The sequence below is a fragment of the Nycticebus coucang genome, chromosome 18 (assembly GCF_027406575.1).
Source record: "Nycticebus coucang isolate mNycCou1 chromosome 18, mNycCou1.pri, whole genome shotgun sequence".
NCBI lineage: Eukaryota > Metazoa > Chordata > Mammalia > Primates > Lorisidae > Nycticebus > Nycticebus coucang.
The window spans coordinates 75,188,307-75,249,254 of NC_069797.1; the positions used below are offsets into that span (position 1 = coordinate 75,188,307).

Here is a 60,948-nt window from a genome sequence, read left to right on the forward strand (position 1 = left end):
GTTGTTTTGTTTTGTTTGAGACAGAGTCTTACTCTGTCACTCTGCATAGAGTGCTGTGGCATCAGCTATCAGCCTCATAACAACCTCAAACTCTTGGGCTCAAGTGATCCTCCTGTCTCAGCCTCCCGAGTAGCTGAGACTACAGGCACCTACCATAACACCTGGCTATTTTTAGAGAGGGGTCTCTCTTGCTCAGGCTGGTCTCAAACTCCTGAGTTCAGGCAGTCCACCTACCTCGGTCTCCCAGAGTCGTAGGATTACTGGCATGAGCCACTGCGCCCTGCCTAAAGCGTTCTTATCTGTAATAAAATTTCAGTAATCCATACTGAAATATTTACAGATGAAACAATATGATATGTGGGATTCTGTAAAAAATAATCAAATTTAGTCTATAAGTAGGGTCTGAATGGGGGATGCGGATGAAACAAAATTGGCTTTGAGTAGATAACTATGGGAACTGGGGGTTCATTACAATATTCTCTCTACTTCTGTGTATATTTGAAGTCTACCATAACAAAAAGCTATTTTTTGTCTACATTTGAAGTACACCTCATTGGAAAATTTAAAACTATAAGGTTATCATTAACTTGAATTAACATCTTTGAAAGTATGTATGTGTAATACATGCTTTTCACTTAAGATGGACAATGGATTATGGTTTTGCAAAACCAAGAGAGAAAAACTTCAAGTGCTCTCTGTTTGGAAACAATCACGTGTAAGCATCTATGTAAATGCATATTTTTACCAAAATCAACTTATTTCTCAGCATCTGAAAGGAGATAAATTTCAAGCAAGTTCCTAATCAAAGTTTGTTAGATGTTCTAATTATGTATCAGAGGCTATTTTTTTGTCATTTCAATCAAAACCATTTTAAATGATTATTTTATTTACAAAAGCAATGATGAAAATTATTCCAATTGTATTTCAAGAATTTATAAAAAGGCAATTTTATGCATTCTATTGAAGCTGCATAGAAACTGAATTTGCAAAAGAAAAATACAGTTGATGACTGAATTTTGAATACGAACCCGGATGTTCTAGATCAGTCAGAAAATGGATTAGCACTTGTGATTCTCACAGTTAGAGCCTAATACTTATCAGGATTGAAGAAATTTCTATTTTATAGGTTTCTATGGGCCCATTCATGGGAAGTTTCTTTGAATTTCTTGAAAATGTCAACTTTTTGAAAGAAATAAATGTTATTTTATCATGAATGAGAAACTGATTTTGACAATAGCTAATTAACTTGCCTATTTTTTTTTTTCTGTGACATGGAGTCTCACTCTGTCACCCTGGGAAGAGTGCTGTGGAGTCATAGCTCACAGCAACTTCAAACTCTTGGGCTCAAGGGATCTTGCCTTGGCCTTCCAGAGAGCTAGGATTGCAAGTGAGAGCCATTGCGCCCTGCCTAACTTGCCTACTGGTATCACACAGTACAGTTGATAAAATTTTGCACAATTCTAATTGGTCTTGATAACAATAGGAATCAAAATGTTATAATTACGAAACTTAAAACTATTTCATCATTAACCTCAATTGTGCCATGATCAATATTGTATATACAATAGAAGCTGTGTAAGTTGACTGTTCAAGGGAGTGTAATAAACTGGTCAGCATACGGAGGTAGTCGACATAAGGAACTAGGCCTAGGGCGGCGCCTGTGGCTCAGTGAGTAGGGCGCCGGCCCCATATGCTGAGGGTGGCGGGTTCAAACCCAGCCCCGGCCAAACTGCAACAAAAAAATAACCGGGCGTTGTGGCAGGCACCTGTACTCCCAGCTGCTCAGGAGGCTGAGGCAAGAGAATCGCGGAAGGCCAAGAGTTAGAGGTTGCTGTGAGCCGTGTGACGCCACAGCACTCTACCCGAGGGCGGTACAGTGAGACTCTGTCTCTACAAAAAAAAAAAAAAAAAAAAAGGAACTAGGCCTACTATACTGAAAAGTACATGTGGTGTATACCTGGTCTATGAAAATTGGTTCAGTTTAAGGAGGTGATCAATGTAGGGAGGTGGTCAACTATGGAGGGTCTACTGTGTGATAATTCATTAACTATTTCAAATAGGTAATCTATAATTTTTATGTCTATAATGCTTATATTAAAATTGTTCACAGTGGTTTTTTAAAATTAATTTGGAATCTAAATTGAACCCATTGAATTGAAACTTGATCCTAAATATTTTTCAAATCCATGCCCACCTCTCCATCCCTACTAATCCACATAGATTACCAACTTTCTTCTAATTTGCTTCCATGCCCAGCACCTTGTCCTTCCAAATTCACCTTCCACTCAGCTTGCTGCCAGTGTGATTTACGTAAATTACAGATCTGACAACATCTCTTTTCTGTCTAACTTTCAGTGGGTCCATCCCACTGCCAGCCTGGTATCAAATGTGAGAACACACAGCGTATAGAGAGACCCCGGGTCCATCCCACTGCCAGCCCAGTATCAAGTGTGAGAACACACAGCGTATAGAGAGACCCCGGGTCTATCCCACTGACAGCCTGGTATCAAGTGTGAGAACACACAGCGTATAGAGAGACCCCGGGTCCATCCTACTGCCAGCCCGGTATCAAGTGTGAGAACACACAGTATACAGAGAAACCCTGCCCTCCAGTTTGAGAAACACTGGATTAGGGGTTTAAGTGTCCAGTTTAGGAAACTGCTAAATAATCATAAGTATAAGTGTGGGCACTGAAGCCACATGGTAATACCTGATTATACTTCTCGAACAAGGAGCTTATATTAAACTTTTAAAAGAACATTATTAAAATAAAAACACTAAACATCCCTCTTAAGTTTCTAGATAAAGATAACAGATTGGGCTGAGCACAGTGGCTCACACCTGTAATCCCAGCACTTTGGGAGGCCGAGGCAGGAGGATCATTTTAGGTCAGGAGTTTGAGAACAGCCTCAGTGAGACTATGTCTACAAAAAACGGAAAAATTAGGCTGGGCTTGATGCCTCATGCCTGTAATCCTAGCACTCTGGGAGGCTGAGGCAGGAAAATCTCTTGAGTCCAAGAGTTAGAGAGACCAGCCTGAGCAACAGTGAGGCCCTGCCTCTACTAAAATTAGAAAAATTAGTTGGGCATGATGGTGCACACCTCTAGTCCCAGCTACTTGGGAGGCTGAGGCAAGAGGATCACTTAACCCCAAGAGTTTGAGGTTGCTATGAGCTATGATGCCAAAGCTCTATACCAGGGAGACAGAGTAAGATTCTGTCTCAAAAAAAAAAAAAAAAGGAAAATTAGCTGTGCCTGGTGGTGGGCATCTGTACTTGGGAGGCTGAGGCAGGAGAATGGCTTGAGTCCGTGAGACTGAGGTTGCACTGAGCTATAATGACCTCACTGTACTCTTGCCCAGGCAATAGGCAGAGATCCTGTCTCAAAAAAGAAATTTTAAAATTAAATTTATAAAGATAACAGACTGAAGGCATGCATCTAATTATGTTCCCTCCTGAGATCCCACTAAAATGATAATACAGAGATGTTTTTTTAAAAGCACAAACCCCCCAAGTTAGGAAGGACAGGATTGTAAACCAACACAGTTCTGGAAATTAAAAGCAGAAGATTAAGAGGTCACTGATTTAGCATCTCAAGATAGCTCAATACCAACTAAGGAGCATAGAACCCAAACAATGTATACTACAGAAGCTTCAAAAGGGTTAGAAAGTTTGTCATCTTGTATCTGGAAACAGGATGGGGATGAATTAAAATAAGGATCAGTAGGACTCTGTTTAAGAAGATTCCCTCCCACATCCTATTTCACCACTTGACTACCTCTGCCGCCGCCCTCCCACACCCCACAGCCCTGGCAGAAGACCAAAAGGTTTTTTCTCTGGAGTGTTAAATAGAATTAAATAGGACAAGCTCCAGCAAGATGAGAATGTAAACCAGGAAGAAGACGTGGGGTACAGAAAGGAAATTCAGCAAGAAAACAGTGGCCAGGACAGCAGTAAAACACAGGCCGGGTGAGGAAGACCAGGCCAAACCACGGGAAGATGGGAGTCCGGGGAAGGAATTCTTCAAAGCAATGACACAGATAGACTCTCCCGTGAGAACAGCTTCACTGGATGTTTAGACAATTGGCAGAAAACTTGGGATAGAATTACTGTTGAGTGCATAGAAAACAAAGCAAATCCCCAAATCTTAAAAATATGAATGTTGGGAGGAAAAAGAAGAAAAGTAATTATAGTTTACTACGTGGCTCAGCCCTGGATAGCATTTATGTAAGTTTCACTTCTTGGCCTTTTGGCTAAGGTCAAGTGTAGCCTTTATATAAGTATAATAATGTGAATGCTGAATTCTGAACTAACCAAAATTATGAAATGATTATGTTGGAAGAGTAGATGATATTCTATCATATAACATATATCCTTTGAATATATACCCTTTGTGACATCTTTTGTAATAAACCGGTAAGCATCAGTGATATTATACATAAAGTCATGTGTAACATGTTGGTTTGCATCCATGGTTCTGGGTCATGACTCCCATAAGTCTTGTCCCAGTCTTGTGTTATGATGCTGGGGCGCGTCCAGCTTCGGATGAAGGCCTCAGAAAACAGCATCTCTCTCTCTGCACTACTCAAGGCTTCCCCTTGCCTGCTCCTTTTTCTCCCCAAGGCAGGGGAGAAATGAAAAATATACTCTAATCTTCCCTTGCCTCTGACCATGAAGAAATTCTCTGCCTTACCGTGTCTGGTTGTGGGTCATAAGACCCACATTTCAGAAGAGATCCTGCTGGGTACCCTGGAGGAAGGATGCTGTACAGAGAGGCCGAGAAGAATCTGGACAGACAGGCCTTGCTGCGTGGCCCTGCTCAGTCTGTCAGATCACACCTATCTCACCCAATCTCAATTGGACACAGTTGTCAGTGTCCCTATCCAGGGAAGTCTTTATAGAAAGCCCAGGAGGACAGGGCTGGGGAGCTTCCAGATGGCTGAACACGTGGAGGTCCCTGGAGGGCGGCACACCCATGGAGGCCATGAGAGCTCTGTGTCCCTTCCCCTATACCTTGCCCTATGCATCTGTTTATCTGTATCCTTCGTGATATCTTTTATAACAAACAAATAAATGTAAGCAAGCAGTTCCCTGAGGTGTGAGAGCCACTCAAGCAATACAACTGAACCTAAGGAGGAGGTCTAGGGAGCCCTGGGTCACAGCCCATTGGTTGGAAGCACAGACAAAACAACCTTGGGCTGGCAGGGAGCATCAGAAGCAGAGGACAGAGGCCAGGTGTGGGTGGCTCACGCCTGTAATCCCAGCACTCTGGGAGGCTGAGGTGGGTGGATTGCTTGAGCTCAGGAGTTTGAGATTAGCCTGAGCAAGAGCAAGACCCCATCTCTGAAACTAGCCAGGCATTTTGGCGAGTGCCCCTAGTCTCAGGTCCTTGGGAGGCTGAGGCTAGAGAATCACTTGAGCCCAAGAGTTTGAGGTGGCTGTGAGCTATGACATCATGGCACTCTATGCAGGGCAACAAAGTAAGAGTGTGTCTAAAGAAAAAGAAGTGGGGGCGGGACAGTTTTGTGTGACTGAGCCCTTGCCCTGACACCATCTCCAGGTAGATGGTGCTGGAAATGAATTGAAGGACATCCAGCAGGTGTCTGCTGCAGAATTGCCTTTGGAGGAGAGAAATCCCCATGTGTCTGGTCACAGAAGTCTTCTGTGTTGTGGAGGGAGACAGAGGACAAGCACTTGTGTTGCCCTCAGAGCGGGAAATGTGGGTGTGAGTGGGTGGGTGGCTGGGAGGGGGCGGGGAGCCCATCCTCATTGTCCCTGTGAGACGCCAGGAGGCAGCAAGGCAAACTTGTCATTTAGAAGTAGAGGTAAGTACCACAACTCAGCTGGAAGGTTTGAAAGTGTTTGACTCTGGACAGATGAGACAGTACAGGGGAGTGGCTGGGGACTCCTGCATTTGAAAAACAAAATTCTCACGGGAAAACTCCCAAGTTCAATTTTGTCCTGTTTCTCAGTCAAGGCCTCCAATGAGCCAGACCCTGCCTACTGCTCTAGTAATGTCCCTCCCTCACATTCTATTTTATTTTTAGCATCCATTTTGATTTATCTATACTGTTGTGTGTTTTTTTAATTATTATTATTTTTTTTCTTTCAGAGACTGGGGTCTTTCTCACTTGCCCAGGCTGGATTCGAACTCCTGAGCTCAAGCGACCCTCCCACATTCGCTTCCCAAGTAGATGGGATTACAGGATCTGCCACTGTGCCCCTCGCTATAGCAGTTTCTTTCTTTCTTTTTTTTGTTTTTGAGACAGTCTTATTCTGTCTCCCTGGGTAGAGTGCTGTAGCGTCATAGCTCACAGCAACCTCAAACTCCTGGGTTCAAGCAATCCTCTTGCCTCAGCCTCCCAAGTAGCTGGGATTACAGGCACCTGCTACAGCGCCCGACTATTGTTTTAGAGGTAGGGTCTCACTCTTGCTCAGGCTGATTTCAAACCTGTGAGCTCAGGCAATCCACCCAGCTTGGCCTCCCAGAGTGCTAGGATTACAGGCGTGAGCCACTGTGCCGGGCCAGTGCAATTGTCTTAAATGTTTCTTCCGCATACATTTAGAGCCACTTCAGATAATGTCCTAATTTTGCTGTATGCATCAAACCTAATTTAGAAAATTCTAGAGAACAATAGTCTATTATGCTTACCCACACGCTGATTCTTTCCCTTGTTCTTTCTTCTTTCTCAGTGTTCCGTGTTTCCTCATTCTATCATTTTCTTTCTGTTTGAATAACTTCCATTAGTTATTCTTTAAGAGTACTTCTGCTGCAGACACGTCCCCTGGTTCCCTTCGTCTTGTCTAGCCTGGACTCTGTTCCTTTGCTTGGTCTATCCTCTGCGAATGCCACTTTGCCTTCATCACGTAGGATCCCTAGTGATACAAGTTCTCTAGCTGTGTGGAATTTCTTCCCCAGTGTCTTAGCTATTCTTGATCTTTCCATTTCCCCATGCATTTCAGATTCAGCTTGTTATTTCTACAAAGATCCTGTTGGGATTTGATCAGAATTATGTAAACTTTATAATTAGGGTAGATGTGATACCCAAACAATATTGGACCTTATGAAGTTGTGCATAAGTGCCTATATTTGGGTTCTCTGATTTCTCAATAACATCCTATAGTTTTCAGTATAAAGTTGTGCACATTTTTCCTTGGGTTATTTCTCAGTGTTTGAGGCTTTTTAATGTTATTGTAAACATTGTTTTCTTTAAAATTTCATTTCTTGGCCAGGCATGGTGGCTCACTCCTGTAATCATAGCACTCTGGGAGGCTGAGGCAGGTGGATTGCTTGAGCTCAGGAGTTTGAGAACAGTCTGAGAAAACCCAGAGCCCCATCTTTACTAAAAATAGAAAAACTGAGGCAAGAGGATCGCTTCAACTCAAAAGTTGGAGGTTGCTGTGAGCTGGGATGCTACAGCACTCTAGGGGGACAGCTTAACACTGTGTCTCAAAAAAATTTTTTCATTTCTTACTTGTGAGTTGCTGACATGTAGAAATACAATGATTTGTTTAATTATATCTTGGGATCTTGTTAAATTCACTTATTAGTTATGACAGTTTTTGGGGGTTTTTTGTGGTTTATGGGCGGGGCTGGGTTTGAACCTGCCACCTCCAGCATATGGGGCCGGCGCCCTGCTCCTTTTAGCCACAGGCGCCACCCAGTTATGATAGTTTTTATATTTGGATGTGTGTACAAACATATCATTGAGACAATGTCTTTCCAATCCTTATACATTTTATGCCTTTTTCTCTTTGCCTTATTACAGTGGCTTGGACATCCAATTCAATGTTAAGTAGTAATTTAAATAACTGACATCTATATCTTTTTCTCAATCTCTGGGGGGAGAATTTTCAATATTTTGCCATTTGGAATATCCGTTGCCAACTTAATGTTTTTGGCAGCTGTTCTTTATCAGATTAAAGAAGCTACCATCTCCCAGCTACTTGGGAGGCTGAGGCAAGAGAATCGCTTAAGCCCAGGAGTTGGAGGTTGCTGTGAGCTGTGTGATGCCACGGCACTCTACCGAGGGCCATAAAAGTGAGACTCTGTCTCTAAAAAAAAAAGAAGAAGCTACCATCTATTCTTAGCTTGCTAAACATTTTATTTTCTTTTATTTTGAGACAAGGTCTTGCTCTGTTCCCTGGGATACCGTGTAAGATGGTGTCATCACAGTTGACTATAACTTCAAACTCTTGGCCTCCAGCAATCCTCCCACCTGGGCTTCCCAAAGTGATGAGATTAGAGTTGTGAGCCAGGAGCTCTGCTTTGGTTTGCTAAAAATTTAAAAATCATGAATGGGTTTTGAATTTTGTCAAATGTATTTTCTTCATCAATTGAGATTATGATATTAATTTTCTTTTGCCTGTGTTAATGTGGATTACATTGATTACTTTTACAATTTTATTTGTTTTTCTTTTTTCTTTTCTTTTTTTTTTTTTTTTTGGAGACAGAGTCTCATTATGTCGCCCTGGGTACAGTGCTGTCACAGCTCACAGCAACCTCAAACTCTTGGCCTTAAGCGATTCTCTTGCTTCAGCCTCCCAAGTAGCTGGGACTACAGGCTCCCACCACAATGCCTGGCTATTTTGTTTTTGTTGTTGTTGTTGCCATTGTTGTTTTTAGCTGGCCCAGGCTGGGTTCAAACTCGCCAGCCTCTGTGTATATGGCTGGCGCTGTAACCACTGTACTATGGGCGCTGCCTGATTACTTTTTTTAAATTGAGGGCTAATTTATATACAGTGAGACACACAGATCTTACCGTATGGTTCAGTGGATTTTGATAATTGCATGCACCTATATAACCCAAACCTTGTCAAAATATAGACATTTTCATTACCTGAGAAATTCCCTTGTGACCTTCAAGTCAATCCAGCACTCCCTCTATTGACAAGTACGCTTCTGATTTTTTTTAGTAAGTTAATTTTGATTGCCCTCAAACTTCATAAAAATGCAATCCTCCAGTGTGTATTCCTCATAATTGCGTGCATCAGTGGTTTGTTCCCTTTTGTGAAGTGTCTACTCCATTGTATAAACATACTACACATATTTAGTCTATTCTGTTGCTAATGGACCTTTGGCCTATTTCCAGTTTCTGGCTATTGTTAATGAAAATGCTGGGCAGCACCTGTGGCTCAGTGAGTAGGGCGCCGGCCCCATATGCCAAGGGTGGTGGGTTCAAACCCAGCCCCGGCCAAACTGCAACAAAAAATAGCCGGGCTCGGGAGGCTGAGGCAAGAGAATCACGTAAGCCCAAGAGTTAGAGGTTGCTGTGAGCCGTGTGACGCCACGGCACTCTACTCGAGGGCGGTACAGTGAGACTCTGTCTCTACAAAAAAAAAAAAAAAAGAAAAAGAAAATGCTATAAATATTGTTGTACAAATCTTTTTGTGTACATGTGTTACTTTCTCTTGGGTAAATATCCAGAAGTGGAATTTCTGTACAAGGAAAATGTATGTTTAACTTAAAAAAAAAATCTGACTTACTTCCAAAACAGGTTTAGATTTATATGTTTTTCCCTCCAATTTTGTCAGTTCTTGCTTCGTGTAATTTGAAGCACTATTATGCATTTAGGATTACTACATTTTATTGACGTTATGACCATTATCATAAAATGTCCCTCTTTATTTCTGCTTATATTCCTTATCCCAAAGTCAATCATATTTTACATTAACATAGCCACTCCAGGTTCTTGTTTTGGGGGTGGGGAGACAGAGGCTTACTATGTCACCCTCTGTAGAGTGGTGTAGCTTCACAGCTCACAGCAACCTCAAACTTTTGGGCTTAAGCGGTTCTCTTGCCTCAGCCTTCCATGTAGCTGGGACTACAGGTGCCCACCACAACTCCCAACTATTTTTGTTGTTGTCGTTGCAGTTGTTATTGTTGTTTTAGCTGGCCCTGGTTGGGTTTGAACTTGCCAGCCTCCGTGTATGTGGTTGACGCCCTACCCACATAGAGCTACAGGCACTGCCAGCTGGTCTTGCTTTTTTATCCAACCTGACAATCTCTGCATTTTACAGTATGTAGTACATTTACATGTAATGTAAAAATTGACATGGTTGGTTTTACATCTACTATATCACTACACATTTTCTGTTAGTTTTATCTATTCTTTGTTTTTTCCCCTTTTTTGTCTTGTCTCCTCTATTGGCTTAATAGCTATATCTCTTTGGGTTATTTTTTAATGATGTTCTAAAGTTTACAACGTACATTTTTAGCTTATCACAGTCTACTTTCAAATAATAACACGCTATTTCTCATATCATGTAAAAATTATATACCGTGAAACCTTGAATAACATGGAGGCTAGAGGTAGCACACCCTGTGCAGCCAAAAATCCACTATTACTTTTGACTCCCCAAAACCTAACTAGTAATAACCTACTGTCGATCAGAAGCACTACCAATAACATATACAGCTGATTAACACATATTTTGTAAGTTATATGTGTTTATATACTGTATTCTTATAATAAAGTAGGCTAGAGAAAAAGAAAATGTCATTAAGACAATCCTAAGAAAGCGAAAATGTATTTACTAATCATCAGGCGGACGTGGGTCAGTATGGAAGTCTTCATCCTTATTGTCCTCACCCTGAATAGGCTGAGGAGGAGGAGAACTGGGAGGAGGGGTTGGTCTTGCTGTCTCACAGGGAGCAGAAGTGGAGGAGACGGAGGAGGCAGAAGGCGCGGGAGAGGCAGGTGCACTTGGTGTAACTGTCACTGAAGAAAACTGCATGTATGCAGCACCATGCAGTTCGAACCTCTGTTGTTCGAGGGCCCATTTTACTTTCATTTTCCCTTTCCATACTTTGTGCTGACCTCCTGGTACATCTCACTTCTACATATGTTAAACCCCCATAAGATACCGTCATAATCCCTTAAGCCCAGGAGTTGGAGGTTGCTGTGAGCTGTGTGAGGCCACGGCACTCTACCGAGGGCCATAAAGTGAGACTCTGTCTCTCCAAAAAAAAAAAAAAAAAGATACTGTCATTATTTTTGCTTTAAACAATTATCTTTATAAAACATTGAGAAATGAGAGAAATTTATTATATATTTACCCATAGATTTATCATTTCCAGAATTCTTCCCTTTTTTTTTTTTTTTTTTGTAGATCTGAGTTTTCATTTGGTATCATTTCTTTCAGTTTCCCGAATTTCCTTTAACATTTCTTGCAGTGCAGCCCTGCTGGCCATGGATTGTTTTCAGCTGTGTCTGCTCCGACAGGCTCTCAGTTCCCAGATCCCCAGTAATTCTTGGAATCCTGAGAGACTGATAGTGAGATGCAGAGATAAATGAGATTTCTTGCAATGAATGCGGCGTGGAGATCAAGAGTCCACTGGGGAGGCCAGGCACTAACAATACAATGATGTTGTCCCCAGGTGAATGGCTCCAGTGGCAAAGTCTTGGATGTGGTCTCAGCTGCCTAGTCATATGACCACCTATTTGACTTCAACTTTATACCCTCAAGAGCACTGTCAGAGAGCTAGACTCAGAAAGAAAAGACATACATAACTGAGATTTTTTTTTTGTATGTCATACAACTGTCTGACAAGTGACCTTCTGACTGGTACTCTGAAAGTGCACATACCTCTGGAACCTCCCATCTACTCTACTGAGTCTTCCTGGGGATCTCTCAAATGCTGCACTTCCTCCAAGAACGCAAGACCAGGCAAGCTGTCTTTGCTGCTGGTCCCAGGTGACGGCCTCCCCTCTCAGCACCCGTACAAATCAAATCCTCACCTGTTTCTGTCCCAGGGAGCCCTGGGTCTCAGATGTGCTTGCCAAGCCCTGCCTGCTTGGCTCCCTGGCTGCTTCAGAGAAGTAGTTGTGGGAAGGGAGAGGCAGAGAGGTCTGCTCCAGCCACAATCACCCAGAATTTCTTACCTTCATACCCTTGGATAAGAAAAGAAAGGAGGAAGGAACTCCTAGGAAGAGGACACTTCCGAACACCTCTGAGCCAGACTCCCCCCGAAGAGTAGAGTCTAGGACTCTGAGAGGCCGAGGTGGGTGGGTTTCATGAGCTCAGGAGTTACACACCAGCCTGAGCTAGTGCGAGACCCCGTCTCTAAAAAAAGTAGCCGGGCGGCTCAGTGCCCGTAGCACAGTGGTTACAGTGCCGGACACGTACACTGAGGGTGGCGGGTTTGAACCTGGCCTGGGCCAGCTAAACAACGACACCTGCAACAAAAAAATTGCCAGAAAAAAAATAGCTGGGTGTGGCGGTGAGTGCCTGTAGTCCCAGCGACTTGGGAGGCTCAGGCAAGAGAATCGCTTAAGCCCAAGAGTTGGAGGTTGCTGTGAGCTATGACATTACAGCACTCTACCAAGTGCAACAAAGCAACAAAGTGAGACTCTGTCTCAAAAAAAAAAAAAAAAAAAAGAGAGAGAGTGGATTCCAAAGCCCAACAATCTTAGGTCCACTATATGTTAACCGTGTGATCTGGGGGAAATTATTTAAATTCTCTGGTAGTACTGACTTCATAAGGATTGCTGTGCTCATTCAATGTGCCTTCAACAGTTCTGGAAACTTAGGAAACGCTGTATAAATACTGGCTATTACAGTTCTGTGCAGACTGAAACATGATATTTTGGGGACAGACACTGGACCTTGAGAAACAATGGGCTCTTTTTGGTGAAGCCCACACTGCCGGGCATCGGACGGGATACAGTGGAGCGCTGACAAAGATGGCTGCAACAAGTCCTTCCATCCTCCAATGCACGTTCTTTTACAATTCGACTTCGCCACTTCTCTCAACAAGAGGTTGAGTCTCTTTACCCACTCCTTGACTCTGGACTGGCCTTGTGACTTTCTTTGGCCTATGAAATGTGGCAGAAAAGACCTTGTATATCTTCTGAGACTTGGCCTCAAACAGTGTCCACTCTTACGCTCTTGGAACTCTCAGCCACCATATTAAGGAGTTTAGTCCAGGCTATGGGAGGATGAGAGACCACGTGGCCCCTAGATGAGAGTAAGAATGAACTATCAGGCATAAGAGGGACATGATCTGGGCCATCCTGCCCCAGTCCAGCAGCTAGATGTCTGCAGCTGCATGAGTGACCCCAGCTGGAGCAGAAGGAAGCTGATCCCAACCCAGATTGCTGACCCATAAAATCACAAGCAAATATGTGGTCATTTTTGTTTAAATCTTCAGATTTTGGAACACCTGAAGAGCAGCTTCACATAGACAGCTGGAGTTGTTTGGGGTCCTGTCTGTAGGGTAGAGCTGCTGCTTACATCCGGGGGACCCTAGAAGCAGGGATACTTCCTCCCCCGTCTTCAACAGAGACCTCATACATGCTGTTAGTCCATCTCTTACCCACAAATGTGGAAACTTCTAATTCTTACATCATTTCTTGAAAGACAGTAGATAGCTGATCTGGTTGATGAGGAAATGCAAAGCTTTAAGCAGGCCAAAGGGAATGGTTAATATAGGAGGGTTGCACAAGGAAAGGAATGCAGATACCCAGAATTGCCACTCATCAAAGTAGAATGAGGGAAAGATCAGACAGCAACTAACCAAGCAATAATGGGAGTCCTTCCAAAATAATAAGAGCCCTTATCTCACACCTATAATCTCAGCACTCTGAGAGGCTAAGGCAGGTGGATTGCCTGAGCTCAGGAGTTTGATATCAGCCTGAGCAAGAGCAAGACCCCATATCAAATAAAAATAGAAAAACTGGCCAGTGTTGTGGTGAGCACCTGTAGTCTCAGCTGCCTGGAAGCTGAGGCAAGGGGATTGCTTGAGCCCAAGAGTTTCAGGTTGCTGTGAGCTACTGATACCACATCACAACCCAGGGCACAGAGTGAAACTCTGTCTCAAAAAAAAAAAAAAAAGTAAGTTATAAAACAAATAAATAAGAGACTTGGAGGACAGACAAATCCCAACATGAAAAGGGAATACAGGGGAAGGTGCAGAAAATAGATACATTAACAGGTCAGTAATAAAGATTCTCCTGCTCTGAGAAAAAGAGTTGGATGCGCGGATCAGAAAGGCTCATTTGTCTGCAGAGATAAACGTCTAGACCGACTCTCATGAAACTCCTGAATTCCAAAAAGTAAAAGGAAATATTGCAAGCTTCCAATGACAAGAGTAGGTTCCTCAAAAGGGTAAGAGCCTAACACTGGACTCTCTTTCCAGCACTACAGGCTGGAAGCCAATAGGGCAACAGAGAGATGTTCCTGTGAGCTGTGGGGGTGTATTTATAAGTTCGGAAATTCCAGCAGCCAGAGGCGACCTGTGTCTCCTCGCCCAGCCAAGCTCAGTGATGGGCAGTTCTGCTCTGGTTGTCTAAATGATGTCTACCTAAACCAGAAACATACCTATTCCCTCGTCCCAAACACCTTCCTTAGCAAGCTTCTCCTTCAGACCCTGATGTAGCTCCTCTGATTTCTTTAGCCCCTAACTCTGAGACACGGGTGCTTCTTGCAGATACCTGACATCCCCCCCACCAAACTACAAGCAACATGAGGTAAGCGTGAGGCATCTGTGAGAGAGGAAGTCCTCGCCTAGGACCTGGGTTTGCTATGCTAGAGTGTCTCCCATCTACGCCCATACTCGGAAGGATTGGGGCGCTTACAAGAAATGAAAGGGCATGCAGAGCCATGTCCCTTCCTGCCCTCAAGATCAGCTAATGGTACAAACTATGTCATGCGTCACCCTGGAGCTATTATTTGCATAGAGATCTTGAGGAAGCTGGAGCATGCACGTGCGTGTGTGTGTGTGTGTGTGTGTGTGTGTGTGTGAGAGAGAGAGAGAGAGAGAGAGAAGGGGGTCAGGGCAACACCTCTGTCTTCATTGTCCGGGTGCCAGCACAGAACTGCTCTTCCTATCTACCCAGGATGTGACTGGATGCCATATGTTAGGAAGAACTGATTTTCAAACAATTTTGTGGACAAATATAAACCCTTAAGCTTGGTAAGATGTACTTTTCTCACGTGAACGCAAGTGTTGGACCTTTCCTTCTGACACTCGGTCAACAGGACATGGAAGGGCTGCCATGGGACCAGAGCAAATAGGACGTCAGCCTTTCTAAGTACACGTCTTCCATTACTAACACTAACATCTGTCTTGGTTCTTTTCTTTTTCCCTCCTTTCCTCCCTCCTTCCTTCCCTCCCTCCCTTCCTTCCTTCCTGTCTCACTCTGTCGCCCTGGGTAGAGTGCCATGGCATTATAGCTCATAGCAACCTCAAACTTTTGGGCTCAAATGATCGTCTTGTCTCATCCTCCCTGGTAGCTGGGACTACAGGCCACCACCATAACACCCAGCTAGTTTTTCTATTTTTAGTACTCAGGCTGGTCTATCTTTAGTACCACCCGCCTCGGCCTCCCAGAGTGCTAGGATTACAGGTGTGACCCACCAGGCCCGGCACGGTGTTGGTTTTTAATCCCTCCTGATCTCTGTGTTGCACTTTTGACCCGGGAACAAATTTTGCATTCTCTTCCCTGCTCTCATTTTCATAAACTTCAAAGAACACCAAATGATTCCTCACTACAAAAAGAGCAAGAACAAAAACTGCTGACTCAGAAGCAGTTGAGTGGAACGGAGGTAGACAATGTGAGGATTGTGAGCAGCGCTGAAGTTAAGCTGCCCTAAGACAGCTGAATTAGTGGAGTAAGCCCCAGGAATGTGAGGCGGGAGGAACAATGTTAATTAATGGTAAATCATTTAGTAACTGGGTTGATACCTGCATCAGTGTCCCCTGAAAGGATGAAGGGAAAAAGAAGGACTGAGAGTAATGAAAGATAAACTATGCTTCAAATTTAAATGGACAAATCACATTCCACCCAGTGGTAAAATGCTCTATTCCCGGCCGAGCTTTGAATCCTTACAAGTGCATTCTTGAAGGGAAAAGGACCTGGTTGGAGTGTTTAAGGTTTGGAAATATGAACTTGCACTTGGGGTTCTTGGTCTAAACTAGAATGAGTCAACAACAAGAAGGGAAGCCAGGTATTACGACAGCTTCTCTCCTTGAACTAGTTGTGTGGTCAAAATTTTATTTCAAATTTGTAAGAGAATTAGGCTTCCAAGAAAAGCCAGTTTAAAATTTATTTCTGGTAGAGAGTTTTTATAGGAAGAAAAAGAGACTAGATTAATTATCATGCGACCAGGCATACGAATGGCACGTCCAGTTGGTTGCCAGAATTAGAGTCAGCAGTGTGGGTTACAAACACCCAGAAAGGCCTCCCAGAGGCAGAGTCTGAGCTCTGTGGTTTATTGAAGGAGGACTCTTCAGGAAACACCTGTGAGGGAGACAGGACAGGGGCGAACCAGACGAGGTCACAGGTAAATCTCATGTCTCACCTTGGCCTGACCCACGAGGATCTCAACATACATCATACCACAGAATTGTTTGGACAGCTTTTGTACATCTGCAGTGAGGCTTCAGCTTCCCAGGAGTGGGGGCAGGGTGGAGTGTCCCAGGCATGTCAGGGCCAGAGGCTTCCCCTTCTCTCCAGGAGCCTCCAGAGAAGGTCACAGGTGTCAGCCATTAGCCTGGGGACTGCTGAACCGGCTGATGACTGAGAGCTGGGCAGGTCCCCACAATAGTCTGTTATTCTTGTCTAACCAGAGTTCTGCATCTTACAGTATATCAGAAAATTTACTCAACTGTAGTGTCAGAAACGCTAACTCAAGACACTGGTTTCTTTTTTTTTTTTTTCTTTTTTTTTTTTTTTTTATTGTTGGGGATTCATTGAGGGTACAATAAGCCAGGTAAGACACTGGTTTCTTTAGGCTCAAGACAATTCTCTTTCTCCGCAGCATGTGTCTGACCCTTGTCCTCCCATTGTTGTATGTTTCTTTGGACCGTGTCCTAGAAGGAGCCTATACTCGCTCCACGTTCTCTGGCCATATTTTTGGTCAGCCTCCCAAGCACAAGTAAATAAAAATGGCTGTAGCGCTGGGCGTGGTGGCTCACGCCTGTAATCCCAGCACTCTGGGAGGCTGAGGTGGGTGGATTACTCGAGCTCAGGAGTTCGACCCCCATCTCTCTCTCTCTGTTTTTTTTTTTTTTTTTTTGAGACAGAATCTCACTATGTCACCCTCAGTAGAGTGCGTGGTGTTACAGCTCATAGCAACTTCAAACTCTTGGGCACAGTGATTCTCTTGCCTCAGCCTCCCAAGTAGCTGGGACTACAGGTGCCAGCCACAATGCCCAGCTACTTTTTGTTGTTGTCATTGTTGTTTAGTTGTCATCGTTCGAACACACCAGCCCCAGTGTGTGTGGCCGGCACCCTAACCACTGAACTGTAGGCACTGAACCAAGACCCCATCTCTTAAAAAAGAAAAAGAATAGCCAGGCCTTGTGGTGGGTGCCTGTAGTCCCAGATCCTTGGGAGGCTGAGGCAAGAGGATCACTGGAGCCCAGGAATTTGAGGTTTCTGTGAGCTATGATCCCATGGCACTCTACCCAGGGTGAAAAAATGAGACTCTGTGTCACACACACACACACAAAAAGAAAAAATGGCTGTAGCTGATGAATGCTAAGTGCTAAGGCCTTTTGCTTTCCCCCCCTTCCTGCTTGAAATGTAAGCTAATCTTTCAGATGTGTGTAGTGATGGGTGATTGGGTGGGGGTGGGATTTCATATTTCATTCTTTACATCTTTATTGGAGTAAATAAAGTCCTTTAGTCTTAGAGACTAACGCACTTTTAAAGGTTCTCCTTATTTCCCGGTGTTATTGAAAGCCTGGCACTTGTCCTCAAGGCCACATCAAAAGAACAAGGACAAGTGGTTGAGGAAAAGGAAAGAGAACTTTATTAATTTGTCAGCAAATAAGGAGGGAGACTCCTGTCTTAAAATGTCATTGTCTTAATCCTAAGCAAAACTACAGAGTTTTAAAAGGGAGTGTTTTTAGCTTTTTAGGCAATTGCTATTTAACTATAGTTGATGATTTTCACCTGTCTCATCTCTGGGGCAGACAATCTTGCATCCTCTTGGAGTCTGGACTGGACTCCACCTGGACCGTTCCAGTTGAGTCATTTCTTTTAGCACAAGGAACAAAGGACATTCCTCTGTCCCCCTCACCCACTGGGCTGAGGCAGGGATGCAACTTTTAGTTCTCCAAAAGGATGAGGAGTTTTAAAGAGACAAGAACATTTTTGCCTTTTATAGGCCATTCACTCAGTCACACCAGGAAGATAACATTTTTATTGCATTTTTCAGGGTGAGGAATTCAGTGGATTGTTCAGTATATTCACAAAGTTGTGAAACTGTAACCATTATCTTCCTGCTGCGTATTCTCATAGCTCCGTGTTCCTCCCCAGCTAGAACAGGTCGCGCTCTCTGGTTTAATTGCCTGTGAGCCTGCAAGGGCAGAGACTGTCTGTCTTCTTTGCCACTGTTCCAGCAGCTGGCTCAGTGTGGCAGAGAAATAGACTGAATGAATAGATGAAAAGGATGGAAAGCAGGTCTTCAGGCTGTGGTGGGTTGAATAATGGCCCCTGCAGTATTCAGGTCAGCTCAGAACTTGTGAATGGTGACAATTAAGTTTGCAAACTTATCCTAGAAAAAGTGCTACATAACTCATTGCTGAATATCACTACTGCCACCTTCAAAGTACTCCCCTTGAGAAGCCATGCACCAATGCCAGCACCTAGTCTACCCTTCAAAGCAATTTTGGAACTCTTTTTCTGATGTCCCAAATGTCATCAAAATATTTTCTTTATCTCTGGGTAAAGAAAAAAGTTATCAGGGGTGACAGATGAGGTGAGTTATTTGTTTGCTGGCTAAAAACTCCCTCATGAACAGTGCTCTTGTGATGCAAGAGCCATGAGTTGTTGGCCAAAATTTTCTGTTAAGATTTTCCTGTTTCCTTAAACGATGTTTACTTGGTCTGCTGTGCTTCTCACAGTCAGCCAACAATTTTGATGTACAATTGGGTGAATTTTTACAGTGTTTTCATCAGTTCTGCTCATGACTGGCTACCCACCCTGAACTCTCTTCATCAGCAATGCTTTCTCTCCTCTCAGAAAAATGTATACTCCACTTGTACGTGGCCGTTTTCCTCATGGTATTGTAAACCTGGACTAACATGTCCCTGACTTCACTTCCACTATTGACAAATTTAACAAAAAATGCATGAATGTTCATTGCTGTAATTCAAGCTATAATTCTACTGCGTTCTGGCTTCTGCTGTAGCTGCTGAAAAGTCACCCATCTATCTAATTAGTTATTTTTGGAATTTCTATTTTATTTCATTGATTAAATTCTATCCTTAGATCAATATCACACATATCTGAGGGCCATTCTTTCATCTTCTGGGGGAGTTGTTGTTCAGGTTTTTGCCCATTTTTCTGTTGGGTTTTTGGTCTTCTTTCCCTCAAAGTCCTTCACTGTTAAGATATATATATATGTAAGAAGGATATTAACCCCTTTATCTATGACATAGGTGCAAATACTTTTTACCAGTTCTTAATTTGTCTTTGACTTCATGGTGACTTTTTTGCCATGAAAAATTTTATTTTTTTTAATGTAATAAAATTTATCAATCTTGTATTGCCTCTGGATTTTGAGTGTTTTAGTTAGAAAACTTTTTCTTTTTTTTTTTTTTTTGAGACAGAGCCTCAAGCTGTCACCCGGGGTAGAGTGCTGTGGCACCACAGCTCACAGCAATCTCCAACTCCTGGGCTCAAGTGATTCTCCTGCCTCCGCCTCCCAAGTAGCTGGGAATACAGGCGCCCGCCACAACACCCAGCATTTTTTTTTTTTTTTTTTTTGGTTGCAGCCGTCATTGTTGTTTGGCTGGCTCGGGCTGGATTCGAACCTGCCAGCTCAGGTGTATGTGGTTGGCGCCTTAGCTGCTCGAGCCACAGGCACCGAGCCCTTAGAAAACTTTTCTTTATACTCTGGTCAAAGAGGTATTCACCCATGAACTCTTAGTACTCTTAGCACTTCATTTTTCACATTCAGACCTCTGAATCACCTGGAATTTATTCTGTTGTATGATGGGGTATAGGTTTAGTTTGAGCTCCTCCTAATAGCTATCTGGTCGTCCATGCACCAGTTTGACTCAGTGACTTCTGTGTGTCCTTGGGTCTGTCTCTGCACTTCCTAATCCATTCCCTGGGCTGTCTATATGCTCAGCACCACATTCATCGAAGAGACTGTATGACTGTATCGCCCTGGGTAGAGTGCTGTGGCGTCACAGCTCACAGCAACCTCAAACTCTTGGGCTCAAATGATTCTCTTGCCTCAGCCTCCCAAGTAGCTGGGACTACAGGTGCCCACCACAAGGCCTGGCTATTTTTTGTTGCAGTTGTCATTGTTGTTTAGCTGACCTGGGCGGGGTTTGAACCTGCCACCTTTGGTGTATGTGGCTGGCACTGTAACCACTATGCCATGGGCACTGAGCCAAGACTTTATCTGAATATTTGGTAAAGGTAGACCTCTCTTATAGCTTCTCTTTTTCAGGCGTTCCTAGCTATTTTTATGTGTTTATTCTCCCATATGAATTTTCGTGTCAATTTAGGCTCTAGAAAATAGGTTTCGGCATTTTACTGGAATTGCATGAAATTTATAAATTAGCTTGGGGGAACTGAAAAATTTATGATACTGAGTCATCTTTCCCAAGAAGGAAAGCTGACTCTCCATTTGTTCAAATCTACGTTTGTGTCTTTCAGGGATGTTTAATATTTTCCTCAGAGTTTGAACATTTTCTGTTAAATTTATGACTAAATGCCTTATCTTCTTTGTTGCTATTGTAAATGTTTTTTTCTACATTTTATCCTCTAGCTGGTTATTATTTGCATTTATGAAAGCTATTGATTTCTGTATGTTAATCTTACATCCTGCTACCTTGCTCTATCTATAATACGTAGTACATCGTATAGAATCATGTCCTCTGCACATAGCCATCATTTTGCTATCTGTTCTCATTCTCATACCTCTGGCTGACTTTCCCTATTCTATTGGGTGATCCCTCCCGGGTGAGTTAACCCATCAGTTTATTCCACTTTGGACCCAGAGTAACACCCCCAACTGAGGCTCAGCCTAAGCTTGAGTAGCCTGAATTTAAACTTGAGGAGGCTGAGTGGGGGTAAAGGACTTCTTTGCCAGTAACTACCCATTTTCTCTCCTGCTCTAACCAGATGTGGTGACTAGTGGTTTACGGGGAAGCACTTACTGCTGTGCAGAGCGGAGAAGCTAGGGTTAGGCTGTGGGCACCCCCTGCGTGCTCGCCCGGGCGGCCCGCCGCCTCCTGCAGGATGCTGGGCGCTGGGAAGGGGGCGAGCCGGGCAGATCAGACCCCCAGGTCGTCTCCGCCAGTCCTGCCCTGGCCGCAGCCCCCGGGGGTGGGGGGGAGTGGAGGGGCGGCTCTGGAGCCTGCAGGGTCCCACGCGCTCCCCTGGGCGCCTCAGCCCGCTGTGCCCTCGCTACCTGCTTCTCCTGTAGCCCCTCACGTAGCTATTTCCTGCCCACCCTAAACACGAAATCCTCCGACCTGGCAGCGCGCCTGGCGCCTCGCCCCCAAACGAACCCCCAAGCCCTGCAAAGTCGGCTCTGTGCATCCCAAGCCCACGGCGGCGGCCTGCCCCTCGGACGTGCGCGGGCGCTTCCACCACCTGCTGCGGGGCGCTAGCACTGCGCCCTTCAGAGCACAGCGAGCCCCAGAGCCAAGTTGTTTTTTTTTTTCTCTCTCTCTCTCTCTCCTCTCTCTTCTCCCTCCCTCTCCCTCCCTCCCTCTTTCGCTCCCTGTCTTTATTTTTCACTTTCCACCATCTTACCAGGGGCCCTTATTCTGTTTAGGGTCATTGGAGTTCTCCTGGGCCCCAGAGTCCAAATCCAGAGAGAGAGCTTCAAGGGCAAGGTGAACTGAAATGTCTTTGGCTTAGCTTAAATTCTCATCATGGGGTTTGAGAAAGAAAGCAGGTTGATGGGAGGATAGAAGAATGGAAGGCAAAGAAAAACAAACTTCTTGTTGTGTTAGGCTGTTCACCTACAGTCATTTAAAAAATTCTTATAAAAACGTACACCCCAAAAGCCATTTTACAAATTAGAAAATTGTGATCTAAAAAAATGTTAAAGGATGATTTTTCCAAAGGGTAAAGTCATGAATTTCATACCAATATAAAATGAATATATAGGCCTGGCCCAGTGGCTCAGACCTGTAATCCTAGTACTCCGGGAAGTTGAGGAGGGAGGATCACTTGAGACCAGGAGTTCAAGACCCACCCGAGCACGAGCAAGAGCAAGACCTTGTCTCTAGTAAAATACAAAAATTAGCCTGCTTTGTGGTGGGCTCCTGCAGCCTTAGCTACTCGAGAGGCTGAGACAGGAGGATCATTTGAGCCCAGGAGTTTGAGTTTGCTGTGAGGTAGGCTGAGGCCATGGCATTCTAGCTTGGGCAACAGAGTGTGACTCTGTCTTAATAATAATAATGATAATAATAAATAGCAAATAAAATTAATATATGTCAAAGATTTGACTCATTAATATAGGAATAACATAGACACACAGGTAATCAGGAATATTAAAAAGAATTTGCTAATAGGTACAAAACTGATCATTATCCACAAGGAAATAATTAACCGTACCTTCCTTGCCCAAAATGTATTTGTATCTCTATGGACAAGAATCATTTATATTACTATCTATTGTCTACAATGCACAGAGTTATCGAATAGTTCAAACACAAGAGCAGACTCTTCTAGAATCAGACACCCTGAAAGGGTCCTCTAGCCGATCTGTAATGAAATTAGGTAACACCTTCAAGGTTTCACAGCTTCTAAACAAAAGATCTGGAATTCAAATCAGATCTATATGTCTCTGTAAGTTATGGCTCCTTCCTCTGTAACTTTTTTTTTGTTTGTTTTTTGAGACAGAGTTTCACTTTGTCGCCCTCAGTAGAGTGCTGTGGCTTCACAGCTCACAGCAACCTCAAACTCTTGGGCTCAAGCGGATTCTCTTGCCTCAGCCTCCAAGTAGCTGGGACTACAGGCGCCCACCACAATGCCTGGCTATTTTTGGAGACGGGGTCTTGCTCTGGCTCAGGCTGGTCTCAAACCTGTGAGCTCAGGCAATCTACCCGCCTCGGACTCCCAGACTGCTGGGACTACAGGCATGAGCCACGGTGCCTGGCTTGGTACCAGGTAGCTTTTGGACAGGAAAATGCTTTCCAGCAGAAATTGTGGTATTGACCATTCATCACCCCATTTGATTGAAAGTCCCTGGTCTCAGGAATCGCCTTCAGAATGTACAGCAATGTTCTGAAGAACTTGTAAACCATGACCAATCATTTGCCATCTTGAGAGAGTCTTGTCCTCTTTTCGAGTGTTCCCCCCAAGCTCTCAGAGGGGCTGGACACTGGCCGGATCCCTGAGAAACACTAGAAGAGTCTCAAGACTGGCACCGCACTGTGCCTTGGAAGTGGGGAAGAGACGCCTCCAGCCGGCCCCAGTCAGTTCTTTGCTTCAGCAGTTGCTGGCCGCTGGTACAGCCGGATTATACCTTCATCATGTAGCCGCTTCCAGACGTCTCGCTCTAACTTGAAGTCATGGTTTATATAAAAGATCAGTTTTTTCCATGACTTATCATAGTAGTGATCAGAAAAGCGCTCGTGACCCTCGGTGATGAAGCCGTAGGCACTCACCTGCGTAAAGGGGGAAGGAAGAAATAGGCCTGGAGGTGCCGCCTCCCAGGCTTCAGCTAGTGGGCTAACTGTGGGGGTCGGGAGGGATCCCTTTGTCTTGTTTCCATCTCCACGGGTCGGGGAGCAGGTCCCCTGGGTGTGCACGTGTGCACTCATGCACACTCACTGTCCCGGGCTGCCTCTCCTGGTGTTCCTGCTCCTGAAGTACAGCCCTACCTGGTCACAGAGGTGAAGGGCGGTGAGCAGCAGCAGGGCCCCAGTGGTGGGGCGGTATATTCTCCAGTGGGCACCGTTTAGGGTCTTAGACCTCAGAAACCTGTGAAATGCCCCAGACCCCAACTGTCAGGATCCACAGGGTGACAGGGACCTGGGCCCTCCACGTGCTTTCTGCTCTCACCTGTTCTTCATGTACCGGAGAAAGTCTGGGTGCAGCAATAGGTATCTGTTCAATCGCAAGGCTTTCTGAAACGCTTCCTGGGGCCGCCCGTGCCTGTGGTCAGGAATGGGTCATTTGGGTTCAGTTCACCTGCCCACCACGTGGGGTGGGCTGCGTCAGGGTTGTGGATGTGACTCTACCTCCAGGTGAAGGCTAAAGCTGTCCCCACCTGCCCAACCCTTGATAGCCACACACTGCACAGCTCAGCACGGGGTAAGGAAGTAGGGGAGGGCAGTGGGTACTTAAACCAGTAAAGAGTCTTTGACTTCACGGTCTGATTCAGAAGTAGTGCTTCCAGCCACTCATAATCCCGGGTGCCTTCCAGGAAATGCAGGTAGTGGATGTCCTGGGGACCAAGGACAATGGGTGGTCCCAGAGTCCTACCGCAGGCTCTGACTCCAGACTGCCCACTCGCTATGGTCTTGGCTGGGTCTGGCTGTCCTCCCTGCTCTTGCCCCTCATATGGAGGACACTGGACCAACCCCAGACCCCCCCCAGACACAAGATTCCCATCTCCCTCTCCTGCCTGCATGCTCCCTTCTCCAGAGTCTCTGGTCCTTGTTGCTCACCTTCCCCACAGGCACGCTCTGGAACCCCCGCCTGCCCAAGGCAAGAAGTGACTGGGTGACAGAGAAGGCGGTAAAGCCATAGAAGGATGTCCGGGTACCCACATCCTGCTCATAGCCTTTAATGAGAGCCCCACTCAGTCTGTGCAGAAAAAAATCATTTGGAGCAGGTGAGTGGAGCAGGGAGCTGGTGGAGGGGCAAGACAAAGGAGGGGACTCAGAGTGGCCACTCACCGGAACACATAGTCATGCCTGTCTATCTCTTGGCCCACGTGGGAGTTGTTCAGGATGCCCCCGTTGCCCACCACGGCACAGGTGGTGCACCGGGAGCTCCCAGCGGGGAGGCCAGCCAGGAGCAGCTGCTGCTGGTGCACGGGAGGGAAGCGTGTCACCACCTTCTGCACCACTGCAACAAGGGGGGCTCTGCTCAGAGCCCTGGAAGGGACAGGAGCCCAGCCCATCATCTCTTCCAGGTCTGGCAGACCCCGGGGAAGAGGCAGACCAGAGACAGAAGGCCCACTGCCTGCTGCCCTTGCAGGACTGCACACGCAGCAGGGGGTGAGTACTCACAAGAGTGATTGAGCTCCATGAAGCCAAAGGGCGGAGCAAAGTGTTCCAGGCGCTCCCACTCACTCTGGTTGAAGCGGCTGGTGTCCAGGAAGAGGGTGAGGTTTGGCAGAAAGAGATTCCGGAGCCATGGTGACTTGGAGGCTTTGACCTTCACAGAACCTGTGCAGGTCTATGGGCAGGAGGGCTAGGTCAGGTGGGTTGGGGGAGGCTATAGGCCAGGGCTGGCCTCACAGTAGGGAAGGCACTGCCTCTGCTGCCTCTGCCATCCCAGTCCCCTTCCATCATCCAGGCCCACTACAGTCCCAAGGTCTCCCGGGGAATGGACATTCTGGGCCCTCAAGGCATATGTGCCTTTGCCAGTGTGAGAAGAACCACATCTCGAACACCCCATGTGTCCAGCATATGATTGTGTGTGTGTGAGAGAGAGAGAGAGAGAGAGAACAGCACATCTTGAATCCTGCCCTCTGTGCAAGGACATAGGATGACAGCTGGGTGATATGGTTAAGTCTGGATTGTTTTCTTAGGGTTGGAAGAGAGTGAAGTTTGCACATTGGCCTTGCAGGAGAAACAGGCTCTGCTGGGGACCAGGGCGGCATGTAAGGCTGGGGTGTCCTGTTAGTCCCAAGCCCTCCCCCTGCTGGAGGATGAGGATTCGGGTATCAGGCCCCAGAGCAGATCATGCCCTCTCACCCCTACACTGGTGAGCCCCCAGGCCTCCCTTAGGGGTTCCGGGGAGGCCCCTCCTCACCCACTCCTTTCCCACTGTCCAAACCAGGACTCTGGGGTCTGCTTCTCTCTCCCTCATCAGGGTCATCACAGGAAGGGTGGCTGGGACCAGAGCAGAGCAGGACTGAGCTCCAGACAGGACAAGGCAAAGCCTAAACCTCCCGCCAGAGGTGTTGAGAGGGTGGGGGAAGGCTGCAGAGCAGGAGCCGGGAGGGACGGGGTGTGGAGAACTCACCGTCTGAAGGCCCCCCTCCTCTAAACTGTATTTTTCCTCAAAATCCCACTGAGGTTCAGCTTTGAAGTTAGCGGCCTTCAGTTCTTTTCTCTGGGCTCTCTGTGTGGTGTGGTTCTGGAGAGGGGCAGTGGGTGGAGTGGCCTGAGCCTTCTTCTCCTTGGGCGGGACAGGTGGGGTGGCCTGAGTCACCTTCTCCTTTGGTGAGACAGCTGCTGTGGTCACTTCTCTCTGTCCCCTCATTGACCTTGCTCCCACTGTGGTCAGCAGCACGTCCTGACTTTCTGGAAAGGCTGTCTTTGCAGTGGTGACTGCTTTGCCCTGAGCCAACACTGGCCTTGTGGCCATCGGCTTCCCTGTCTGGCCCTCCCTTCTTCTGGTCATCTCTGTGCCCCAAGTCTTCAGTAGTGGAACCTCTGTCCCCAAGCCCGGACCTCTGGGTGTGGCTGCCGTGGCTTTCTCTTTTTCCTGCCTCTTCGGTAATGCCACCTGTGGGGTGGCCACTTGGCCCCACTCCCTTGGGGGATCCTTGCTGGGCTCCGTCCTGCTGTCCCCTGCCATGTGGGCTCTGGGCTGGCGCTGAGTGCTGAGGAGACTGTCGCCTGGCTCTGACTCCACATCGTCAGCTGTCCTCCTTCCCATGGTGGGCGCCTGGGACACAGCCACTTGTGGTAACTCTGGAGCTCTCATTTTAATGTTCTGTTTAGACTGATACCTAGGGACACCGATAACGTTTGATGAAGGCTAAAGACTGTAGAAAAGTGAGAAGTGTATCTAGTATCTAATCTCCACTTCCAGGGAAAGCGCATCACCATTTACCACCAAAACTTACACTGCACCCTTTGTCAATGGGTCTGGAAACTCACCTCTGCCCAACAAAGCAAACCTGGCAGAGCGAGGAACTTGGGGATCAGGGACTAGGTGCCAAGACCAGAGTGGAGATGTTTCCCCAGAGCTGCCCCTCAGCTCCTGTGCTCACTCCAGGGCCCCAAGTGCCTGGCCATTCCGGATCGTGAGTTCTAAGAATGAGTTTGTGTGACCCTGGTTCTATCACCTAATATTTGCACAATTCACTTATTTTTTTATTTTTTGCAGTTTTTGGCCAGGGCCAGGTTTGAACCTGCCACCTCCGGCATATAGGGCCGGAGCGCTACTCCTTTGAGCCACAAGCGCCACCCTGTTTGTTTATTTATTTATTTATTTATTTGAGACACTCTCATTTTGTCACTTTGGTAGAGTGCCATGGCATCGTAACTCACAGCAACCTCAAACTCTTGGGCTCGAGCAATCCTCTTGCCTCCACCTCCCAAGTAGCTGGAACTACAGGCGCCCACCACAACACCCAGCTAGTTTTCTAGTTTAGTAGGGACGGGCAGGGAAGGGGTATCTCACTCTTGCTCAGGCTGATCTTGAACTCTTGAGCTCAAGCAATCCACCTGCCTTGGCCTCCCAGAGTGCTGAGATTATACCGTGTCCCACCTGGTGACTTTTATTTTTCTTGAAATGAAGCATAGGTAAACAAGGTAATCTCATTTGCAAGGAAGTGGAAGAGACACATTCACGTCAGGGCCATGGCTGCTGACCTTGGCTTTGAAAGATCTGCCGTAAAGATTAACTTAAACACTACCATGGGTCAAACCTTGCTTAAAAACAAACTCTTGTTTGTTGGTACTGTTAGAAAAAATATATATATTCAGCAAATATTTGTGGAGAGCCCACTCTGTTCAGCTTGTCTCTTGTTACTTGCTGGAGATCGCAGATGAAAGGCACGTTCCCAGCCACAAGGAGGAGCAAGTCCCCGCGGCCTGGGAGCATGAAAGAGGGGGTTCTGTCTGCACCCCCAGGAGTGAGGAAGGCTTCCAGGAGGAGCTTACTCCCCACGGACTATGACTGGCATCATGCATTACATTCCAGAGTTGACTTCACCATGTGTCCACTTGTTAAGAAAGATCTATGGAAGAATTTCAAATGGGAAGAGAGTGGTTGTGGGGTGGAGGGGCACGACCTGGTGTCCATCCTAGAACATTTTTTCCAGTAGTAGTAAAAGACAGATTTAGGGTAGCTGGTCTGACTCCTGGCACTCAAGGTATTTAGCTGCTGGGATTGTACTTACCTGTTTTCTTTTCTCTTCCTTTTTTTTTTTTTTTTTTGAGATGGAGTCTCACTGTGTCACCCTTGGTAGAGTGCTATGGTGTCACAGATCACAGGAACCTCAAACTCTTGGGCTTAAGCGATTCTCTTGCCTCAGCCTCCCAAGTAGCTGGGACTACAGGTGCCCACCACAATGCCTGACTATTTTTTGTTACAGTTGGTCATTGTTGCTTAGCTGGCCTGACCCAGGCTCGAACCCACAAGCATCGGTGCACGTGGCTGGTGCTGTAACCACTGTGCAATGGGCACGGAGCCCTTTTTCTTCCTTTTTTGACACAGGGTCTTGTTCTGTTACCCAGGATGAAATGCAGTGACCTCATCACAGCTCGCTACAAACTCAAACGCCTGGCCTTAAGTGATCCTCCCTCCTTGGCCTCCCACAGGGCTAGGATTATAGACGTGAGCCCCATGTGCCTGGCCTTTATTTTCTTTTTATTTTCTACTGTCAAAAGCATTACTTCCTTTCTGCAACTTAGTGTTGTGCAGAGAAACCTGGATCCCCCCTTCTGCATGCCTCTCTAACTGGACTGCGTGGTGGGGTCCCTGTGCTGCCGAGGGTTTGGGGGGGATTCCTGGGAGCCTTGGGAGAAACAATTTTCCTCTGCCGATATCAGTCATCACCCAGATGGACCCCTACCCCTGGGACCCTAGGCCTCCCATTCATCTTGGTCACATTTGCCCCAAGCTCCCTTTGTCTGTTTGCACAATTCTTCTTCTAAGCTATGTAACAGACTTACTGAGGCTACATGAAGAAAAAAAGAAAGCGCATGAAATGTGTAACCAAAGAGACCTGAGTGACAATCCTGACACTGGTGTGACTCGAAGAAATCTTCCTAAGCTGACCCTCGGTTTTCTTATCTGTAAAATGGGCTGCTGCCTTTTGCATCTGGGAGAAGTCTCCAGTGAGCATGAAAGCGTCTGGCACAAAGGGCGAATCAGTGTGAAGTCCCCTCCCCGCTCATCCCACTGAAGTTCTTTGCTTTTAGTCATTCTGAGTCTCCTGTGCACAAGCAGAGACCGGCTGCTCTCCAGCTCCTCTGTTGCTGCTTTGACACAGCTATTCATTCTTTGAATTTGCAAATATTTGTTGAGCACGATATGGTTACCAGGGCCTCAGCAATGCATTTAACCAGACACACATTCTTCCTCCCAGGGAGCCTGAGATACAAAAGGGATTGACCAATAACCACACAAATAGACGCCAAGTTGTAATGGGATGTGCTGGGAGAGGCTGAGTGTGAAGAGGCGCCGCGGACGGGAGTCCGAGCCAGGCCCCGTTTCCTGCAACGACGAGGGCATTGGCTTCATCACGCTTTGGGGGTTGTATTTGTTCAGGGCAATGTCATCTCTTTCTTAAATTACAAACTCCGAGGAAGTAGAAATTGTTCTAGGGCGGCGCCTATGGCTCAGTGAGTAAGGCGCCGGCCCCATATGCCGAGGGTGGCGGGTTCAAACCCAGCCCCGGCCAAACTGCAACCAAAAAAAAAAAATAGCCGGGCGTTGTGGCGGGCGCCTGTAGTCCCAGCTGCTCGGGAGGCTGAGGCAAGAGAATCGCGTAAGCCCAAGAGTTAGAGGTTGCTGTGAGCCGTGTGACGCCACGGCACTCTACCGAGGGCGGTACAGTGAGACTCTGTCTCTACAAAAAAAAAAAAAAAAAAGAAATTGTTCTAGGCAGCCCTTACCACAGTCCCATCCCAGGGCCACGTCACCGCCCAGCAGGGCTTTTGAAAGGGTTTTTAAGCCCAAAAGGAATAGACTGACAGAAAAGTAGAATAGCGTTTGACACATGTACATAGTACATACAGAGGAAATCTCATTCAACAAATGTTAATAAATGTCTATTCTGTGCAGCATTATGTAGGCACCAGGAATGTAAATTTGAATAAGGACCTTGGAGCTTTGTAATATGTGATCGTTGTTATTAGAAGACAAAGCACATCTCTTTTATTACAGGAGATTCAGGGCTGGGCCGAGGCGGGAGGGGTGGGGGGGAGCGGGCAGGTTGCCTCCCTTCATCCTTCCTCCTCTTTTCTCCTCCAGGGCCCTCACCCGGTTGTTGCCAACCCTCCTTGGTTAATCCCCTATTTCCAGACTTCTTCAGCCTCAAGAAAACACATTTGTTCAGGCCTTCCAGGAGGGGCATTCACTGTTCTGACCTTGAAACTTAATGAAGACTTCAGTTCCTTAAAGGTTGTCAGGAAAGGGCTGACAGAGGCATCCTTATTTCTCACCTCCTGGGGTTCTTTCATCTTTTGAACACACGCATCTTCAACTGGACTTGTGTAGAAAATGCCTCTGCCTTTGTTATAGGGCTCAAGGGAGTAACTAAAATGGGAGGTAATTCAGATGAGAAAAAAGCAAAAGGCTGCAGGGGCAGGGTTGGGCTGAGATAGGGAACCTCCTGAAAAGCCCTCAAACCCTAATTCTCTTTCCACTTTCAATTAAGGGGGAAAGAAAGGAGAAGGATTTATTACAAGGATTGAAAATGTTTCAAGAAACTCAGGAGCAAGAGCCTGGAAGCAGAAACCTTCTTCTAAGAACGTCTTGTTTTTACCTCTGCTCCTCTGAGTCTGCTTTCATTTAATTAATTAATTAATTTATATTTTGAGACAGGGTCACTCTGTCACTCAGGCTAGAGATGTCATCATAGCTCACAGCAACCTCAAACTCTTGGGCTCAAGTGATCTTCCTGCCTCAGCCTCCTGAGTACCTAGGACTACAGAGGCACCCCACCAGGCCTGGCTGATTTTTCTATTTTTTGTAGAGACAAGGTCTCAATACGTTGCTCTGGCTGGTCTAGAGCTTCTGGCCTCTCATGATTCTCCTGCCTTCACCTCCAAAAGTTTTAGGATTACAGATGTGAGCCGCCACACTGGTCACCTAGTCTCTCCTTCTCTCTCTTTCCCTCTCAGCAGACCAACTTCCTTTGTGTTAGCCCACGTGGTAGAAGATGGCCATCCCATAACACCTATTTTGGGGACTGTTGACTTTTTCTGTTTCCAGTTTTTCATTATCAGGAGAAAGACTGTGGCCCACTCGGGTCCCCTCTCCGTCCATGTCTTGGAGTCTGGGTCACAGTTGTGACATCCTGAGGCCTATCGTGTGCATGGGAGGAGCACAGTGTCTGGAGAAGAAGCACAGTGTCTGGCTGTGCAGACACCCCCAAGTATCAATTATGGAAGAACACCCTCCATGCAGAGTGGAAGACCGGAGCTAGTCAAGAATATATTATAGCCAAGCATAGTGGCTCACGCCTGTAATCCCAGCACATGGGAGGCCGAGGCAGGTGGATTGCCTGAGCTCATGGGTTTGAGACCAGCCTGAGCCAGAGTGAGACCCCATCTCTAAAAAATAGCTGGGTGTTATGGTGGGCATCTGTAGTTCCAGCTACTTGGGAGGCTGAGGAGGATCACTTGAACCCAAGATTTTGAGGTTGCTGTGAGCTATGATGCCATAGCACTCTACCAAGGGTGACTAAGTAAGATTTTGTCTCAAAAAAAAAAAAGAATATACTCTAAATGGATTCCTCCCACATTTTTTTAGTAGAAAGATTGGAGTGCTGTGAGAGTGGGGATGAGACTCCTCACCCACCTTTGGGCTGACACTGTGTGTAAGCTCCAAGCTTGTATGAGGCACTCAGCAAAACAGAAACTAGCTGTTCACTGGTTCAGCAAACAGCTCTTATTGCTCAGTGGGGCCTCTCGGTGGATTCACCTCTCCTCCACTTCCCACCCCACAAGCTCAAAACGCTTTCCCTTCCAAAATGACATCATCCCCATCTTGATGATTCTCACGGCTGCAGCTGGCTGCCCAGCAGGTACCTTCCCATGAGTAAGACTGGCAGGGACGAAGAGGCAGGTGGTCTCTTACATCACAAGTCTAAAGCCAGACGGTACAGACACCTGAGCATCTAGTGGCCACCGTGGCCTGAAGTCACAAGGCACTGCTCTCTGGAATCCTGATAGAGGCAAGAGTGGGCCAGTGACTCCCTGAAGGGCTGTTCCCTCACTACAAGTGACTCGTTTACAGGAAGTCATAGCAGTGACTGGGTAGTGACAAAATTAAGTAATTAAGTTTCCTTTCCTTCCCCATAATTATATACACCCATGATTGCTAGGACTGTAGATGTTGATGATTCCCATGCATGGTATTTACTGACTTTTCAAATTGTGTCCACTTTGAAAACTGAGTGCCCTGCACGCTCCTGACCTTATACGCTGTGGGCTTAGCTGGGTGGAGAGAGTTTTTTTTTTTTTTCTATGAAGAAGGTGTAGTCCAGGAGAACAGGAAGGTTAATCATGGATCATACCCAAGCAAAACACAATTTAGTTTCATAATTTCATTCTATTTGGGAGGTAAAAATATACGATACTGCACTTAAAAAAATAATTTATCATTAACAGGGATCACAGACCTTTGCGATGATTATCTGGCAACCTCCTTTTTTTGTTTTTAATCTTATAAAAAACAATCTGGAGGCCTCGGTGTTCTTAAGTGCACATCACCAAAGGGAACCTGGAGGCAAAGACATGGCCAAAGGTTTTAAGTTCATCCATGCCTACAGCCGGGGGACAACTGTTGGCAGGAGAGTGACATGCCTGAGGATGTAGTACTAGCGATGGTACAGGAAGACGCCGAAGGCGACCTGGATGTTGAAGAGGCTCTCCAAACTGAAATTTAGGAATCTGACCACAAGTCAAAGGTTACTCACTAATAAAGCCAGTAGGGGGAGAATATTATTTCATTAGGGATAAGAAAAGAGCTCAAAGAGCCCTTTCAATTCTCTAAATAAGGCTGCGCTCTGTCCCTACTTTATGGGACAGAGACTGGAAGAGGCTCCAGGTGGGTTGTGCCTGCTGCCGGCAGCAATGGCCACCATGCACTTTGCCCCTCGACCCCTCTTTCCTCTTCCTGGTTTCCTGCTGGGTTCCCCCAGCTGTAGCTCTGCTTCTCCTTGAAAGAGGAACCAGCTACCCTCTGGCTCCTGCCTGGCGCCCTTCCTCACTGTCTGTCTGGAAGCTGCTTTTGTCCCCAGGACCCATTTGTCAGCCCAGCCTGGAGTTTCAAGATGCCCCCAGGTGTCCATGTAGGCGGTTCCAGATACCGGATCTTCAGGGTCTCTGTCTTATCTGAAATAAATGAGAACCAGCTGTTCCACTTTTCTTTTCAATCTCTAAAGTTTATTTTCTCTGGGAAATCCTGAAAGCTTTTCACACGAGAATGAATGACTTACATTTTAAAGTTTTACCTTGAAACTTTTTTTTTTTTTTGCAGTTTTTGGCCGGGGCTGGGTTTGAACCCACCACCTCCAGCATATGGGGCTGGCGCCTTACTCAGCTGAGCCACAGGTGCCGCCAACTCAGCGGCTTCTGGGGCTGAAACTATGATTGCCTTCATTCTCTTTGTATGCTTGAGAAAATTGCAGAAATCCGTATTCTCTTGTTATTCTGAATGTCATTTTTTCAAATCAAAGTCAATGCGTGTGTTTGTTTGTTTTGGCCACATAAACCCTGCCAGGAGACACTAATGGGGATAATATATTCTGGGAACTAAAGAGAAAACATTCAGAGGAAAAATGAGAAGGTCACTGCTCAAAATGCTTCGGCCACTGGATCCAGCTTCCAAAGCTGCCCCTGAGCACAGGTGTCCCAGGGGTGCCCTGAGAGCCCTGTGCGCAGAACGACAGTGAACAGGCGTGGAAGCCAGATGCCCTTGCTCCCTAAAATGCACAAATACAGACTCCTAGGCCTGAATATTATCGTGAGAATTAAGGAGTCTAGAGAACACCTTAAATAGGAGTGGGGGTGGGGTGGGGCCAGACTAACCAGGTGAGAAAATAAAACAAAACAATCTCAAAGGTCAAGAATAACAGACAGACAAAGAACCCTGTGGCCCAAGGTTAAATACTCCCACACCAAGGCTGTTTTAAGTAAAGTTGATTTTATAATCTATAGTTGGTACCAAAAGGAATGATCGCATCTCAGAGTAAAATTTATTTCAGGAATGATTGCAAGTTCAGGTGACATTTTTAGCTTGGCATTTTGAGATAATGACCTTGAGGTTACAGACAATAGTCCTCTGCTTTCCCTGCATATTCCGGCCCCCAAATCTTCTACTGGGAAAGGGGAGAAAGAGGAGAACGGAGTCAGGATGGGGGATGAGGAGAAGTTGGTTAAGGAGTTGAGAAATACAGTTAGATAGAAGAAATAAATCCTGGGATTGGGAATACATTGGGGAGATTATAGTCAAGAATAATTTATTGTATATTTCAAAATTACTGCAAGATTGTAATGTTCCCAACACACAAGAAAAAGGTAAATGTTTGAGGTGATGAATGTCCCAATTAACTTTATTTGATTATTACCCACTGTATGCAGGTGTTAGAATATCATATGTACCCCCCCAAATATGTGCAACTATTACATACCAACTCAAAAACACTAAGATGAAATTACCAGAAACTTGTTTATAATTTCTACATAATTCAAGAGGTCACATCTTTCAAAAATAGTCCTCATTGCTGCAACATAATTTTCAGTGTAAAGCTGGGAAATATGCAATATATAATTTCATCACGAAGTCTGTACAACTTCAAAATCTTACTAGAATAGCCGGGTGCAGTGACTCATGCCTGTAATTCCAGCACTCTGGGAGGCCAAGGCAAGTGAATCACCTGAGCTCAGGAGTTTGAGACCAGCCTGAGCAAGGGCGAGACCCCATCTCTAAAAATAGCCAGGTGTTGTGGTAGGTGCGTATATAGTCCCAGCTACTGGGAAGGTTGATGCAAGAGAATCACTTGAGCCTAGGAGTTTGAGGTTGCTATGAGCAATGATGCCACAATAGTCTGTTGAGGGCAATAAAGTCAGACTGTCTCAAAAAAAAAAAAGAAAGAAAAATTTCACTAGAATATACAAGCAAAGCAATTGTCATTATGTTGAATTGTAGGGAAGTGTCAAAATGTCTTTTTTTTTTGAGACAGGGTCTCACTATGTCACCCTCAGTAGAGTGCTATATCATCACAGCTCACAGCAACCTCCAACTCTTGAGTTTTAAGCGATTCTCTTGCCTCAGCCTCCCGAGTAGCTGGGACTACAGGCGCCTGGCTCTTTTTTGGTTGTAGTTGTCATTGTTGTTTAGCAGGCCTGGGCCGGGCTTGCACCTGCCAGCTTTGGTGTATGTGGCCTGTGCCCTACTCACTGAGCCATGGGCGCTGAGCCCAAAATGTCTTTTTTGACCTAAAAAAAAAGAGCCAATTTATGTTTTTTGTTTGTTTATGTGTTTTATGAGACAGAGTCTCACTTTGTCACCCTCAGTAGAGTGGTGTGGCACCATAGCTCACAGCAACCTCAAACTCTTGGGCTCGAGTGATCCTCTTGCCTCAGCCTCCCAAATAGCTGGGCCTACAGGCACCAGCCACAATGGCTGGCTACTTTTCTTTTTTTTTTTTTTTTGCAGTTTTTGGCTGGGGCTGGGTTTGAATCTGCCACCTCTGGCATATGGGGCTGGTGCCCCACTCCTTTGAGCCACAGGCGATGGCCAGCTATTTTTTAGAGATGGGGTCTCGCTCTTGCTCAGGCTGGCCTTGAATGTCTGAGCTCTGTTGATCCTCCCAGAGTGCTGGGATTACAGGCGTGAGCCACTGCACCCAACACCCAATTTATGTTCTGCTAGAAAATATAACAGGCCACTGAATAAAGTGGGAAAAAGGATGAAAGGGCAGAGTGGGAACAAGGTCCCCTGTTCTTCATCGGGGCAAAAATAGCTCCCTGAGTCTTCCTGTGCAGAACCCATAGCCCTAGGGTGACATGAGCGGCAGCCATCTGGTATTGTCATCTACTGGTGACTTAACCTCTTGAACTCCACTGACTATATTCCTGTATTTACCTTGTATTATACTTTAATCTGGGAGAAAACTAACTTCTTGGCACTTGGCAAATGGACAAGCAGAGACAGCCCTGGCCGGGATCTACCCCTGAACTGCACCTACAGCCCGTGAACTCAGGCAAGTCACAGAATGCTTTGGGCCTCTGTTCCCTCTTCCATTAAATGAGAATCTTAATACCTGTCTCACAAAACTATCGTGAGACTTCACAAGCCAACGTTAAGAGGCACTTCAAAATACCATGTTGGCCTGTGCAGTGCCTCACACCTGCAATCCTAGCACTCTGGGAGGCCGAGGCAGGTGGATCGCTTGAGCTTAGGAGTTTGAGACCAGCCTGAGCAAGAGCCAGACCTCATCTTTAATGAAAATAGAAAAATTGGGGGGCGCCTGTGGCTCAAAGGGGTAGGGCGCCAGCCCCATATGCCGGAGGTGGTGGGTTCAAACCCAACCCCGGCCAAAAACTGCAAAAAAAAAAAAAAAAGAAAGAAAGAAAGAAAGAAAAATTAGCTGGGTATTATGGCAGATTCCTATAGTCCCAGCTACTAGGGAAACTGAGGCAGGAGGATCGCTTGAACCCATCAGTTTGAGGTTGCTGTGAGCCAGGCTGATGCCACAGCACTTTAGCCTGGACAACGGAGTGAGACTCTATTTCAAAAAACAAACAAATAACAATAACAACAAAAACTACCATGCTATACAAATGTAGGTAAGTCAGATTGGGCCAGGTGCTAATGCCGTGTGACACCTGGCAACAATGTGAGCCCCCCAACTCTCCTCTGGGTTCATAAATGCAGAGACGACAATCTAAAGGAATGACAAGATCAAGGCCATGGGTAAATAGTATTTAATTTAGGCATTGAATTGCTGCTGAGATAGCTGTGGTCCCTGTCCTTTGGGTCCACCTGGCTTAGGTGTGAGAGTTTTCTGACACTGTCTATGGTCCTGTATTCCTAAGCTCAGCAAGCATTCTCTTCCTTCAGAGGTCTTGTTTAGATGCTTGGAACGTGCCAAGTAGAGTATGGGGCCCTCTGACCCTGGAACCTATGGATCCCTCTCTGCACTTTACTGCTTAAAGTTGGGAAGTCAAGAAATAGCAGGATAAGCTCAGCGCCTATGGCTCAAGCCAGCCACATACACCTGAGCTGCCAGGTTGGAATCCAGCCCAGGCCTGCCAAACAACAATGCAACCAAAAAATAGCTGGGCAGTGTGGCAGGCGCCTATAGTCTGCTACAGCCTCCCTACTTGGGAGGCTGAGGCAGGAGAATCACTTGAGCCCAGGAGTTGGAGGTTGCTGTGAGCTGTGAAGCCACCCCACTCTACCCAGGGAGACAGCTTGAGGCTCTGTCTCAAAAAAAAAAAAAAAAAAAAAGAAAAGAAAAAGAAAAATAGCAAGATAAGCATGTTATTTAGAAATAAGGGTAGCAAGTAACAAAAGGGGTAACAGAAAGAGGTAAGCGATTGTCACAGAAACCTCTATTTTGATGCAAGCCTCATAGTACTGTTTGACTTAAAATATTTGTGTGTTACCTCATAAAAAAATCGAAGAGAAAAAACTCTAAAAACTAAGGGAGACATCTTATTGAAAATTCTACAGGAATTTGAAAACGCAGTGCCCAGTTCATTGTGCAGGTATTAACTGAGCAGCTGTTATCTGCCAGGTGTTTGGCGCTACCTGTCAGGGGTTAGAGATAAAACGCTATGGTCGCTGGACTTAGGAAGCTCACAGTCTAGCAGAGAAACAGCCTCGAAGATAAGGAGCTGCAATAAAGTATCATGGGCATGATGACATTGGTCTTGTGCAGGGGAGACAGGAAGCAGCAGGGTATGACCAAGGGACACAGTGTTGCCGAGGGGACACTTGAATTTGGAGGTGACACCTACACTGGGTCTTTTGCTCCTGAATCTTCAGAAATGAGCTTTTATAAATTATTTTTCTTTTTATAAAAGTAATCTGTGCTTATTGCAGAAAATGCATTTAAACATAAAAGGGTATCGACCTACTGTTATTTCACTCTTTTAGCGCCTCAGGGCATGAGTGGCCAGAGACCTTGTCTATGCCTGCTGTGCTTTCAAACATTGCTGTGTGCTAATTTCAAATGTTATTTAATTGTTTTTCTCTCTACCCACAGTCCCTGCCACCCAACAGTTCAGCCTCAATTCCATATTCAAGATTTGGTGAAATAGGTAAAATGCCTTGGAGGAATTAGGGGGGAGAAGAACTTTGCTACTTCCTACCATTGTCCCTTCCCTGGAAAGATTTCCTAGGGTGCACTCAGGGTGGGAGGAGGGGGGAGAGTAGAGGGAAGAGAGGCATCCGTAGGTTCCAGGGTCAGAGGGCCCCATACTCTACTTGGCATGTTCCAAGCGTCTAAACAAGACCTCTGAAGAAGTGGCTGCTTGCTGAGCCTGGGAAGACAGGACCATAGACAGTGTCAGAAAGCTCTCGCACTTAGGCCAGGTGGACCCAAAAGACAGGGACTATCTGACTATCTCATCAGCAGCAATTCAAGGCCTAAGGATCGGCCACCCCCTCCCGTTCCTCAGCACCACAGCCGGTGTCCTGGAGCCCTTGTTTCCATCCTGGGGTTGGGGCAGGGGTGTAAGAACTGCTGAGATTAAGTTTCCCTGCAGCTCCATGGATGGGAGTCCAGAATCAGGAAGCAGGGGGTGGTAGAAAATAAAGTTATATTTCTTATGCCAAAACAAAAACCAGAATCCATCAGTTTGGTTTCACAGCTCACTCACAATTATCATCTCTAAAGCTAAAACGGGCAGCTGTTCCAAAACATACACGTACTGGTACATAGCAGGCCACAGAAGCCAGGCGGGCAGAGATGCGGTCTCAGGGCATACCTGCACATCAGTGAGCAAACCGGAGACTAACACCCTGGCTTTGGTCAGTTTGGTGCTCTTGGTTATGTCTTAAGATGATACGAGAGGTGGCCCAATATTATAGGCTTGAAATCACACATTTAAGTTCTTCCAAACCACTCCTCCCACCATCCTATTTGTTGGCAATTCCAGCTGACCTGAAGGCCTGTTCTGAATCATTTCTTCCTCTTGGGTCCCCTTGCTCGGGGCCTCATGAACTCTCTCCTAACCCACTGCAATGGCCTCTAACCTATCTGCCCTAAAACCACCTTCCCTCCACCATCCAACCTATAGGCTATTGACAGAGTAATCTGCGTAAAGCACAGATTTATCAAGTTTACGCCCTTACTCTAACATTTTTGATAGTTATAGAGTTTAAACGTTTTGACGTGTTATTTATATGTCACGAATTCATTCTTCCATCAACAAGCATGCGTAGGCCGGCGCATTGGCTCACGTCTGTAATCCTAGCACTCTGGGAGGCCTGGGTGGGATGGGTTGCTTGAGTTTAGGAGTTTGAGGCCAGCCTGAGCAAAAGCAAGACCCCCTGTCTCTAGTAAAAATAAAAAAACTGAAGCAAGAAGATCACTTAAGCCCAAGAGTTAGAGGCTGCTGTGAGCTGTGACGCCATGGCCCTGTACCCAGGGCGACAGCTTGAGTCTCTGTCTCAAAAAAAAAGAAAAGACAAGAAAAGAAAGAAGGGCGGCGCCTGTGGCTCAAGGGGTAGGGTGCCGGTCCCATATGCCGGAGGTGGCGGGTTCAAACCCAGCCCTGGCCAAAAAAAAAAAAAAGAAAGAAAAAGAAAACAAAATACTTATTAACCTTAGACAACAACAGAGGTCAGAATAAAACAAGGGGGCACAGGTGACTCTGGAAATGAGTCTCCACTTCTGAAGTAACAATGATGTGCCCTAAAAATGGGGGTCATCACTGTCATACTGGCCCTCATGACTCAAGGTCAACGTTATGCAGCTTCCTTTTATTTTTGATTTTCCTGTCGCTCTCTGCCAGGCAGCACTGTGGGGGAAAGAAGGGCCAAGGGCAGTCTCTACACAGCAAAACCGAAGGTCACTTTGCCTCTCCCCTCCTCCACCTGCCCCTGCAGAGTCTCTTTTTATTTTCCACATCTTCCTGGTCCCACGGTTACTATCTCAGGCCCGATCCTCTCCATTCATGTTTCAGTTGCTGAAGTGGCCTCCACCTGCCTTTGTTGTCGGGTTCCTCCCTCCCTGCCCTGGTCATTGCTGGTAGAAACTCTCTGTCCCCACTCCCTCACCTCCACTGGTCAGGCCTGGGCACTCATTCACAGGGCCCTCCAATCTGATCTGCCCGGTTCACACAGGACAAACTCATTGCCGCCTTGAAATTCCTCCCCTCCTGGCGGCCTCCTGGCTGCCCTCCCCACTCTGGTCCTTCCTCTCTGCCTGCCACTGCTGGGCTGCTAAGCAAAGCTGAGTCAACCGACTCTTCTCCCCTCCTTACCTTCCCCTAATTCCTCACCAGAGCCCTGCCGCCTCTCAAATTCTGTGTTCTCTTTGAAGCTTCTATAGACACAAAACCTGCCCTCCAGGGACCTCCCTCTGCTAAGGCGCTGGCTCCCTCTGTTAGGCATTTGGGAACTTAATTATGCACCAGTTTCGGGAGCACTTGCAGCCTGCCCCACTTTTCCTAGCCTGCGAGGTCTTCCGCAGACCCCACAGTGTTACAGTCATTTTCAACAATTATGACTTAGTCTAAAAACATAAAAATTATAAGATACACACATGGACACACATGAATTCAGTCTAATCCACTCCAAAGCCCAACCCCCCCAGGGTTCAAAGCTCTTCTACCCCACCTCAGCCAGGCCAGAGGGCTGTGGGGCTAGGAGAGGTGGGAGAAGATGAGGGGGAGGGAGCGGGAGCCGGAGGCAGGGGCAGCAGGCATCCGGGTCTGCTGAGAAAATGCCCCCTCTTTTCACAAGGCCCAGCTCTTTGGTATTTTTACCCATGTGACCAACTGTCTTCTGGGGCTGGGGGATCCCCTGCACACCCCGAGGATTAGTCAGCTTCTGTCTGATGCTGGGGGCCCCTGCTGGCACCTGTGGTCTCTGAACAACCAGTAAATGTGGTTTCTCTGGGGAGGGGTCCTCCTTTGTCCCCCGGGTCTCCTCAGGTCTCCCTGATTCATGCATTTAATGTCCCCAAATAGTTTTCTGAAGCAACTTTCCCATCACTTGGCTCCAGCAGGTAACTGGGCAGTTTAGGGCTCTGATGCCCAACCCTCTGACCCTTACTCTGGCAAAGTGCCCGGCTTCCCTTCCACAGCCTTCTGGGCTGTGAAGACCTGGGATGGGGCAGGGACGTTCCATCTCTTCCCAGGTACATCACACCAGGGAGAATTCCCATGCCCTTTAGCTTCAGAAATCTCTAGACCAGTCTTCTTAACATCTACCCCTTAACTCCAAAGCACATGGGATTGGTGGGGGAAGGTGTCCAGCTACCCTGACTAGGAGTGATTCTCTACTTCCACCTGGAAAGTCTCTGCAGGGGCCCCGGGGTCCTCCGGGCTTCTCTTCCTCCCTTGGTTTCTGATTTAAGCAAGATTGAGTTGGATTTTTGTCAGTTGCAATCAAAATAGTTCTAACAAATACAAACCCGTACTCACACCATACACATGGATTTCTGGTGTATTTAGTAAGCTTAAAATATGCAAGTACAGAAATATTAGTAGAAAACATAGAAGAAATGTACATCACGTTGGAGTGGGATTGAACTTCTAAAAATTATACCAAGTCCGATGACCATAAAGGAAAAGGTAGACACACGAAATAAAAATTACTTCTGAATAACAGAAGATACCACACACAGTGTAATAAAAACAAATATCAGGAAACATTTGGAGCATCGTAACATATATGATAGAGAAGGGTTAATACCCCTAACACACAAATTGCTCCTACAAATAACACAAAAATAAATGATGTAATGAAAAGAGGCAGCCGGGCGGAAGGCAGTGAGTTGTCCCCGTGGACTGTTCACCATGGCAGCTCGAACTCTGTTCTACCCTTGCCCTTCTCACTACTGCACCTGACTAGTCTTAATTAAAAAGAAAAAAGGAAAAAATAAAAATAAGGAAGACCCTCAAAGTCACCAGTGGTATGAGAAACAGTAATCCTCTGGCCTGAGATGATAAAAAATAAATTCAGCTGGGAGCCCCATAGCTCAGTGGCTAGGGTGCTGGGCCTGCCAAACAACACTGACAACAACAACAAAAATAGTGGGGCATTGTGGGGGGCGGCTGTTGTCCCAGCTACTCGGGAGGCTGAGGCAAGAGAATCACTTAAGCCCAAGAATTGGAGGTTGCTGTGCGCTGTGACACCACAGCACTCTACCGAGGGCGATACAGTAAGACTCTGTCTCAAAAAAATAAATAAATAATAAATAAATTAATTAAATCAAATCAAATTTAATTAAAAAATAAAAAAACATGCTTTTGCCTGTCAGATGACTAAACCTTAACAACGTGAATGATATCTGATGTCATCATGGGAGCGGGAAGAGTCAACTCTCACACCTGTTGGTGTAGCATTTTGAAAAGACAACTGGGCGGTGCCTGTGGCTCAGAGGAGTAGGGCACCAGCCCCATATGCCAGAGGTGGTGGGTTCAAACCCAGCCCTGGCCAAAAACTGCAAAAAAAAGAAAAGATAACTGGACGACCTTCATTGATGTGTAATATGAACGTATCCATCACCTTGGCAATTCTACTTCAAGCAATCCACCCACAGAAATACAGTGGAACCTCCTTAGCTGACCCCTTCCCTACACCAACCACCTCCTTATGTTGACCTAATTCTCATAGACCAGAGATGCCCCACGTGTACCTATCAGTACGGTAGGCCTAGTTCCTTACGTTGACCACCTCTGTACATTGACCAGTTTGTCCTACCGTCCTGCCGTCCTACCGTCCTTGTACAAAGGCATGAGTATGGGAAGGCCTAGTGGTGACCTACCTGCCAGTCAGTAGGGCTTGATAAAATAAACTGTCTCTGTCCTGAGGACCGCTGTATAGCTGTTGAAAAGAAGTAAGTAGATCCGTTTGCACTGACAGAGAAAATTATCCATAATACAGTGTGATTTAAAGAACCAACTTGCAGGCAGTGCCCATAGCTCAGTGAGTAAGGCACCGGCCACATACACCAAGGGTGGCGGTTTCAAACCCAGCCTGGGCCAGCTAAACAATGACAACTGCAACAACAAAAAAATAGTTGGGTATTGTGGCGGGCACCTGTAGTCCCAGCTACTTGGGAGGCTGAGGCAAGAGAATTGCTTAAGCCTAAGAGTTGGAGGTTGCTATGTGCTATGATGTCATGGCACACTACCCAGGGCCACATAGTAAGACTCTGTCTAAATAAATAAATAAATAAACAAACAAACAAATAAATAAAATAAAGAGCCAAGCTGTGCCATAGCCAAAATAGAACGTGGAATAAAAATTAAGAAAAAGGGGGTGGCGCCTGTGGCTCAATCGGTGGGGCGCCGGCCCCATGTACCGAGGGTGACCGATTCAAACCCTGCCCCGGCTGAACTGCAACCAAAAAATAGCCGGGTGTTGTGGTGGGCGCCTGTAGTCCCAGCTACTGGGAGGCTGAGGCAAGAGACTCGCTTAAGCCCAGGAGTTGGAGGTTGCTGTGAGCTGTGATGCCATAGCACTTTACCAAGGGCCATAAAGTGAGACTCTGTCTCAAAAAAAAAAAAAAAAAAATTAAGAAAAAGGGAGGGGCATGGTAGCTCACACCTGTAATCCTAGCATTCTGGGAGGCCGAGGTGGGTGGATTGCCTGAGCTCACAGGTTCAAGACCAGCCTGAGCCAGAGCAAGATCCCCATCTCTAAAAATAGCTGGGTGTTGTGGCAGGCACCTGTAGTCCCAGCTACCTGGGAGGCTGAGGCAGGGGAATCACTTGAGCCCAAGAGTTGAGGTTGCTGTGAGCTATGGCTATGGCACTCTACCAAGGGTGACAAAGTGAGACTCTGTCTCAAAAAAAAAAAAAAAAAAAAAAGAAGGAAAGAGAGAAAAGTCAGCCTATGGAACATCATGAGCACAGGCTACGGGGCCAGAACGCTCAGGTTGGAGTCCCAGCCCTGCCACATACTTGCAGGGAGATTTGGGGGGACTTGCTCTAAGTCTCTGTATCTCACTATCCTCAAGACAATGTGAATTTGAGTTAATGGACAGGTGGCATTTAGAATAAGACCTGGCCCGGAGTAAATGCCATGGAAGTGTTAGTGAGGGCAGTATCACAATTCCACCTATGTGAAGGTGCGAGGAGCGGCTGCTGTGGAGACACCCTGACTTCCTGCTTCACCTGTCTGTATTTCCTTTTAACTCTATAGGAGTGTGTGTTACTTTCAAATTTTAAGAATGGTGAAACAAGATTAAAAAAAGACACCACGATTAACTTGGGGCTCAGAATGGAAGCTTCTCCCCTGAGTGGGAGGTCCTCCATCTTATTGACAAACTTTTTAGGGTGAGTCTGATTCTGAAACAAGTGAAACACTCGTAGTAAATCTTTTGCTTCAGGACAGGAGAACAAAGCTGCATTCAGTACTCACAGCCTCACAGGGGAAAGGGTCCCTCTCCCTCTGTGGGCCCTGCCGCCCCGCACCCCTCTGTCTCCTGTCTCCACTGCTTCCCAGCACAAGTCTGGTGACACCTGGGTGACACCTGGGGCACCCAGGTCCCCTGGCCAGCACTGCCTCCCTCTCCCCCACATCGTCCCTCTGGTCTTCCTTCCCAGTGGCTATTGACAACTTTCCTGACCTTTCCTGTCCCCTGTCTGGACACAGAGATGGCTCAGAGTTCCCCATCCTCCCTGCTCTTTTTTTTCTTCTGCTTCAGTTTCCTGTGATGGCATTTGAGGAACTTAGGAGGGTCAGGATCTTACCTGGAAGGCTTTGTGCTGGGCTCCTTAATCAAGGAGGGCAGGGCGAAGAGGAAGAAGATGAGCACAGCCAGGAGCAAGGACCACCGGACCCCCGGGCTCAGGCGGCTGAGCCTCCACAGGCAGGAACTCATGGCGGAGGGTCAGGCCCTAGAGGAAAGTTCTGCATGTCCTGGGGCTGGGCGCAGACAGCAGGGAGCCTCACTGCTCAGGCCTCCTGGCCCGACAGTGCACACCCTTTATCTTGACAACAAGCCACTCTGCTAAGTGCTGAGTCTATCAGTCTCTGCCAGGGCAGGAGGAACCGCCTTCGCTGCTCCACGAGGACTTATAGGCTGGCGTGGCTTGACGGAAAGGAAACTCCTTTTGTACAAACAAATTCACCTTCCTCTTCTTTGTTTCTGCAATTACTGGATGTAGATCTTTATGAGAACCGTACATTCTGTGCAGCTTCACCTTGGTCAGGTTACCTCACCTTCCTGCTTCATCTCCACGTGGGCAAAGCAGAGGCGGCCCCTCGTGGGGTTATCATGGAGGCGCCAAGAGACCCCCACATGTAGTGTCTTGTTCATGATGGGCTCCCAACACAGGGTGGCTGCTTGACCCTCCCTGCTCCTGAAATCAGGCCCTGGAGGACATGGATGATCAGCACTGTGGAGTCCTCACAGCCACTCTGGGCTGTTATTGTTCCCATTTGATGGTTGAGGAAACATCCTCTGTTAGCCAGCGGGCAGCCTGGGATCCCACAGAGAGCCACAGGCTGGGGGGGGTGGGGCAGGCCCGACTGACCCAGAGATCGTGAGTCCTTCCCCCATGCACAGCAGCACCTCTGAGAAATCACTCAGTCTGAAAACAAAACCCCAAGAGAAAAATATACAACTCAGAGGAAAAAACATCAGGACTGGTGGTAGAAAACTCAAAAAATCCAGATAAGAAGCCCTATGTAAAGTACTGTGGGTTGTTAATTGTTAAAATTTATCTAAATACGTATATTAAAAAACTTCATATTAATATGGGGATGGGGTTGTTAATTTTTAAATATTATTTTCCAGGCTCACTCCTGTAATTCTAGCACTCTGGGAGGCGGAGGTGGGAGGATCCCTTGGGCTTAGAAGTTTGAGGTCAGGCTGAGCAAGATCGAGAGCCCCTTTCAACTAAGAATAAAAAAATTAGCCAGGTGTGGTGGGCGCCTGTAGTCCCAGCTACTCTGGAGGCTGAAGCAGGAGCGTCACTTGAGCCCAGGAATTTGAGGTTGCTGTGAGTTAGGCTGAGGCCACGGCACTCTAGCTTGGGCAGCAGAGTGAGACTCTGTCTCAAAAATGTGCATGCGTGTGTGTGTGTGTAGTTTCCAGTGTGTTGAACTACATAGGTGATCTCAAGCACTTGAGGTGGGAACGGTGCCATTTGGCCGGATGGGGCTTTGAAGGTCCTGGGACCTGGGTTCATGGCTCACACTGGGCAGAGTGCGTTTCTCCCGACACCCTTGGCTTTCACCCACAGCACACACCCATAAAGGGTTAAACTGCCTTCCCCAGGAAGGACAACCAAGATAAGAAGGTGCTCCTTTTCCTTTATCACAAGCTGTAACCCATGGCGATATTCCAGGATGGGAAGGGAGCAGTCAGAAAGGTCTCCTAGTATTGATTCAGCCTGTTTCTCCCTTTCTTACTCTGCCCCTCTCCTCCCTCCGCCCCCCATGCTGGTACCTTCACTCCATAAGCATTTTCTGAAGGGGCCTAACTGAGCCCAGTCCTCACCCTGAGTTCTCTGCTCTTAGCACTTGCAATCACCTTCCTCCTGCATCCTGGAGCCTGTCTGCAAAGCGGGGCTGATGAAGTGCACCGTGAGATGGTGTCCATCTTACTCGCAGCAGTTGGTTTGACTAGATGACTCTTTCTTTTTGCCCTGTGTTCTGAAGAAAGCATTGGCTGTGCTCTCTATTTCCCCAGGATAGGGGATCTGCTGGAGCTCCTGGGCTCCCAGCTATCGCTGAGAACCTGGGCTCCTCACTGCTTCACCGGTGGGTTGAACTTGGAGACCGTGAAGCCAGCAAGTGCCCTAGAAGTGGGTGGGATAATCCAGAGTTCTAGTTTCCTGGTTCTCAAGTTCCAGCCCAGTGCTGCTGTAGCACCTGGCTGGGCGGAACTGAAGCCAGAAAAGTGCCCTAGAAGATGGAGTCTGAGAAGCTAAGCTGAAGCAGGGGCAGCTGATCTAGTCTGCTCAGCCCACATTCTATGCCCACACACCTTCCATGATCATCTAGTTAAGGTTTCACCATGATTGTGAGGATGTTAATCTCAAAAGACTTTGGGGGAGGTAGTAGGACATAGTAAGTATTGTTAAATTGCTACAGTAAAGATTACTTTTATGTTGTTTTCTTTGATGATTCTTTTACAAATTTTGTTAGAGTAAAGGTTACTTTTATTGTTATATTGTAGGAGTAAAGGTTACTTTTATTGTTATATTGTTAGATAAAGGTTACTTTTATGTTCCTTAAATATTGTTACATTATTTGTAGGCCAGGCCTGGTGCCCACCTCCTGTAATTCTAGCACTTTGGGAGGCTGAGGTAGGTAGATTGCCTGAGTCCACTGGTTCAAGACCAGCCTGAGCAAGAGTGAGACCTCATCTCTAAAAAATAGCCAGCATTGTGGCAGGTGTAGTTCTACCTACTTGGGAGGCTGAGGCAAGAGGATCACTTGAGCCCAAGAGTTTGAGGTTGCTGTGAGCTGTGATGCCATGGCACTCTACCCAGGGTGATAAAGTGAGACTCTGTGATGGAGGTGTTAATGAGTTCGATGTAAGCATTTCACATTGTATATCAAATCAGTACACTGAACCCCATAAATGCATCAATGTACACAGTTATGATTGAATAAAAAAATAAATATTGTTCCGTTATTGGAGTAAAGGCTACTTAATGTTTTCTTTCAGATAAAGTTAAAAGTTTCTGGTTTTGTTTCTTTGTATTCCATTATAAAAATTAATAGACTTACAGCCAAGGCAGAACAGTCTTTGAGAGATTGCTGTCACTGTTAGAATTACTGGCCTTCTGGTAATAAGGGTTGTTGGACCTAATCCCTTTCTCTGCATTTGGCTGACAGTGTCAGGCCATAACAGAACCATGGGATCTGGTGAAATGTATGTTTGGGGGGAAATTAACTTTTCAACCATTTTTCAAACATCATTCCTATGTTTCAAAAGATCTACCTTTTTCTCCTTTTTAAAAATTAATTAATTTCTTTGTTTGCTTATTTCTTCATTTTGAGGCAGGGTCTTTCTCTGCCACCCTGGGTAGAGTACAGGTACAGTGGCATCATCATAGCTCAACGCAAGTTCAGTTTCCTGGGATCAAGTCTGGGTGAGATGACTCACACCTATAATCTTCATACTCTGGGAGGCCAAGGCGGGTGGGTTACCTGAACTCGGGAGTTCGAGACCAGCCTGAGCAAGAGCAAGACCCACCTGTCTCTAAAATTAGTCAGATGTTATGGCAGGTGCAGCTACTTGAGAGGCTGAGGCAAGAGATTTGCTTAAGCCCAAGAGTTGAGGTTGCTGTGAGCTGTGACACCACAGCACTCTACCAGGACAACAAAGTGAGACTCTGTCTCAAAAAAACAAACAAAAAGATCCGGGCTCAAGCGATCTTCTTGCCTCAGCCTCCAGTTTCTCTCCTTTTTAAACTACAACTCTGGGTTTTAGTCCTCTTTGGGCACTACCAACAGGATACGTGAGAACTGACAGGCAGATAAAAGTTGCTAACAGATAATTTTCAGTAAAAGGTAACACCATGACTCTCTCACATAGAGATGAGACATGAACATGCATTAAAGATTTTATTCTGCTCAAGAAAGAAGTGGGCAGATATTAATAACAAGTCAAAGAGAGGTGCAGGCTCAGCGCCCATAGCTCAGTGAGTAGGGCGCCAGCCCCATCACAGAAGGTGGTGGGTTTGAGCATGGCCTGGGCCTGCTAGGCAACAATGACAACTGCAACCAAAAACCGGCCGGGCGTTGTGGCAGACACCTGTGGTCCCAGCTACTTGGGAGGCAGAGGCAAGAGAATCGCTTGAGCCCAAGAGTTTGAGGTTGCTGTGAGCTATGATGCCACGGTACTCTACCAAGGGTGACACATGGTAGAGTATCAAAAAAAACAAAACAACAACAAAAAAAGAAACAAACAAAAGAGAAGTGCAGAAGCACAAATTAATTTAGATGAGTAAAAGTTGTTAAAATGAATTGAAATGGGGGCGAAACTGTTTTTTCCACTAGGAGGAGGGAAATCACAGCCAGGTCAGAATCTGCATGTCTGTCACTACCTGTAGTTTTGAGTTGTACACTCACCGTCCTCACTGGAAGGCAACTGAAGCCAAAAATTAGCTGATGGGTAGGGGGTGGGGGGAGGTTCCTCTGCCAAGGCACACTTTCCCATTGATATTCAACAGCTTTCTAGAAAGACAGTGACTTAGAATCATTCCAGGATTGGAATGCTTGATAAGTGTCAGCTATTGGCTCCTCCCTGCTGTAAGATATACTTTATGACTTAGGTGAATGCAGGATTAATCAGAAAAGGTTCAACTTGCTAGAAGTCAGCTTGCTGGAGACGCTGGTAGAGGGGAGGAAAAACAACAGTCTTTCCACCCTTCTGAAACAATCCTCAGCGAGGGCCTCTATGACAAAAGACAGATTAGCACGAGAAAGACAAACATTAGTAACATGTGTACCTCACATATACCATGGGTGACCCCCAGAGACGCGAGGAAATCTCAAAGGTGGCTTAGAACCCTGGCTTATTACCTTCCACTGAAACAGAAAGAAAGGTGTGAGATCACACCTATAATCCCAGCCAAGGCGGATGGATCCCTTGAGCCCAAGAGTTTGAGGTTGCTGTGAGCTGTGATGCCGTAGTACTCTACCAACGGTGACAAAGTGAGACTCTGTTTCAAAAAAGAAAAAAAAATCTTGTACAGGCATACCTCAGAGATACTGGAGGTTGGGTTCTAGACCGCCACAATAAAGTGACAAAGTGTCTGTAAACATGTTTTTGTAAAAAATGAAACTAACCACAATTGCAGTTACGTCAATTCAATGTACGTCCAGTTACCAGCACAAAGAAGCAGCATCACGCTTCATACGTGGGGTGTCTTGATCTAATTCATCCACATTTAAGAGCGATACGAGTTGTATCCTAGTGCGTAATATTCCTTAGAACTGTGGCAGATACTGTGTTGATTTGGGAGTATCTCCAGAATCAGGACCTGGGAGCAACGAAACAGACAAACCAAGTGGGAAAATGTGTTTTTGGGAAATTTTTTTGCTCACTGAAAGAAGGAATTGGAAAGTTAATTAATAAGTCTTTTTTTTTTTTTTAGACAGAGTCTCATTATATTGCCCTTGGTAGAGTACCATGGCGTCACAGCTCACAGCAACCTCAAACTCTTGGGCTTAAGCGATTCTCTTGCCTCAGCCTCCCAGGTAGCTGGGACTACAGGCGCCTGGCTATTTTTTTGTTGTAGTTGTCATTTTTGTTTAGCAGGCCCAGGCTGGGTTTGAACCTGCCAGCCCCAATGTATGTATCCGGCACCCTAACCACTGAGCTACAGGCACCGAGCCAACAAGTCCTTTTTCTTACCTAAGCACCTGCATTGCTCGAACTCACTTTGGATCAGCGATTGCCTCTGAAGAACCTACAAATCTTCACAGCATCCCTCCACTTTTGATTTGGAAGACACAGGGCAGGAGAGGTGGAGAAGCCCTTCTCAGGGACCTGAACGGTGTTCGTTATCAACACATACGAGATGACGCTGCACCAGTGTCAAGCCCCAGATCTAAGTGGCAGTGGTGCCTTTGTTCTTTGATAACTCCGTGTTTGTGATATGAGGCCTTGTAAAGACTAGGGCCTGGGAATGGGATTCTTCTTCTCCAAGTATAAAGATATCGTTTTACACTCCTCTTTGGACAAACTTTTTTTTTTTTTCTGTTTTCTAGCTAGAAAGCTCCTGGTTCCTGAAGTCATGATATTCGCCCTCCTAACAAGCTCAACTGACATTTCTATTTTCTAGAATTTGCGTAGAGTAACGCGGAGGCAAAACATAATGCCATTTGGTAAAACAGAAAAAACAGAACGACAGGACTCTTTGTTGTTGAATGAGGTACAAGTAGATGATTAAGAGTGCCCCAAGCGAGGATTAAACATTAAATTAGCTTCTGGTATTTCTTCTTTACAGAATGCTCTGCTTCCTGGACAACCTGGTGTAGTTGTCTCAGAAGACTGGTCTGGAGTGGGCAGCTCTTTCAGGCATCTAGAAAGGTCAGGACCTAATAAACTTACTTGATCTTCTATCTCTGCAGGATTTCTTGTTCTCCTAAACCCCAATAATTACAGAAGAATCCTAGTTCATTTTCTAAGATTAGAGCTGATCACTCCCTGGGACCTGAGAAGTCCTTTTGGAAGAATTAGTCTGATTCAAGGTAGTGTCATGGTAATGAGCGCTATCTAAAAGAAATATGACACGAAATCAAAGTTTTTGCTTGTGACTTAACTCATGCGACATTTACTAAGAGATTACTATATGCTGGACTCTGGGGGCAAGTACCGTAGCTGGTGTGTAAATGCGTGACAGAAAACATCCAGGCTCTGGGCGGCGCCTGTGGCTCAGTGAGTAGGGCGCCGGCCCCATATGCCGAGGGTGACGGGTTCAAACCCAGCCCCGGCCAAACTGCAACAAAAAAATAGCCGGGCGTTGTGGCGGGCGCCTGTAGTCCCAGCTGCTCGGGAGGCTGAGTCAAGAGAATCGCGTAAGCCCAAGAGTTAGAGGTTGCTGTGAGCCGTGTGATGCCACGGCACTCTACCGAGGGCGGTACAGTGAGACTCTGTCTCTACAAAAAAAAAAAACATCCAGGCTCATCAGAGCCGCACAGGAGCAGCACCCCGCTGGCTCGGCACACCAAGGATGCTCTGGCCAGTGTTCCCAGTGCAGCCACAAGGCCCAGGGAGTCTCCTGGAACATCAGAAAGGCAGAGGGCGAGACTGACAGCCTCTACCCTGGCCACACCCAGCCCTGACTTCCAGCAGTATCCAGAGGGCAAGGGTTCAAATCGGTGGCTACAGGACTTTCCAGGAGAATGCTAACGATTGCTGTGCTGAAGGCTCCTTTGTGGAGAAGTTTCCTGGGGGTGGCAGGAGATGTCTTTTTAGCCCTGTTTCCCCAACACCAGGAGCCATAGCTGCTGCGGACAGAGCGAGGGACAGAACGGAGCAGACCTGCCCCCTTCCAGGTCAGCTTCCAAAACAGAGACAGAAGAGGATTCAGAATTCATTAAACGGTGACTCGCGCTAGGAAGAAGAGTACAGGAGGCAGCTCTCCTGGAGGCAGCTGGCGCGAGGCTGGGGGGCGCTGAGCCGCGCATCGTGCCCTGTGCTGCCCAGAGTAGCGAACAATACAGCCAAGATGGCTAAAGATGACCCCAAGAAACCAAAGGGCAAGATGTCTGCCTCTGCCTTCTTTGTGCAGACATGCAGAGAAGAACATAAGAAGAAAAACCCAGAGGTCCCTGTAAATTTTGCAGAATTTTCCAAGAAGTGCTCTGAAAGGTGGAAGGCAATGTCTGGGAAAGAGAAGTCTAAATTTGATGAAATGGCAAAGGCTGATAAAGTCCGCTATGATTGGGAAATGAAGGATGATGGACCAGCTAAAGGAGGAAAGAAGAAGGACCCCAATGCCCCCAAGAGGCCACCATCTGGATTTTTCCTCTTCTGTTCAGAATTCCTCCCCAAGATCAAGTCTACAAATCCTGGTATCTCTATTGGAGATGTGGCAAAAAAGCTGGGTGAGATGTGGAATCACTTAAGTGACAGCGAAAAGCAGCCTTATATCACTAAGGCAGCCAAGCTGAAGGAGAGGATGAGAAGGATGTCGCTGACTGTAAGGCTAAAGGAAAGTTTGATGGCGCAAAGAGCCCCACTAAAGTTGCCAGGAAAAAGGTGGAAGAGGAAGATGAAGAAGACGAGGAAGAAGAAGAAGAAGACGAGGAGGAGGAGGATGAATAAAAAACTGTTTGTCTCCTTGTGAATACCTTAGAGTAGGGGAGCGCCGTGAATGACACATCTCTTAATCGAGAAATGTCTATTGCCCTCATTAGGTTTAATCACAAAATTTGATCACGATCATATTGTAGTCTCCAAGTGTTCTAGAAATTGTCAGTGGTTTACATGAAGTGGCCATGGGTGTCTGGAGCACTCTGAAACTGTATCAAAGTTGTACATACTTCCAAACACTTTTTATTTTGTAGAGACAGAGTCTCACTGTACCGCCCTCGAGTAGAGTGCCGTGGCGTCACACGGCTCACAGCAACCTCTAATTCTTGGGCTTACGCGATTCTCTTGCCTCTGCCTCCCGAGCAGCTGGGACTACAGGCGCTCGCCAAAATGCCCGGCTATTTTTTTGTTGCAGTTTGGCCAGGGCTGGGTTTGAACCCGCCACCCTCGGCATATGGGGCCGGCGCCCTACTCACTGAGCCATAGGCGCCGCCCACTTCCAAACATTTTTAAAATGAAAAGGCACTCTCATGTTCTCCTCACTCTGTGCACTTTGCTGTTGGTGTGACAAGGCATTTAAAGATGTTTCTGGCTTTTTTTTTTTAATTTGTAAGGTGGTGTTAACTATATGGTTATTGGCTAGAAATCCTGAGTTATCAACTGTACATATCTATAGTTTGTAAAAACAACAAAACAACCGAGACCAACTCTTGCTGCTCCCTGCTTGGCGTTAAGGCCCTGGGGAGAGATGTCCTTCTGAGGGGCCCTAGCTCAGGGCGTGCACTGTGAGCTGGACCTGTTGACATTGCGGTGAGCGTCCATTTAGCTTCAGGTTGTCTTGTTTTTGTATATAGTAACATAGCATTCTGCTGCCATTCTTAGCTGTGGACAAAGGGGGGTCAGGTGGCATGAGAAGTGTTTGGATTTTTTTTTTTTTTTTTAGTTAAGTGCGGTAGTTTCTAAACTGTTTGTTTTAAAACAAACTGTAGAACTCTTCATTGTTGGCAAAGCGGCAAGCGGAAGAGCCACTGCATCAATGAAAGTTCAAGAACCTTCTGTACTTAAACACATTTGCAATGTTCTGTTATTTTTTGTATGTTTAGAATGCTGAAATGTTTTTGAAGTTAAATAAACAGTATTACATTTTTAAAACTGAAAAAAAAAAAAAAAGAAGAGTACAGGCAGAGTGGAGTGTGGTCAGGGAGGGCCGCTCTGAGGAGGTGACTAGGTGAGTGAAGGAAGCAAGCCACCAGGAACACATGGGCAGCAGGGGCCCCGCTGAACCCAAGGACTAAGAGTACTGAGTCAGGAGGTGCTTGGTGCTCTATAAGCCTAATACAAGGGAAAGGAGGGCATGGGGAAGGTAGCATTAAAACCGACAAAATCTTGGGTGGCGCCTGTGGCTCAGTGGATGGGGTGCTGGCCCCATATACCAAAGATGGTGGGTTTAAACCCGGCCCCGGCCAAACTGCAACAAAAAAATAGCTGTGCATTCTGGTGGGCGCCTGCAGTCCCAGCTGCTTGGGAGACTGAGGCAAGAGAATCTCCTGAGCCCAGGAACTGGAGGTTGCTGTGAGCTGTGTGACGCCACGGCACTCTACTGAAGGTGATAAAAGTAGGACTCTGTCTCTACAAAAAAAAAAAAATCTCATCCCAATCCAGAAAATCACTCCACCAAGATAGAAGAGAAAGAAAACAATTTTATTATTGAATAATCATTAAACCAGGATGTGATGTGCACCACAGGCCCCTGCAGGGGGACTGCAGAGAACTTTTTGTCCATCTAGGCAGGCATAGCTCTTTATAGACACGTTCTGGAGATAAGGAAGAGGACTCAGCAATACCACTTGTCACAGTCTGTCCTATTCACTTGGTGTTTGGGGCCACCATCTGTGTTAGCCAACTGGCTTTATCTAGAGGAAAAATGGAAAGAACCAACTTCTCTCTTTATGTAAGGGGGAGTTTTCCAATATGGAATAAGTCACCCATCAAAGACTGGGAGATGAAAAAAAAAAAAAAAAAAAAAAAAAAAAGACTGGGAGATGAGGCCCTGTCCTTGCCCAGGGCGACAATTCCAAGCACAGCCTCCCAGGTCTTTAAGAAAGACATTCCTGGATTTAGCAAATGGACTAATTAGCTTTAAAAAGGTTTATACAGAGGCCAGAGAGAATTAAACCTCTTATGTTTAATTTGTATTTGCTGTTACTCTAGAACCTGGAGCATGTAGGGCTCATAAGGGTCAGTGAGGAGTTGTGGTTTCTTCTAAGCTTGGTGAGAAGTTGGGGGTGCAGGTTTGGAACGTGTGCTCTAAAGCCTCCTCTGGGTGCTAAATGGAGAATAAGACCTGGCCTCTGCAGCAAAGAGAGGGATTTGGGGAGTCTGGGATATGGAGAATGGTGCTGATTGCCTTTCCTGGTTTGTGTCAAATAGCCAAGTGGATTTGGCAAAAACAACACTCATGGCGTGCTGTGGTCTGAATGCTGTGTCCCCTCCAAACATATGCTGAAATCCTAGCCCCTGAGGTAATGATATTAGGTGGGTGGAGCCTTTGGGAGGTGATTAGGATTCGAGAACTCTGCCCTAACCACTGAGGTCAGTGCCCATCTAAAAGGGATCCCCAAGAGCCAGACCACCCTTTAAGGACACAGCTGGAAGGCACGGACTATGAGAAATAGGCCCTCACCAGACATGGAGTTTGCCAGTGCCTCGATCTTGGACTTCCCAGCCTCCAGAACAGTGAGGAGTAAATTTCTGTGGGTGTAAGCCAGTGTCTGCTAGCTCATTATAGCAGCCTGACCAAGCTGAGACATGGCGACCGGGGTTACTTTCTGCTTCTCTCCTGGAGCACAAGATCGCTGTAGGATGCATGCCCCGTCGTTAGTATAGAACGCATCCACTGTTCTCCCACTTTTCTGGTCATTTCTCTTGGAGAAAATCTCTCAAACATTGTAAACCCTCTTGGTAAGAGGCAGAAAAATAAAGTAGAACTTTGGAAACAAATTCTGAGGGACTTTGTTTGAAATATATCAAGCACAGCTTTCACACACAAGCCTGTTTAATCCTCTCCCCCAAATGCAGTGTTTTCAAAAACCGTGCAGACACGTGCTAGACCAGACATGCCTCAGGACCTACATATTGGAGTCAAAAGCCAGTTTCTGGCTGTCACCAACCCAATCTGTTGGTGAGACGAAGCTGAGTTTCTTGATTATGTGGTCAGGGAGAAGGCTACTTTGACAGAACTCTGGTGGTGTCCCGAGTTGGACAAGACGAGGTATGAACGTACCAAAAATTGGAATGGACTGAGTCTTGGAGGTTTGGGTTAAGTCAAGTCTTTCAACGTGAGGACTTATGCAGGACTAGGAATTGGCTCCAGAATCAGCAGAAACAGCGAGAGCAATGTTTTGAGGTGAGGGGTTTGAAGGATCTCAAGGCACCGACCGTCCATCGGTGCTGTCCGCTAATGTGATGTAGTGAACAACCAAAGTGTCAGCCTGAGTGGGAAAGTCTTTGGAAGAGAGAAGAAATGTGGATGAAGACAATGGCACAGCAAAGTCAAATTCAGGTAGATGGTAATATGTGCTTTTGATAACAATAGGGCAAAGCTTTGAACGTGCCCAGCTCCCAACAAAGCAAACAGGAAGGAGGCTGTCCCGGAGTGCCCCATCCTGGAATGTCCCATCCCGGAATGCCCCTGCCTCTCCGGGGTTCCACACAGTGTCACCCATTCTTATCAAATCAGCTCACAATTCTGTTCTATTTCAACAGTGCCCTCCATATTTTTTGTTTTCTTACCTTGAGTGTTCGATGTGTGAGCTTTCTGAGCTGCAGGAGGCCATATTCTCTTGTGGCTTTATTACCCCTCCTCTACATCATGGAAATAACTTTATTCCCTTTTCTTGATATTATAGTAAAATGTGGCTACTATAAAAGAGGGACGGAGGGAGGGGGGTGGGGCCTTGGTGTGTGTCACACTTTATGGGGGCAAGACATGATTGCAAGAGGGACTTTGCCTAACAATTGCAATCAGTGTAACCTGGCTTATTGTACCCTCAATGAATCCCCAACAATAAAAAAGTAAAAAAAAAAAAAAAAAGTGGCTATTATAAAAAAAATCTTTTGGGGGTCAGGTGCAGTGACTCACACCCGTAATCCTAGCTCTGTGGGAGACTGAGGTGGGAGGATTGCTTGAGTTCAGGAATTTGAGACCAGCATGAGCAAGAATGGGACCTTGTTTCTGATAAAAATTGAAAAATTAGCCAGGCATCATGGCTACTCAGGAGGCTGAGGCAGGAGGATTGCTTGAGCCCAGGAGTTGGAGGTTGCTGTGAGCTAGGCTTAAGCCATGGCACTTTAGCCTGGCAACAGAGTGAGAATCTGTCTCAAACAAACAAACAACTTTTTATTCCAAGAAACATTAGAAAGTATAAAGGTAAAATGAAAAAAAAATAATGACCGGGGATTTTAAAATGTGGTATGTGTTCCCATCTTAACAGAGAGGCAGAGCAGTTGTCCCTTAACTTCTAGATGGAACGCTTCTTCCGTCACTTGAGAAGATTCCATCCCAATGCAAGGAAGAGACTCAGGAGAAAGGGAAGACCTGTGCCTGGTTAGTCCTTTCTTTAAAGGGCTGAGAACAGAAAAGATGATGGTGCCTGGAAATTACCATATGTAATTTAAAATAGGAGCGATTGGAATAACAAAAATTAGAGCAAGGAAGTCTGATGTTCTGCTTTTTTCCATAGCGTCTGGTTCAATGATTTTGTTAAAATACCAAGTTCTTTCTGAAACCGTGTTTTGATGCCCCTACTTTGCTGTCATTCTGGACACAGCAGCCTTCTTACTGATTTCCAAGGAGATGTAAATGATTCAGTATGTTTTTTATTGGTCTCATTTTATTTTGCCTCAAAGTCCACAAACTGTAATTATGATTGATTACTGTGTTTTTGAAAATTGGCTTTGTCAGTATCCCGGAGTTAGGCAGCTTGTGAAAATAGTCCAAAATGAAAAGAATGGCCCCCTCCTTGGTATGTAGGTAAGGCATGCGGGTAGGGGTGTGCCAGCTTCAGAATATGTGTTGCAAAGAAATTATTTCTACCTGTTCAAACCAAAGAAGGTTCTTTCTTTCCCTTCTGGTTTTCCATCTGGGTCCTTTATACCCCTATCTCCTTTTATGTAACTATTTGCCTATGGAATATGCTCGCTAAACAAAGCCCATGAAAATAACCAAACTAATTACATGCAGTTTCTTTTATGCTTCTGGCCTAGATTTTGTAAGTGGAATTAAATGTTGACAGTGCTCTGATCGCAGAAGGCAGCGTAGCCACCAGCACAACCCTGCTGACAAGGCTTGAAAACATCCTGGCAGGCTCTCGTGGGCTCTGAAAGTGCAGAAAGGCCTTGATATCTCCCAGGTCTCCATAGGAAGAAGCAAAAAGTTCAGAGGATGGGCAGGACCACAGGCTGTCTGGATGGCTTCCAAACTAAGCAGTGTGTGTGTGGGGTGGGATGGGTTGTTGTTGGGGCCAGGCAAGACTAGACTGCCTTTCTGAGGGGGACTTGGTCATAGAGGGACCTCATCTGTGCAGAGGCCAGCAGCAATACATAGAACTAAGCCCAGATCTGGACACCTCGGCCCTACTGCCTGCACACCTGCACCCCTCGGCCCTACCGCCAGTTAGATTAAAAGATCTCTGGCTACCTCTCCCAATTCTGACCATTTCTACCATACTAGGCAGCCCGGGAAAATAGCACGTTCTCTGCAGCACTGACTAGTCCTCGCCTAATTGTCATCTGAGTTGTTCTGCTCAGTCACCTTGTGTGTTTATACACAGACTCGGACATTTCCTTGACATCTGCGGACATCCCAGGTCTGTGGTTGTGCTACTGGTGACAACAATAAATCAGTCATATCGGGCAACAAAAAACAAGTAAGCCTCCCAAGGCCTAAAATAAAATTTGTCATTAAAAAAATGGGTATGAAGGGCGGCGCCTGTGGCTCAGTCGGTAAGGCGCCAGCCCCATATACCTAGGGTGGCGGGTTCAAAAACCAAAAAATAGCCGGGCGTTGTGGCGGGGGCCTGTAGTCCCAGCTACTGGGGAGGCTGAGGCAAGAGAATTGCTTAAGCCCAGGAGTTGGAGGTTGCTGTGAGCTGTGTGAGGCCACAGCACTCTACCGAGGGCCATAAAGTGAGACTCTGTCTCTACAAAAAAAAAAAAAAAAATAGGTATGAAAACATTCGGGATTCTGTTGGGTGCTGTTCACCTGTCCACGTGCCCCACTCAGAGCTCATCCCGAACCACTGCTCCATCTTCAGGATCCAGGTCTCACCTCCAGTACCACTTCCCCTGGGAAGGAATCAGGGATCTTCGGAGGAATGGCCGGTGAGATCAGGAACAGGAACAGGAAATGTACAGATGAGCATGGGACATCTGGTCATGCCAGAAAGCAAGGAAGCTATCAAAGACTAATCGCATTAAAAGTCCCTTGGATCTGCTAGATAACTGGCCTGTATTCTTCAAAAATGTCAAGGTCACAAAAGACAGAGAGACTGAGGAGCATTCCATGTTACGTGAGACCAAAGAGACAGAAGTAAATGCAGCAATTTTTTTTTTTTTTTTTTGTAGAGACAGTCTCACTGTACTGTCCTCGGGTAGAGTGCCATGATGTCACACGGCTCACAGCAACCTCTAACTCTCAGGCTTACAGGATTCTCTTGCCTCAGCCTCCCGAGCAGCTGGGACTACAGGCGCCCGCCACAACACCGGGCTATTTTTTTGTTGCAGTTTGGTCGGGGCTGGGTTTGAACCCGCCACCCTCGGCATATGGGGCCGGCGCCCTACTCACTGAGCCAGAGGTGCTGCCCTAAACGCAGCATTTAATACTAGACTTTTAATACTGGACTGGAACCACAACAGATTTTTTTTTTTTTTTTTTTTTGGCCGGGGCTAGGTTTGAACCCGCCACCTCTGGCATATGGGACCGGCACCCTACTCCTTGAGCCACAGGCGCCACCCTACAACAGATTCTTTTTTTTAAATAAAGGACATAAATTGCCATAGTGTCTGTGGGGGAAAAAAACACCCCTAGATTTTAAAAAATAAGAAAAATTAAAGGGTATTACTGGGACAACTGGCAAAACATGATCATAGATTATTTATTTATTTATTTTTGCATTTTTTGGCCCGGGCCAGGTTTGAACCCACCACCTCCGGTATATGGGGCCGGTGCCCTACTCCTTGAGCCACAGGCACCGCCCTCATGATCATAGATTAAATAATAGCATTGCATGAATAGCAATTTCCTAATATAGATCATTGTTTATGACTTTTTTTTTTTTTTTGAGACAGAGCCGCAAGCTGTCACCCTGGGTAGAGTGCCGTGGCATCACGGCTTAACAGCAACCTCCAATTCCTGGGCTCAAGCAACTCTCCTGCCTCTGCCTCCCAAGTACCTGGGACTACAGGTGCCCACCACAACACCTGGCTATTTTTTTTTTTTTTTTTTTGGTTGTAGCCATCATTGTTGTTTGGTGGGCCCGGGCTTGATTTGAACCCACCACCTCAGGTGTATGTGGCTGGCACCTTGGCTGCTTGAGCCACAGGCGCTGAGCCCATTGTTTATGACTTTTTAAGAATATGTCCTATTCTTTACTACAGTGTTTATAGGTAAAGAGACATTATGTGCAATTAATTCTCAAATGGTTAAAAATTTGTGTTATTTATTTATTTTTAGAGATAGGGTCTCACTCTGTCACCCAGGCTGGAGGGCAGTGGCACAATTATAAGTCACTGCAGCTTTTTTTTTTTTTTGAGACAGAGCCTCAAGCTATAGCCCTGGGTAGAGTGCAACCAAAAACTCCTGGGTTTAAGCAACTCTCTTCTTCAGCCTCCCAAGTAGCTGGGACTCCAGGCGCCTGCTACAATGCCCGGCCATTTTTTTTTTGGTTGTAGTTGTCATTGTTTA

The 60,948-nt window shown here is 46.4% G+C and overlaps 1 protein-coding gene and 1 pseudogene across 3 annotated transcripts; one reads left to right on the forward strand and one right to left on the reverse strand.

The window, feature by feature from the left end:
* Positions 1–21,930: 21,930 nt before the first annotated feature.
* On the reverse strand, positions 21,931–45,221 carry ST6GALNAC1 (ST6 N-acetylgalactosaminide alpha-2,6-sialyltransferase 1). Of its 3 annotated transcripts, XM_053570406.1 has the most exons (10): positions 44,953–45,083; positions 43,020–43,078; positions 26,126–26,837; positions 25,165–25,333; positions 24,829–25,000; positions 24,598–24,736; positions 24,277–24,374; positions 23,990–24,082; positions 23,809–23,908; positions 21,931–23,592 (listed from the first exon to the last, which is right to left on the reverse strand). In XM_053570406.1, the coding sequence occupies exons 3-10, from the start codon at positions 26,810–26,812 to the stop codon at positions 23,401–23,403; spliced, it is 1,650 nt and encodes a 549-aa protein (XP_053426381.1). In that variant the 5' UTR covers positions 26,813–26,837; positions 43,020–43,078; positions 44,953–45,083; the 3' UTR covers positions 21,931–23,400. The 3 variants fall into 3 exon arrangements, with proteins under 3 accessions (XP_053426381.1, XP_053426380.1, XP_053426382.1); XM_053570405.1 differs by lacking the exon at positions 43,020–43,078 and having other exon boundaries at positions 44,953–45,221; XM_053570407.1 differs by lacking the exons at positions 23,809–23,908; positions 43,020–43,078 and having other exon boundaries at positions 23,459–23,592; positions 44,953–45,221.
* Positions 45,222–52,383: 7,162 nt separating this feature from the next.
* LOC128570807 (high mobility group protein B3-like) lies at positions 52,384–52,997 on the forward strand (annotated as a pseudogene).
* The last annotated feature ends 7,951 nt before the right edge of the window (positions 52,998–60,948 follow it).

Excerpts from the sequence above, each read along its gene's own strand:
- ST6GALNAC1 (XM_053570405.1), bottom strand. The coding sequence starts at position 45,083 with ATGAGTTCCTGCCTGTGGAGGCTCAGCCGCCTGAGCCCGGGGGTCCGG. Across the intron at positions 26,838-44,952 it reads CCCAGCACAAAGCCTTCCAG|GTATCAGTCTAAACAGAACA; the intron begins GTAAGATCCTGA and ends CGGTGTCCCTAG. Across the intron at positions 24,375-24,597 it reads AGAGCGTGCCTGTGGGGAAG|GACATCCACTACCTGCATTT; the intron begins GTGAGCAACAAG and ends CTTGGTCCCCAG.